The 72,089-nt window shown below is 40.7% G+C and overlaps 1 pseudogene; it reads right to left on the reverse strand.

Moving 5' to 3' along the window:
- Positions 1-6,844: 6,844 nt before the first annotated feature.
- LOC129685306 (3-hydroxyacyl-CoA dehydrogenase type-2-like) lies at positions 6,845-7,621 on the reverse strand (annotated as a pseudogene).
- Positions 7,622-72,089: the final 64,468 nt, after the last annotated feature.

Below are 72,089 nucleotides of genomic sequence, written 5' to 3' on the forward strand. Positions count from 1 at the left end.
TGTAGGTTGTCAATATCAAAGTAAATGGTTTATCTGTATTTGAATGAGGGAGCCTTACAGGATGGATGGGCCCCAGGAGGCACCTCCACCAGCAGCCACTCTGGCACAGTGTTGAGTCACAGTGAAAAGATTCAGGCAAACGGAAGGGCTGAGGCTGTAGCTCTGCAGCAGAACTCTTACACAGCATGTGCAAAGCCCGGAGTTCGTTCCGCACTCCCACGACACCACCACCAACAACAGAGAGCACGGACACTGTTCCGAAACTCCCCTTCAGCCAAATATAATTATGTGTTTCTATTTTGTCATTACATCCTTCTCTTCCTTAGAGAACTTTGGTCTTTCCCTTTCCCGATGCTTACGGTACTGTGTTGGTGGATAAAGTTCCATGGGATTGAGTCTCTAAAGGAACTTGGAAGGGAAGGAACAGTGTGTAATTTAAAATATATTATTTTTTATTATTAATTATTACCATAATTAGAATAATAAATTAGAGACTCATTAGGGAAGCTTTCACATGACTGCTTAAGTGAGATCATCTCTGCTCCCAAGACCCTAATTCTCAGTTTTCTTAAAGCTGTTCATGGTTAAAATCTCGAGCACATCAGTTTGTCTCTCCTAAAAGGTCACTGAAAATAGAGACAGAAGTTAAGGTTGTTGCTCACACCATCAGAATTCCCAGCATGCACACACAGAGGCTACATTCCACAGTAGAGGGGCAGAGTTTTAAACACTGACTTTCAGGCAGCCTTCCAAAATAGTTCGTTCATGAATCAGATTCAAGGAGCCTTGGCATAAACTTCTTCCCCCTTTTTTTATTAGCTCCAAACAACCTGCTACCTCCAGTTTCTCACTCTTCCTCTTACAGTTTTTTAAATGTAAAGAATAAAAACATATTGAATGAAGCTGTTGGAATATTGATCGAAAGCTTTAGGCGATATGTAAAGATAGAGATAAATTTTGCTGAAACACAGTGTCTTTCCTTTAGGGTTTGTTTTTCAAGAAGTGGGAGGTTTCAAATAATGCAGAGCCATATATATTAAGAAGCAAAATAATAACCCATTTAAAACATATCTCTCAGTTCAATTGTAGTAAAGACATTCCAACTTGTTTGGTCCTCTCGGTATCCAAGCAAGCTTCGGACCTGGAGTGTGCTCCAAGACAGGGAGGCATCCTCACTGCCCTGGAAGCTGAGGGCAGGACAAATGCCCCACCTTGAAGGTTATATGGTAGGAACGTGGACCAGATACTTAGGCTCAGCTGTTCTAGTTTTGTGCTGATGACTGAGAAACCAGAGAAGACACAGGGAGTCTTCCTGTGGCACTTATAGTAAATCTGGTGAGTATCTGGGAAGGGGTCTGAGTCCAGCCTTAGTGGAACTGAGTGTCCAGTGAGGGACTGGAACCAACTCTGATGGGATCTTTGCAAAACATTTTGGTTTTTAAATGCTTGCTTTATGATAAGCCTTGCTGTTATAGTTAAAAGCTACCCACCAGCCCGTTATGACTGGAGAACAGTACAATGAGAGAAAACAGTCTGCTATCTCTTTTGGAAATTTAAATGAGACCAAAGTACAGACATTATTATGCAACTAAGTCTGACCAGGTGTGGTTACAGTTCTCCATTTTCTTTTCTGTCCTAAATATTAAGATTCGTGGGTAGAGATAGAAGGCAACTGCATTTCTATTAAGGGTCTGGTCTTAATGTGAATAAGGAAATTTCAGAATGAACCCTTTTCTGTGCTTGGAGCTTGAAGAGAAATGACACACACTTAGAGGGACTAAAAATATGAGGTGATTTCCCTTGGCTTGCTTATATACAAGTCAAGGGACCGGTTTTGCATTACAATTTCCTGAATCCTAGCACAATAAACAGAATCATGCTTAAATAAACATGCTTAAATAAATATGATTCTATGTTTAATAAACAGAATCATATAGGTCGTTGGGGCTAAGGAACCTGTTATTGTTAAAATGCCACCAGGCTGTCACTTTTTGGAGCGTTCAGAGATGGCATGCGTATCCTCAAACAGATGTACTGACCTGCACCTTCTAGGACAAGTGTTTCCAAAGCCCCGAAGTCTATTTGTTGACGGAAGGACTGTGCTGAGAATCCTTACTGTGTGTTCTTTCTTTACTCTTCGTGCTTATTCGCCTCGAGCTCGCTGAGAGTTAAACTCATTGTGCCTGGCTTCAACCTGCTAGCTCCCTCCTCTCTCAGGAGCCTGTCTGTCAGGGTTAGTTTCTATCACCAACCAACACACCTGGAAAGAGCTATGTTAAGTGGCTTTCCTAGAACTGCCTTGTGGAGGGAGATTTACATTTTTATTACTATTATAGTTACTAGCACATATTAATTATAGGGAATTTCCATACTTGCATACATACACTGATAAGGCCCTCATCCTTTCAATCCCTCCCCTTTCTTCCCTCCCCTAACACAATTTTGAGTCCTCCAAAGGCTGTGATTTTATTTCCACCAATATTCTTTTTAGTAAGACAGCAACCTAAGGAATGCAGAGCAGTGCCACTCCTGTGCTGGACATGATGGATGCAGGGAAGTGCCACTGCAGTCTTGCAGACCCTGTCCATGTGGTGGCGCACAAAAGGAAAACTTCTTCATGCCCCATGGACCTATCCATCCACATACTTCTCTAGGTTCTACTTCTTATAGATTGTTTAAAGATCTTGAGTTTTTTCTAGCAGAGATCTGAGAAAATGAAATGCGATTACTTCCTGATACCTATACTAAAAAAACCAAGCTGCTCTGTACCTCAGTGTTCTTTTCTCTTTTCTTGGAAAGAAAGAACAGTGGTCCAGAGTTAACAAAATTAACCTTTGTTATTTTGAAGTAGTTTTTTTTAAAAAAAAAAAGAAAGAAAGAAAAGCAAAAGCAAAAGCAAAAGCAGAAGCATTATCACTCCAGCATTTCTGTTCCTTAGTAGCTTGTTCAAAGATCTCTTAATTTGAATGGCCAATTATTTGTGTTTTTTTACAGCCTCATGTAGCCCATACTTGCCTCAGACTTGCTACCTAGCTAAGGCCAGCCTGTCATCCTGCCGGGCTTTCATGCACTGGATTACAGATGTGTACTTGTAGACCTGGCTTTTGCAAACCTTTCCATAGACCTTTTATCCTTACCTGGCTGTCCACATGACCCTGGGTGAATACCGCTTAGAGCAGGGTCACAGCATGGAAATATCATTCTCTTGGTTTTACATCAGGGTATCTTGCTTAGCTTTCAGGTGGACCCATAATGAGTCAACAAGTATTATAGAAACTACTTGAAGAAATTACATGTTTGAGGTGAAATGTTTCTGAGATCTTTAGTATGAATGTATTGTCTTCGAATATTTGAAGACTTAGAGAGTTAAAAAAAAAAACATTAGAACTAATATAGACTTTAGGTAAGTAATTTTACACTTATAATAACTGAGGCCCCTAATGGTGAAATGATATGAGCAATGTTGAATATTATTTCCAGTTTACCTCTTGACTCATAGACCCACATCCAGCAGCTGGGTCCTGCTTGTGTGGTAACTCAAAGAGTTCCCTAGGTAGTTCTAGAAGCAGATAACTGTATATATTGGAAGGAAAGAGATAAGAAAGAGTAATTACCATTCACAATGAAACATAAGGCAGATATTTTCAGGGCCCGGATTCTCAACATTAAACCGTTTTTCTCAAATGATTATCATATGGGGGACTCCATAAATCATCCTTCAGAATCCCATTAGAAACCAGGATTGCCAGGGTTACATGAAGAGTATTAAAAGATTCGTTGCTACTGGAGAGTGCCAAAAGATTAGCAGAAATAAACTGTGACGTACATGGGAATTTCTTCCCGGGTTTTCAAGTTGCTAGATGAGACTGTCTACCTCTGCTGACACCTAGTGTTGTGTTGAGTGGTTGGTGCATGGGTGCTCTCAGAAGAACCCGAATGAGAGGGAATCCTGGTCAAGGATCTGTGGAGCGGCAGTGCATTTATTCATTAATGAGATTAAGAACCCTAAGCAAAAACATGTGAATTGAAGCTCACTTTAGTCCAAAGGTCAAGATGCATGCTGGCCTTTGAGCTAACAGTTCATATGAAGATGTGTGTGAGGTCTCATTGACAATGGTCTCTTGAGGCTGTGTGACCTGGACCAATATTACTTCATTTTGATTTTGTAATCCTTAAAGATTATCAAAAAGGGGAGTGCAGAGTGGGGTGGCCTCTCACAGAATCTTTCCATTAACTTTTATTATTTATGAGTGGTAAGGTTAAATCAATAGAAAGAGAAGTATAAAAAAATAAAAAGCAAAATGGAAAAAAAAAGAAATAGAAACAAAGAAACAAAACCCTTACACTTCATCAGTACTGTGTTTTAGTCAGCTTCCTTTTTCATCAGATCTTCAGGCTGCTTAGGAGTGGCTTGTTTGCATTAAAATGATGTTCTAAGGCAGGTGAAAAATAACCAGACAGTTTCTGGTGTGTGCATGAAGGCCTTGAGGTCTTTGGGGGCTCTGGCTTTGCTCTTTCTCTTTCCTAAGAATTCAATTACTCTACTCGCTAAGACAAAAACCTTTCTGAAAGGAAGGCTAGCAAAGTGGGTTTCCAGAAAAATGCAAATATCCCAATGCCAACAGAGACAGGTGTAGAGAAGTGTTGCTAGGCAACATCTCTCTAGATGACAGCTACTATTTAAAAGGCCAGAATGCACATCTCGTATGTATAGGCGTTTTGCTCACATGTTTGTGTGTGGATCACATGCATGCCTGCTACCTTCCTGTATTGACTTAAACTTTCTGCCAAGCTCCTCCATCAAATTAGACGAAGACAATAATTTCTTTCTTGGACTTTTGTTCTCCTTTGGGCTTGTTTTTTTGAGACAAGTTCCAACTGTACTTCAGGTTGGCCTCATAATCACTGTATTGTCCTAGTTGGCCTAAAAACCATGATGACTCTTGTGCCTTAGACTTCTGAATTCTGGGATTAGGTTGTAAGTATTATCCTTTTTTGCTTTTTCATTAATTAATTTATTTAATCAATTTACAGCCTGATCTCAGAACCCCTTTCCCCTTTCAGTCCCACGCCCACATTCCCGTCCCTCCATCCTCCTTCCCGTTCCCTATGAAAAACTTTTCAAAAGAAAAAAGTTTTCTTGGTTCACATGTGGCCTTCTATGATTAATAACTAAATGAAACGAGGTAGAATTGATAGCATGTGACTATGTCACTACATTCTACTCATGAAGCAATATTTTAATTTCCTGCAATCACCTCAAAAACTATTTCTCTCCACAAACCATGCATATTTGTATTGACTAATTATTATCCATTTTCTCAATACATACGTTATACATACCATCTCATCCTATCAACTTATCTCTGTATCTCAGACTTATTACAGTCTATTTCACCTGTGGAAGCCCACTAGGTCTGTGGCTATTTGTAGACCAGAAAGGTCAATATTTTGGCTAAAAGTTCTTGGTCCTAACTCTGGGGACAGGAAAACCTGGATTTATGGTGTACATAGAGAAGTCATTACTGTGAATTATCTGAGTGACCTTTCAAGGGCTGAAATCAAACCTCAGTTGCAAAAATTAAATGCTCCTTCTTCTGTCTAAGAAAAGCAATGCACATTCTGGAGATTCTCGTTGCCTGGCAACAGATGCATACTTCCTTCTCCTTAGACAACTTCCAAAAAATGCTAGGAAGAAAATTGGCCAATAAAATAAATCTGGTGGTTCTTCGTGTGGGAGGAAATCAAATTCACAAAATGTGCGTGTGGAATGTGTGTGTGTGTTTCTGGGTGCATATGTGCCTGTGGGGTCGGCAGAGAGGAGAACAGGGAAAAAGATGGAACAGAATACAGCAATGCAGTATTAACTAATCCATTCATTAATGCTGTGTATGCATGTGCATTGCATGAAACTAGCCAGCCATGGCTAACGTTTCCTGCTTCAGGGAACAACACCGTTCATTATCTCCTCAAATCACTGTGTGATCATTTCAGCAGTGAAGAAAGCAAAAAGATGAAGAAAAATAATGCCTTTCTGATTTTTATTATTTTTATTATTGTTGTTCAGATAACTACGGCTTGAAAAATGTCAGTGTCTTAGTCCATTATCCGTTGCTATGGTGAGGTTAAATTGGTAATGAAAAGAAGGTTTATCTTGGCTCTCAGTTACAGGTGTCAGGAAGTTGATTAAATTGAGTTCCAGCACTTTCTCATCTTCTGTTGTGAGCTTTGCACCGTGTAAGCTCATGGCAGAACATCAGAAAGCAGTCAGGGCATGTGGAAGAGCAGATATGTAAGAGAACAAGGAGGGGGCACCAGCCTCACTTTACAGTAAAACATCCTTGTGATTGCCTCACTCAGTCTTGTGCAGACTATACTGCTTTTCTTATAAGGGAGAAACCACCTTGATCTAATCACCTTCCATAGGTCCTGCCACCCGTGCTGATCCAGTATGGAATTATGAACCGACGTGACTTTCTACTGGAACAAGACACCATACATTTATAAAAGTACTAATAATACTAATAACCAAGGATTACAAAGATTTTTGTTTCTTGCTCTTATGCAAAAGGATTTCAGCTTTTTAAATACAGAGGACACCTCTCTTCATCCTTCCCACTTCTCTTTTGTCCTGGAATAAATGAGATTCCTTTAACCATGTTCCATAGCACTTCTCTTTGTTGTGATAAATGTGCATAACAAAAAGTGCTATTTTATCCTTTTTTTCTTAAGTTTGAGAGTTTTTCAGGCATAGAGTGATAGGGAGACTGGAGTAGAGTTACAAAGGGGCTGGAAGGTTTCCTTCAATCTGAAAAGTGGCTGGTGTTTTTCCTGCTTTGGCCCTTTAAGGCTGCATGCTAATGGCCCTGTCCAGCCAGATGACTTCTCCTTCAAGAATGGGCTCTTGATTATGATCTGTGTCAAGTGATTCAGCAGGGCCACCTAGTCAGCTGGGAAAGGGTGCCTGGCAAGCCAAGAAGCTGTGCGCTCTTTCTGGAAGGGTGGTAAGCAGTGGGGTGGCAAACAAATCTGGCACAATTGTCACCACACAGATGCCTATCTATGGGAGCCAGATCTGAAGCAATGGGCAGTGTCATGCCTACTATGCCCCTGCTGGATGCAATGCATGCAGCTTGTCCAACCTGGCCATCAAAGGCAACCACACTGGCACTCTTAATGGTAACTCCATGTTGGCCTCCCTTGTCTGGTTCATTTTGGCCCATCTCACCAGCAACCAGGTATATTTACAATTAAAGTGCCTATGTGAGTCAGATTGAGAACCCGCTGGAGAGTCCTCCATGGGGTGGACCTGGTCTTTCTTTTAGATGTAGGCCTTAATGACCACTGCAGAACCTGCGTAGCTGACAGCCACATCTACATAGACGACCTTCTTTGTTGCTAGAGTCCAAGCTGCTTATATATATGTCATATTGACTGGGGCAACCATGCAGCTCTCTCCTAACTTCTTGTCTGGGACCTCATCCCCTGAGTTAGGTAGATCCAGAAGCTTATCTGTGGCCCTTTGTCCCATCAGGCTTTTGGCTGCGACTGGGCAAAGACCTAAAGTTCCCTTAGTTATTATTATGACCAGGCCCTTCACATGCTGACTTGTGGCAGCCATCTTGCACCCGTTTTATCCTTTTTCTTTTTCTTTTTTGTAAAGCCCTCATTGGCACTGAATTGCATGTACACTGTTATACAGTCCATTTGCCCTGTCCATCCCTGAATAGTTTCTGTTTCCAAATATTGAAACTTTAAACTCTTCAAATAACCTTTCCCATTTTCTAATGATTTAGATTGGTCCAGGGTCAGAGAGAGATACTGTCTCAAAAAAATAAGGTGAGGAGTGATAGAGGAAGACACCATGGCCTACACACACACACACACACACACACACACACACACACACACACACACACACACAGACACACACACACACAAACACACAGTTCCAGAAGGGTAGGATTCAATATAAGTTGGATTTGATATGCATGAAAAACAGAATAAATACGTTGGACTTTGCAACAGTTCTGGCTGGTCTGGAACTCACTGTGAAGTCCAGGCTGGGTTCAAACAAGGGCCAATTCTAGTGCTACTGCCTCCTTGGTGCTGGCATTATAGGCTTGTGCCAACATGCCTGGCTACAGGAGTTATTTTTAAGACATCAGAAATAGCGATCAAGTAATACATAGAAGGTAAGGATTTGCTTTGAAGACTGAGGTGAAACAAAAGCAGTGTGGAGTGAGTCTAAGGCTAAGCATGGCAGACCCAGAAGCAACATAGAAATAGTTAACAGTATCAGATCCCCACTTACCCAGACCAGACAAATTAGTCCTGGCACAGGAAAAGAACAACTTAAAGGGGCTTTGTGTGTTTCGGTGAAGGACTTACTTTGGCGAATGATGGCTGAGAGAATTAGCATTGTCGGATGACCTCTTCTACATGGAGTGTAATTCCAACACTATGGATTAAAGTTTGAGGGTCCACAGATTTTCTCAGCTGAAGTTTGACCATTGGTATCTCTTTTGTACAGTCATAAGAGGTCCTTGGCTTGCTCACAGCTCCAAATAGTGTTGTCTTCCATCTCACCATAAAAGCTACGCCTTTTACAGAAACTAGATTTATGTATGTGTGTGTCCAGGGAACCCAGATACTATCCCTTAGAATTTGACAGCCACTGGGATGTTTAACAAAACCTAATAAGGGCACTTCCTGCCCTGCTTTTATTTCTGTTGATGTGAGAGATAACCTGACAAAAGCAACATACGGAAGGGAAGAGTTTATTTGGCTTACAGTTTCAGGGTACAGTCTATCACTTCTGGGACCTCAAGGCAGAAACTCAAGTAGCTAGTCATATCACAACCACACTCAGGAGCAAAGAGAAGGCATATACACTCGCTGGCTCTCGGGTAGCTTCCTCTCTCTTATCCTGTTCAGGACTCCCTGCCTAAGTGATTCTGACACAGTAGGCAGGATCTTCTTATATAAGTTAAAAATCAGACAGTGTGCCACAAACACCGTGTGGTGTTTGAATGTAACTAACCCCTGTAGGGCAACAGGGAGTGGCACTGTTAGAATGTGTGGCCTTGTGTGAGGAAATATTCACTGAGGAGCAGGCCTTGAGATCTCCTATGCTCGAGTCATGTCCAGTGGGACAGTCTCTCCTTGCCTTGTCCAGATCAAGATGTAGAACTCTCAGCTCCTTCTCCAACACTCTGTCTACCTGCATGCCGCCATGCTTCTCACCATGATGATAACAGACTAAACCTCTGAAACTGGAAGGCAGCCTCAGTTAATCATTTTCCTTTATAAGAGTTGCTTTGGTCATGGTGTTTCTTCACAGCAATGAAACCCTAAGACAGGGATCCACAGGTCAAAGTGATCTAGATAATTCCTAAGTAAGACTCTCTTCTGAAATGAGTTTTGTGTTGTGTTAACTTGTCAGTTAAAACTAACTAGCAGCCAGCTATGGTGACACATTCCTTTAGTCCCAGCACTTTAATCCCAGTACTTGGAAGGCAGAGGCAGGCAAACTCTGTGAGTTCAAGCCTTGCCTGGTTTACAGAGAGACTATTCCAGGACAGCCAGGGATATACACAGAGAAGCTTTGTCTCAAGAAAACCAATAAGCAAACAAACAAACAAACAAACAAACAAACAAAAAGCAAAAACAAACAAAACCCAACCAAATACTACCTAGCATGATCAAATGATGTGAAGCTGGCATTTTGGATTGTCTGTCTGTAGGTTGTCTAAATCACCAGGTCCCCCAAATGGACTGGGTCAAGATAATTTTCATTTTGAATCTTGGTAGAATTTTGTTCCAGGCTATTTGGCCTAGTCTAGCAGAGCCCCAAGTTTCTGAATCAATGACCCAATCTGAGGCTAAAAGTGGCCTTTCAGGCTGGAGAGATGACTCAGCAGTTAAGAGCATAGACAGCTCTGCCATAGGGCCTGGGTTCTATGTCCAGCACCCACATGGTGGTTCACAAACATTTGTAACTGCAGTTGCAGGATATCCCACACCCTCTACAGGCAGCAGGCACGCATGTGGTGATGTGCATATATATATATATACAGATATATACCTATATATATATCTTCAGGCAAAACAATCTTATACATAAATATTTTTTAGAAATGGTGTCCCATACATAATTTCATAGGAGTTCAGTTGTAGCTCAGATTTAGGTACTACCCGTACTCTTAATAAGGCTCGTGGTAACAATTACATGATGGTTATGTGGTATCCTGACAGAGTTTAGCTGGAGTCTTCTTAGAATTGATGCAGCCTGCCTACTTTTTCTGCGGAGATGGCTCCTCCAGGTTGAATGTGAATGGTGGTCAATTGTCAGTGCAGAGACTACAAACTGTGTTTTGTCAGACATGGAGGAGTGGGCACCCCACTCTACTCCGTAGAGTCCAGGTCAACCTTACTCTCAGAATAACTTTTTTTAGAGGAGTTTTGGCCATGCTACTGGCCTTCTCTTTCCTGATGGAGAAAGCCTGCCACCACACCTTAAGGATTCTAGCAGATGTTAGAATCCTTGTAAAGGAGGCATCTAGGTAAGGTCTGTTTATCAGTCCTCTCCTGGGTGTGCTCACCTCCTTTATGATGCTTGCAGCAGAGGGGATGCCCTGATTGGTACCCTTACTTCACTGTCATGGAGCAAGTCTGAGTGGCCCTTTAATATTACATTCCTTGTCCCGTGGATCCTCGTTATATCAACTAATAACATATCTCTCTGGGTGGCAAGACTCACTTACCCCTCTTCATGATGTTTCCATTGCAGGGACAGTGGTAGCATAAAAACTACTCCCCTGTTTGACCAGGGCAACCTGTATTTCCACCTGCCTCACCTCTGCAGGTTTTGTAGAAAACTTCTTTTCTCATTCTTATGGCAAAGTAGCTGACAAATTTGACTTAAGCAGGGAAAGGTTTGTTTTGGCTCAGTTAGAAGGAATAATCCATGATGGAAGGCATGGTGGCAAGAGTTTGAGGCATCTGGTCACATGGTGTCTACAGCCAGGATGCACAGAGAGTGCTGCTGATTAGGGCTTTTCTTCTTCCTGAAGATGAACATTGTTCCCTAGGGTGAGTATGCGCAACAGGCAGTGCATTTTTAGCTAGTAATTTAAGTCTTGTTGGATGACCTTTAATAGCCTCTATTTGCCCCAAATCAGATAACCTGCAGAGTGCCTTTTCTTGGAGACTTTCTATAATTAAGATATAATCTACATTTGATATAGGACACCACTGACTTGAAGCTCTCAGAGGTCCTTAATTATGGCATTGTCTCTCCTATAAATCCTGGTAGAAGGACTGTGTACTGCTGAGTAATAAAAGCTACTAAATCCATCCATTCAAATGCAAATAGGCAATGAGAGTGTGTACATAAGGGTACTAAGAAGAAAGCATCTTTGGGTCCAAAACAGCAAATCTCTTGCTTTCACCAAAATAGTACATACTTATTGATGAACTATCTACGTTTCTCAGCCTGACTTCTTTATAGAGGGAATAGTAATGAAACTGGAAGGAACCTGGCAAGGTTTAATTAAAGCACATCTTAAGAAATCCTGCATCTCTTAAGGGCTTTAATTCTAGTCTATATTCAGTTTTCACTGAGTGTTGGTGATGGCAGGGAGAAGATGTCCTGGATTTAGCTTTATTCAATCATCTCTGCTCCCTAGTCACTTATGTTTGAACTGTTTCAAATACTGGGCCTGGCTCTGTAGTTTTGTTCTACATATATGTTCATATTTATTACTTTATTATATTTTTGCACATTGCATAGCATTAGTTGACTTGATCAGTGTCCTCCAGATTTAATGTTTTGGGAAGTTCTGCCTCAAAAAAAGAGTTAGGAACTTCAGAATGACTGGAAATTGCCAAGTTATTAACTGATTTCCTCATGTATAAGAAAGGTATGGGATAACTCTTTCCACTTGATACCTTCCATTGGCCGATTTGGAGAAGGGACCAGAAACCATCTTCTCCTGCGTAGATGATTTTAATGAGGGAGCAGTAGAGGGCCCTCAACAGTTTCAGTCAGGCATAGCTAGCACAGTGCTTGCTTGTGACTGATCCTAGCTCCTTTTGAAACTGGTGTCAATCATGTTTCCAGCATTCCCTTTGCTTATCAATAGAACATCTCATATCAGTAGCATCTTAGGCAGTAGCTAGCTTAGGAGTGTAGGGAGAAAGTACTTCCTACTCTGGTGTCCTTCCGGTTTGCAAACGGGGTAGGCCGCCATACTAAACTTAGTTGTTTTGAGGGAAGCATGCTTGGATGTTATGAGGTGCGATGTTTTTCCAGCAACCAACAGCCTGACACTCTGCACCGTGTCTCTGTCTCTCCTCATCAGCCTGCCTATGGTATTAACAAAGAAGGGCACCTCCATGATGATTTGATGAGGAGGTACCTGTAGGCCAAGAGCTGTGTAGACTTTGGGAGCCAACTGGCAGATAAAGTGAATATTTACATGACCTTAAGGAATGCTGAGGTCTCTCTCTCTCTCTCTCTTTTGAGACAGGGTTTCTCTGCATAGCCTTGGCTGTCTGCCTTTGTCTCCCTGAGTGCTGGGACTACAGGGGTCCCACTGAGCCTGGCTCATTTGTATACATTTTAAAGGGTCTCAATCAGCCTGTTTTAAACCGGGATGGGCTTTCCTTAGGTCCTTGAGCCATTTCTTTGGCTCCTTTCAACTTCTCAATTTGTTCACACGTCTCATTCCTTCTCCAAATTATCAAAACCTTTTAACAGCCATTCTCTCGTCTTGCTTGATAATTCCCATTAGTACCTGTGGTTGGTGCTGTAAGTGCCCCCTGGCGGAAGGTTGCATTTACTGCACCCTCCTTATCAACGCTGTTGGGCTGCCTTCCTCATATGGAGCTTTTCATCTGTCATAGGACAGCGATTAAGGGTGGAAAATGCTTCCATCCATCAAATATGATCATTGGAATTTCTGTTAGACTCATCCAGAATCCTTGAAAAGAGTTCCAAATGTTTCTTACGAAGCTTTAAACCGCTCATTGAGAAGAGGACACAGTTCAGTGTCCAAGTGGATTCCATAGTGTTGGGAAGAGGGACTGCCTCTGACATAATCTGATTGGCCTGCTCTTTGATCACCTCCCCCTGAGGGGGGAGCAGCCTTACCAGGCCACGGTAGAGGACAATGCAGCCACTTTTGATGAGAACTGATAGACCAAGATCAGAAAGGAGAGGAGAACCTCCCCTATCAGTGGACTTGGGGAGGGGCATGCATGCAGAAAGGGGAGGGAAGGTGGGATCGGGAGGGGAGGAGGGAAGGGTTTATGGGGGGATACAAAATGAATAAAGTGTAATTAATAAAATAAAAAAAAAAAGAAGGGGACACAGACGCTCAGAGTCCTCTGTCTCTCTGCTGCCACCTGCTGGAAAGAACGATGAAGGAAGGAGGCTGGTGGCAGGACTGAGCTTAGCTCGTGATAAGGAGTGATTGATAATGGGGCTCGCAGGGAGGGGTTGGGGGAGGGCATGGACACCTCTGTATCCAGCGAGGAAAGCCTTTGCCCACACAGGCTGTAAAGTTAGGTATTTTCCAGCTGTAAATTCCTGATATAGTTTGGGCTTTTCTCTTAAAGCCATCAAGTCGTGGGCATAGTATATTCTGACCACTTTCTTGTTTTCTACAAAACACATGTAGTTGGAGGATGGCACCGAAATTTAAACTCTCCTGGCCAGACCTCTTCATCATCATCTAGACTGTATTGAGCGTTGCCTACAGCCAAGCGGATTGTTGATAGAGACTGAAGGAAGATGTTCTGTTTCTTGGAAAAGAAGAGACTAAGGAAATGGCTTTGTTCCTTGAGGATCCCAAGAGAATCCTGGGTCGGTGAAGAGGGTACAGCTCTTCCCAGCCTGTTCCTGTTCTGCCCAGTTCACGAACCCCAAAAGACCAGGAATAAACAGACTCTGCTGTAAATACATGAGGTTCTTTTTATTGTAAATTACAAGCTGCAGCTTGCCCCCCCCCCCCCCCCCCCCGCCGAAGCAGTGGGAGCCGAGCGCCCCGAGCCCAGGTTAGTTGGGTGATCTATAGATTCTGGTCCCACCATGCCCAAGGCAGGGGCAATTCCTGCCTGGCAAGCATCTATTGGTCAAAATGCTACATTTTTAATTAATTGGCTAGAGGAAGGTTTCCAGACCATAATGACCTGGGCGGATGGTCCAGTTTTCTAGCAACTGTATCTCTAGTGGGTGGGGAAAGAATGCAGTAAGGCGGTCCTTCCCCTCAGGGCATTACTGGACTTCTCCACCCACATAGTTCAGTCCTTAATTAATAATAGCTGCTAATTTTTAATTTTTTTTGGTCTCTCATTCCCTCTGCCCACTTTGGCAGCCTGTCAGTGCCTAAGTCATTCAGAACATTAATGGGACCTCCTTGTTTACCAAATCTCCCAGAGAGTATAGGATGAAGTTCCTGTCTTTAAACCTTGCATTCTCTGTAAAACCGGAGAGCTTGTAGCATTCCATCCCCATGTGAGACTCCCCCTTTATCTTCCTTCCTTCCTTCCTTCCTTCCTTCCTTCCTTCCTTCCTTCCTTCCTGTTGTTTTGGGGATTGTGTGGTCTTGACTTTCATAAGCCTTGACTTATCTCCATCCAGAAGGTCAGATGAACAAAAGAGATTAAAGAAAGACAACTGATACATGTTACCAGAGCACACTATGGAGTCCTCTTGCCAGCCACTGATCTTATTATACCTGGAGCTTGATGACCCTTGGGACATTGGCTTCCTTTTTGTTATGGCCAAGTACAGGGAAGGGCCTGGACCTGCAGGCCACAACCTAGGAGGAAGTGTAGTTTCAGAAAGCAGCACCACTGACATGCCTCCCACAGTCTTTTAAACCCCGCATTACTGGTTCTACCCTTGCAGCAGGCTGAGAGTGTGATTCAGGCTTGTGTTACACAGTGGGCCAAAGAGGAAAGGCAGGAAAGAGCTGCCTGTGTGCAAACCTGTGTGTGCGCTCTGGGGCTCTCTTTTTCTTTTGTCCTCACAGAAGGGAACACTGGGCCAGAGCTAGACCTGGAAGAGGAGGGACAGAGAAGTCAGGCTCTCAGTGCTGTTTTTGTTTGTTTGTTTTCCCACCATGAGGAAGCGAGAGTTTCTCCCCAAACGTCATGGCATGGAGCTATGGGAAGGAAATGGGGGACGGGTGACTCTTCTGTCATTCTGTAACCTTGCTTTGCTCCCGGCTACAGTGATGTTCTCCTCCTGCCTGGGGGCTGTGCAGCCCACAAAGTCGGGAGAGGCCTGAGATGAGAAGAGGCATGGGGATCACACACCCTGGGAACCAGCAGGAAACGTTAATTCCAGAGAACAATGGGGAGTGGGTGAGACCTCCAAGAATAGGTATACACACACAATCAGTTGGAGCTAGGCTCTTCAAGGATGCTTGGTTTGCATCACCCAGCACGCTCCTATCTTGTGACTGGAAGCACAGCACCTACTTATCATATAGGTGCAGGGAGGGGAGAGCTAGCAGGGAGCCGTGTTAAAGGCCAAACATAAATGTGGATGGGGGCATCTGTGTCTAAAGACGCTCTCCAGGTGAAGTCAGGCAGAGAGCAAGAGGCCCTGCTGGGAAGAGGGAGTCCTGCACTTCAAGGCCGAGCTCAGAATGGCTATCAGGGCAGGGAGAACCAGCAGGGCTCCTCCAACCCTACAGGGCCCCAGTGTGCGTGGGAGGTGGGTGTGAAGGCACTGGAGGATGACTGCCAATTCCCATCCTTCCCTGGTTCCATATCAGCTAGCCAGAGAGAAACGGATCAAAGATGTGGAAAGGAGAGCGTGCATGACACATCACAGGTACTGCTGTGTCTCCCAACCTGGAGGAAGCCTGGGGAAGGAATTAAAAGAAAAAATGAGAACCCCCATTTCCTCCAGGGGGGCTGAGAAAAGTGTAGAGCTAAGGCAGTACCGCAAACAAAACCACAAATAAAAACAACAAAAAAAGTATGTACAGTGTGTGTGTGCGTTATAAGTACATATTAACTCTGGAGATGGAGTTGCCAAAGGGTTGTCATGGGTATGGACCAAATACATTCACAGACTTTCTAGCTGGGGCCTGGAGTTTTGCTTACAGGGATGTGCTTGGAGGAACTAATGTTTTCTCTTCTGTTCCATGCCAATTTTCTGCCAAAAATAAAAAAAAAAAATTAAAAAGAGTCCCCAAGAGTGGTGTGTAACCTCAGGCCTTTTAAATGCTGACCGGCCCTGTGGCCATGGGGTGTGGCACGTGTGGGTTCTGTCTCTAGAGAAGAGGAGGGGGAGCAGTAGTTGACAGAAAGGCAGAGGCAGGAGAGAAGGGACTCGCTGGGTCATGGGGGGAGACCACATGTTCTAGGGAGTTAATTTAGTCATTTAGTGTCTATTCGGGTGGGATGGGACAAGATTTTCCTTTCCAGGCATAAATTTCTCTCAGAAAGAATTTTAGGCAACCTACCTAAATGTGAGAACTGAGTCCTTTAGCTGCTAAAGAGTAGCCATTTGGAGCATTTTCAATTTGTTATCTCCCAATACTGACCATTCGTTAAAAGCATTTTTAGTTTCTTAAGGTGTACAGTTTTTAGTAGGTTTATCCTATATTATATGTCTATATGAGTGAGTATATACTGTGTGTGTCTTTCTGCTTCTGGGACTCTAGCTAAAATGCTCAATCCCCATCCCGAAAGGCAAAAAGGATGGACATCAGAAGAAGAAGAAAACAGGAAACAACCTAGGAACCTGCCACAGAGGACCTCTGAAAGGCTCTGCGGTGCAGACTATCAAAGCAGATGTTGAGACTTATGGCCAACTGTTGGGCAGAGTGCATGGAATCTTATGAAAGAAGTGGGAAATAGTAAGATCTGGAGAGGACAGGAGCTCTACAAGGAGAGCAACAGAACCAAAAAAATTTGAGCACAGGGGTCTTTCCTGAGACTCATACTCCAACCAAGTACCATGCATGGAGATAACCTAGAACCCCTGCACAGATGTAGCCCATGGCAGTTCAGTGTCCAAGTGGGTTTCATAGTACTGGGAACAGGGCCTGTCTCTGACATGAACTGATTGGCCTGCTCTTTGATCACCATCCCCTGAGGGAGGAGCAGCCTTATCAGGCCACAGAAGATGACAATGCAGCCACTCCTGATGAGATCTGATAGACTAGGATCAGAAGGAAGGAGAGGGGACCTCCCCTATCATCAGACTTGGGGAGGGGCATGCGTGGAGAAAATGGAGGGAAGGTGGGATTGGGAGGGGAGGAGGGAGAGGTTTATGGAGGGATACAAAGTGAATAAAGTGTAATTAATAAACATTAAAAAAAGAAAAAATGAAGTACTCATGGATGTACAATTAAAAAGATGTTTTCTCTGAATATTAAACTTTGTCATATAAAAATTAAAAAAAAAAAGCATTTTTAGACCTTTAAAAATAACCGAAGATTGGTTCATGTAGATTTAGGGTTCTTTGCTGAATCTGACTTTATTCAAAAACTTTAGTAAAGAGCAAAGAGGTTGTTTGTGAAGGATCTGAATTAGTTCTTGTGCCCCTGGGCTGGCTAACTCCTCCAGGTATCCACAGCGCCTTTACTGAGACACTTTCTGGCTTTTCCCCTCCAGTAATCCTGCTATCACTTCTGGGATCTGACAAGAGTCTCTCCACTGTCTCAGGGTCAAGAATTTAGACACAAGCAAAACAAAACCTCACAGTGGAACTCACCCACAGAGACACAGTACCCTTTGATTTTTAAGAGACATTTCCAACAAGAACATTAATACAGAAATGGACTGCGCTTAAGGTTACAATTCACATGACATTTGAGTCTGACCTTACTCCTTTTTCATTTTCAGATCTGTGCTTTCCTGAGGAGATTCCCCACAGACTCTGGGCCATGTTAACACTCAAAGCATACTGCCTTGACTTCCTTCAGTCTTCAGGAAGTGTGAAATGAGAATTCCTTTGTCCTTCAGCACCTATAGTTCTGTCTTACTACCACTGCTTTTTTTCTGTGAGCCTGTGTGATGCACATAGACCATCTTATACTATCTCGTTGGCAGAAGAGGAGCTCTTCAAATACGAAGTATACCCAAATGTTTTAACTTGACTGAATGTAACTTCAAAAGACACAAAATCACATATATAACTGCTGTTAAGACACCAAGGGGGATACTAATTCTGTGCTTACCTCAATAAACCCCAACTTCACTCCATGCTCACAGGCCCTGCAATTCCTTTTGAGGCACAATCAAGATCCCAGCTTCACCAAGAAGAGGACTCCAAAGAGTCCTCAGACTGCTGCAGCCAGCAGTGCTAGGCTGTGCCTCTCTCTGCTCTGTAGATTCCGTGGGGTTGCTGACAATGTCACAGGGTTCTTTACTGATGGCTCTAAATCCATCATTGGTCCCAGGAGTGCATAAGATTTGGGGTTCCCCCTTCCTGGAAAGAGCACTAACAGTTAGGACTTGGCAAGCTGTTTGGAAGAAGGCTCTTGATGACAGTAACACACAGTTCCAAGGGTATGGCATGAAATACCCCGTTCTGTGGCACGAACAGAAAGTCTCTGCGCATGGCACATTATTGCTGGGAGAGAAGCCACATTTTGGATCTCCCCAGAGCCATTGAAAATGAATGAATGAATGAAAAAATGAATAAGCAAACAAACAAAAAACCAGCGTCCCCTTCTTTGGTTCTGAAATTATCCTTTTTCAGTTTTGCATGAAAGTAAGCTAAATAGGAAATTAAAAACAAAATCTGCATTTTAGCCAATGCAATTTGAAACCTTGGGTTTGGGCCAGCAGGCAGGCAAGCATGTGCGGTGGGGAGGAGGGGGTCCCTGTGCCAGTAGCCCAGTCCTGAAGATACCTGATATAACAGGGTTAGATGAAAGGGGAGGAGGTCCTCCCCTATCAGCTGACTTGGAAAGGGGCAGGGAGGAAATGAGGGAGGGAGGATGGGATTGGGAGGGAATGAGGGAGCAGGATACAGCTGGGATACACAGTAAATAAACTCTAATTAATATAAAATTTTTTAATTAAAAAGAAAGAAAGTGTCACCAGTGTAGTCAGTGGCTATTCTCTCTCTAGAGAGATGACTAGGTCGAGGGAGGGAGGGAGGCTGAGACTGCCAGTCTGTTAGGAACGTCTTACCTCCTAGCCCTCTGATTTAGAATGAAGGCTATTATAAGTTTAGTCTGGTCCACACTTCCACAAGCCTTGATGTGGCAAAAGCATCAAAAAGCAGTCACCAGAGCCTAGTTGCAAAGCTAGTTGCAAAGCTCAAAGTAGCCACAAGATGTCAGTATAAGTTCAGTTATGTTAGACTTCCGCCTTCAAAAGCGATCCGCACTTAGGTCCTGAATCTTTGCTTAATGGAAAAGACACGCCCTTAACTAGAGACTTGATTCTTTGACTTAGTGGCTGTGCTGGACAGTGTTATGTCAACTTGACACAAGTTAAAGTCATCGGAGAGGAAGGAACCTCAATCGAGAGAAAGCCTTCATAAGATCAGGCTGTAGGCAAGCCTGTAGGGCATTTTCTTAATTAGTAATTGATGGGGAGGACCCAGCTCATTGTGGGTGGTGCCATTCCTGGGTTGGTGGTCCTGGGGTCTATAACAAGGAAGACTGAGAAAGCCAAGTTGAACAAGCTAATAGGTAGCACTCCTTCATGGCCTCTGCGTCAGCTCCTGCCTCCAGGTTGCTGCACTGTGGGAGTCCTTGTCCTGACTTTTTTTTTTGGTAATGAACAGTGCTGTAGAAGTATAAGCTACATTAACCTTTTTCTCCCCAACTTGGGGGAGGACTGTAGGACTTTGGAACTTTGGTCTACAAAAGCCTTTACATGTGAGCTGTTCTATAGGAGCTTGGAAGATAAGAGTGTTGAGAGCTTGGCTTGTTGCAGAGGGAAGTTGAAGAACTCCATCAGTGCCATTTGCTATTTTGAATTAAGATTTGTCGTTCTGGTCAGCTGGTGATGGGTGAGCTGTGATTAACAGGAGACCAGCCCCATTGAAAGGTGTTCCTGGGACCTTGCTTCTGGTGAACTGGAGCTGATAGATGAGAGGTGATCAAGAAGAGACTGGCATCACTGGGGTGAGATCTTGTGGGAAGTGTTTCTTCGGGGTCAGCACACAGAAGCTGTGGTCCAGAGGTGGCCAAGGCTGTACCTTGTGGTGGCAGCTGGCAGCGTCAGAGTCACTCAGGTGGCACTGGTTTTGAAGGCATGAAGGGGTCATGGAAAGCACTGAGGCTTGGCACTGTAAGAGGCCACTGGTGAAGATGCAGCCCCAGTGACAGCTGAGGGCCCAGGATGAAGGGTCATGCAGAGAAGTTGTAAACTAAAGCTTTGACATAGGGGTGTAGTGGGTGCAGTGTCACTGCACGGGAGTGGATACTTGAGTTGGAAGCCTCAGCACCCACAAAAGCTACATGGGTAGTGCACGTCTGTGATCCCACCAGCTAGCCTGGGGTGCACAGCGTTGAACAACACAGTGAAACCCTGTCTTAATCTGCCAGGCCCCCTCCCCATTAGGAAAGTCATGTCAATGCATGCTTAGAAAAAGATGCATTTTAGTTTGTGTTTCCCAAGAGGACTGGACAAGTGCCAAACTGGGAAGTCTCTGAAGATGCCCTTTTCCCATGCTTAAAAAAAAAAAGATATTCTTATTTTCCCATGATGGCTTATGTTGATTGACAGCTTAATGGGGCCTGGAGTGTCCCTGGATACTAACCTCTGGAAATGTCTGTGAAAACATTTTCAGATTGAATTAATTGATGCAGGAAATCCCTTCCCACCCAAATAAAGAGGAGGAAGTGGGCTGTTTTCAGCATTCTTTACTTCCTTTCTGTAGACTGTCTCAAGGTCCTCCTGCCATGCCTTCCCTTATCCATAAACTGTAAGGCAATATACTCCCTTGCTCCCTTGAATTAAGTTGCTTTTCTGGGGCATTTTGTTGTAGCAAGGAGAAAAGTAGCCCCACAGGCCTTTTAGAAACCCGAGTGGAGAGCAGGTGAATAAAGTCATAGCACCTTCTCCCTACACTGTTTACTGCTCTTATTGGCAGCATTAACTGGGAGAGCAGGGTCTAAAGATGAGTCGGACTGAAGTCTCTTGCAATAGCCACGTTTATTTGGAGCTCAGACAATTTATATTCTGAGGGTTAAGAAGAGTCACCTGAGTACAATCACAAGGACAAGCTTCACGTGGCAAAACATGTCTTTCCATAGAGGTATATAGACAAATGACAATCACCAGCTGTCATGAGTAGTCTGAAGTACACTTGAATTTATCCTCTGTACCAGGGAGGGAATGAGAATAGATTTCAAGAATGACCAGTGTTATGGAGTTTTCCCCAAAGGTCTCAGAACTCTCCTCACACAGCTTCATTCACGGACCATGTCCCAACACTACATGAACTCTGCACACTGTCTTCCCAGAGAATTGAACTCTGCTGGATACTGCACTCTGCCAAGGTGTCTTTTTCACATTGCTTTACAGGGTCTTCCTAGTACATGGAGACCCTTTAGAGGCAGTATTCAGACAATTTCTAAAGACATCAACTAGAGTGTGCTTTGGGAGGATGGCATTTGCACTGCTCCCCTTGCCCCTTCTGGTAATTAATTGGGCACTTTCCCAAGCATGCTAAAACTGCCTGTGCTATTGGGATTAGTTCTGGAACTCCACATGTGGACCCTGTGGAAGCAGTATCTAGGGAATGTTCGGAACAATGGATCAAAGATGCTTCTGAAAAATAGCATTCTGAACTGTCTTCTTTGTTAATTAAATGCTTTACCAAACTGAGCCTATCCTACTAAAGTCTTCCTTGGTTGTGGTTCACAGTGGTTTTTGAGCATCAAGCTCCTCAGCGCTATCTCTTGTAATTATAAAGGATCTGTTCTGTACTTTTTTCCCCATGAACTGAAGGCTAATAGAGAACTCTTTGCAAAACATGTCTGTGGCTATGTGACCCTGAACTTGCATGATCTTGTCTCAGAAATGTGTTCTTTGGTGGCATTTAAGAACAATTTGTGAGACTGTATGTGGCTCCTTATGAAGCAGTCTACTAGATCTGATGGAGACATGAGCTTGGGCAAAATGACTCACCATCTGTGGGCCTCCATTTCCTTAGCTGTAAAATGATGTCGATTAAGTACAGAGTTAAAATGGTCTGTCATATGAATGTACCTTTCTTTTCACTAGCATGAATAAATGTAAATTTCCAGAGAAAACTGAGAAAATACAGGCACAGATCGAAAGTAACTTAATAATGAGTCAATTAAGATGTGTTTGTCTTGTCATTGGAATCGTTGTCATGTTTGCTCAGACTTTCTTCCTTGTTTCCTGAATGTTACAATAGCTTCTGCATGTTTCCTCAATATACTTCTCTCATCTGTCACTGCACTCCTGGTGACTGCTACTAAAACACTATACTTTTCTTAGCACATGGCTGCAATGAAGATAATCTTTAGGTTATGCTTGGCTTACAGAATGCCAAATCCCCTTGCTTATGCTCAAGGCTCTTTTAACCTGTTCACAGGCACCTTTCTGTCCCATTTTCAGGTACTTTCTGTCCTGTACTGGAGAGTCCCTCTCCCTTGGCTTATTCTCATTCATGTCAAGGCTTAATACACCCTTATCTTCTCTACAAGATGAAAAAATCCAGTTTTCAAGGGTTAAATACATTAGGTTTTTTTTTTTAATCCTTTAAATTAAAAGCACGTGTATACAAGTAGCAGTATATGGATTGAGTAGATTATATTTTTATATTTAGGAATATATAGTATTTAAAAAGAGGCCAGAGGCCATGAATTTGAATAAAGAGCATGTATGTGTATGTGTGGGAGGGGAGGTTGGGTTCATGGAAGGGTTTGGAGGTAGAAAAAAGAAAGGGGACCATGATGTAATTATAATTTAATTTTAAAAAAGAATTGAAAAGCAAAAAGCCTTCATATCCCTGCTCAGACATAGCCCATGGTAGCTCAGAATCCAAGTGGGTTCCCTAGTAAGGAGAAAAGGAATTGTTTCTGACATGAACTCATGAGCTTCCCCTCCCCCCTGAGGGAGGAGCAGTCTTGATAGGCCACAGATAAGGATACTGCAACCATCCTGAAGATACCTGATAAGCTAGGGCTAGACGAAAGGGGAAGAGGACACCCCCTCTCAGTGAACTCGGAAGGGGGCAGAGGGGAGATGAGGGTGAGAGGAGGATTGGGAAGGAAAGAGGGAGTGGGCTACAGCTGGGATACAAGTGAATGTATAAAATTATTTAAAAATAAAAAAAATTAATAAAAAAGTTTCAAAAAAAAAGCCTTCATATCAACATTCTGTCTCATCTCTCACACCCACAGATGTCCATTAAAACCATGTTTATATACATAAAGCCTTTGTTTAGTTTCCTACAATTGTGGAATCTAAACCTAGGGCTGATTTTTTTTTTTAATCTTTCCATTTCTTTTAATGACACAAAATGCCTTTTTTTTTGTACTTAATAGGATTTTTTTTGTATTTAATCTTTGAGTCTATTTTTATTTTTTCTTTATTATTATTATTTATTACAATTTATTCAATTTGTACCCCCTCCTTCATCACCTCTGGCTCCCACCCTCCCTCCTTCTCTCCCTCTATGCTCCTCCCTCAGTCCACTGATAGGGGATGTCCTTTTCCCCTTCCATCTGACTCTAACTTATCAGGTCTCATCAGGACTGGCTGCATCATCTTTTTCTGTGACCTGGTAAGGAGGAGGTAATCAAAGAGCCAGCCACTGAGTCCATGTCAGAAACAGCCCCTGTTCCCCTTACTAGGGAACCCACATGGAGACTGAGTTGATCAGAACCAAACTTTGGCCACAGTGCAGGGAATCTTCTGGAAGAAGGGGAAGATAGAAAGACTTGAAGGGGACAGGAGCTCCACAAGGAGAGCAACAGAACCAAAAAATCTGGGCTCAAGGGGTACTGAAGAGACTGATGAATCAACCAAGGACCATGCATAGAGAGGACCTAGACCTCCTGCTCAGGTGTAGCCCATGGCTCAGGTGTAGCTCAGGTTATTTTTATTTTTACAACTTTGTATTACTTCTTTGAGAATTTCACTTACCTGATCATATTCATTTCTCTCATCCCCCAAGTCCTCCTAGATCCATTACCTCACCCACCCAACTTTGGGTCTTCTTAAGAAACAAACCAGGTGCGGTTTGTCGTGCACGTATCCTCGATGGCGTTGCCTTCCACTGGAGTGTGGCTGCGCTGTGAGCGCTGCATCCTTAAAGACACGGACTCCCTCTCTAGCGGCTATCAGTGGCTCATAGCCCTTCACTTAGGGGTTCCTGTTCGCCTCCTCTTTCTATGCTGGGATTTGGTCTGGCTTGAATCTGCACACATGCTGTGACTGTGAGTTTTTAACACGTGGGTTAATATGTGCAGCTGCTCTGCTGTGTCGTTAAACACAGTTTCTTTGTAGTCATCTACCACTTCTGGCCTGTACATTCTTTCCACCCCCTATTCTTCGGTGATTCCTAAGCCTTAGGAGGAGAAGGCACAAATGTCCCATATAAGACTACTAATCTTCTATATTGTCAGAAATTCGGTAGGTTTAGTCATGAATAGTAAATGCTCTCCATAATCATGCTTTTTGAATACTTTGCTAAGAACACTTTTAATCTGGTGAAACATATAGGATTAGCATCTAAATAATAGTTATGTAAATTTGATTAAATATTAGGAAGCATTTCCAGAAAAATAGGATATATTAAAAATAAAACAGTTCAAGCTGAGCATGCTGGCTCGTAACAATCACCGAGGAAGTAGGATGGCTACAAGTCCGAGGCTAGCTTCCAGTTGCAAAGAGAGTTTTGGGCCAGCCTGGGCTCAGTGAGATCCTGCTTAAAAAACAAACCAGAAAAAAATACAAATGAAACTCACATAAAGCAAAACCATAAAATAACAACTCCTGAAAAACAAAAACAGCGTGCCGTATTCATGTAGGATGATTACCACATTTTGTCAGTCAAAGAAACATCAGTATTTTATTTTATTTTTGATACATAGATTCACACGTATTAATTGTACAGCGTATGCATTTTTCTTGTTGTTTCTGGACGTTTTGGGGGGAGTACTGCAGAATCATCATGCTGCCGGGGATATGGGGTTCCTCCCTGGGATTCTGAGTCTCATTAATAAGATGATTTCAGAATGGCTCAAAAGGAAGTCTGAGGACAACACTGTTAGAGTTTAACAGAAAGAACTGTTGGGAAGGCAGGGCACAAACATCAGCTGCTATCCAGAGGAGGAAGGGGGAGAGGAGAGGGAAGAAAAAGCCATGCACTTGGTTTAAGACAGCATGACACTCAGTCTCCTGGTGAACAAGCAGCCGCATGATGGGGAGGGAGCGCTTTAGCAGTAGTGTCCAAAGAGCTAGGGAAAGCATGTTCATGAAGGAGATAGAACAGCAAGAGTCATGCCTGCCTGGCTAATTCAGAAAAGCAGGCAGACTAACAGCACGTGGTAACTGCATTGGGAGTGAAATTCTGGGAAGAAAGTTTGTTTCATTACTGGCGTAATTATTCCTTTATCTCTTCAGTGTGGCTTGTAGTGAGCCCACCAGCCTAAAGAATGGTCCCAGTTGATGGACCCAACTGGATTAATTCCTTTAAATTTTGGGACGTTTGGAATGTTAGGTCTCTACTCAGGCCAGAGAAATTAGTATCCTGGAAAAGCCTCCACAGAGCCCTGACTGAGGCTATATTATGACATTTTTATACACTCATATAATATGTGTTGATAGAGTTTATTCTTTTATCTATTCTTAGGTGCCTTTTCCATTTATCATTGTTTTCCTTCTATGACTCCACTAGTCTTCTTTCCACTGTCTTCTATCTATTTAACAGAGTTTCATAGTTATTTTCTCAAAATTCAAGTTACAGTCCGATGGCCAGGAAGTCTAGAGCTCCTGGTGACTCTTTCAGTTCAAGCTTTTCTTCTACTGTAGACCGGGTAATTAGCCAGGATAATGCCCAAGACTTCAGAGAATCATGTGGTTATGCCAGAGATAATTCAGCCATTGTGTACAGCCTTTGTAAATGGCACATGCATCCTCCACCATCTACAGAACATTCTATAAGAATTCCTGGGTGGTCTGCCTATCTCAAGGTTTATTGCTGGAAAGAGATGCCATGACCATGGCAACTCTTACAAAGGAAAACATTAACTAGGGCCTGGCTTGTAGTTCTGAGGTTTAGTCCATTGTAATCATGGTGAGAAGCATGGAGGTGTCAAGGTAGGCACGGTGTTGGTGATGTAGCTAAGAGTTCAACATCTGGATCGGTAGGCAGCAGGAAGAGAGAATGACACTGGTCCTGGCTTGAGCATCTGAGACCTCAAAGTCTGCCCCAAGAGACACAGTTCCTCCAGCAAGGCCACACCATCTAATAGTGTCACTCCCTATGGGCCCACGGGGGGCATTTTCATTTAAACTACCACACTACCCATCTGGCAACTAGATGTGGCTTCTTAAATATGACCTAGAAATTTCGGTGTAGAAACGATTTATTAAATAATCTCTGTAGCATTGATAATAGAAGAAAAGACTACAAGAGTGTAAACTGTGGCAATTTGTTTATCTAATTCACTTATTTTATTTTACTTCTGTGGCTATTTGTAAATTCAGAATTCCTCTTGTCTTATCTATTAATTCAGACCCAGGATCCAAGGATGAGAGGCTTTTACAAGCTAGGGCAGCAGAACACTTGTGCCTTTGGCTTAGACAGAGTAGCATGTGGCTGCACAATCATTTCATGGAAATGAAGATAAAAGCTGGGCAAAAATGCAAATTTATTCTTTTCTTGTTTGTGGGTTTTGGTGTGTTTGTTTAAAGGGAGAACAATACTGTAGAAATAACAATAAAACAGCTATATAGGTTGAGCAGCTATTGTTAGCTACTTTTGAAATGTTTGTGCTTTGGGGTCTATGGAAAGATGAGTAGCTTTATTAAGAACAACGAAGAAAACCTTTAAGCCCTGCGTCCCCGCTTTGTGCATCCTCTGTCTATTATCCCCACAGCTCAAAATTAAGTTAGCATTATTTATTTGGTGTTTACCATCCCGTATACTGAAGAACTTCTGTCACATAATCATAATATATTCCTAATATTGTACACTATTACTACTAACCAAGACAATTGACTGAGAAATGAAGCTGCCAGAAAAATAATGCTCACCATGGGGAAAATGGCATTTTTCTGTCAAAATATTTAACAATTTTACTGTTATCATCAAAACAACCACCCCTGAGCCTCATTATCTCCTTCCTGGTGTTAAATGGGTTGAAAAAAAATATAACTTTTGCTTTTAAATGCACAATTACAAAAATGGTCACAGTAGAAGAAAGTCATCACGGACATGTCCTTGAATGACGCCGGAGCCCATCTGAGCGCGGTTGTTGCTGAAGCGAATCTGCATAACTGGCTTTGGGCTTCCTCAGTCTCCTTGGCAGAAATAGTGGCCGGGTTGTTTTTCCAGAACCAGGATGACAATGTTCTTAAATAAAATTGTCTCTAAATTTCCTTTCACATTCTGACAGCATGATTGAATAAATGTTGCCTGCTGAAACTGGCTTTGAAGATAAGTATTTCATGACAGATAATATATTTTATATGCAAATGCTTTGGCCTCTTTTTATATTGAAAACAAGGAAGAAAAATCTTGTGATCTGTTTAATTTAAAATGTACTAACAAGTTAGACGCACGAGGTCCTGAAATTAAATAGCTGTTTTATGGTATCCTACAATGAAAACGGTACATTTTGTACAGAAGATCACTGATATTACACTGATTGCAGTATGCGTGAGGTACAGCCAGAAAACATGTTTCATTAAATACAAATTATTCAAGTCAAATCTAGAGTCATAATATCCATACAGGCCTATGCACGAATCCATACATGTAACCCGGTCTGAGGCTTTTCGTTTGTCTTAGTTTCCATGGATGCTCTTGATTGTAAATTTTACTCGAGCTTCTCTATCCAATTGGAATCTTAAAGCCTCTTTTTTTTTATAATAATAATTCTTGAGTTTCTTGAAACATTATAAACCTATAAATTAGTTTTTATCTTATATGGAATATGTTGATTTTTTAAATGTTATTTTAATTATACAAATATATGAGGTGCTATGTGATAATTTTATCTATCTATCTATCTATCTATCTATCTATCTATCTATCTATCTATCTAGTGTGTAATTTTTCAATCAAGGCAGTCAACATGTTCATTTACTTAAACATTTCTAGTGTTTCAAATTAAACATAACACATATGGGATAGAATTGTGGTATTGCAATACATAGGTAATGTACTGATTAAATCAGAAAGTTATCGTTTGAGAGAAAGAGAGAGAGGGAGAGAGAAAGACGGAGAGAGCGAGAGAGAGAGAGAGGGAGAGAGAGAGAGAGAGAGAGAGAGAGAGGAGAGAGAGAGGGAGAGACAAACTGTAAGAGTTTGTGGACTAGTGTGTAGGATCCTCCAGTGACCAGCAGAGGGCGCTGGATCCTCTGACGCTGAAGTTAGAGATGGTTAGGAAGAGCAGCAAGCATTCTTTAAACTCTTAGGCAACTCTCCAGCCCATAAATACTTCGCATTTCGTTATCCTAAACAGAATTTATCTGACTTAGAAACATTAAGTCCTTGGTAGAAAAAACTGGCAGTGGGGAAGGTGAAGGGTCAAGGCTCCAAAGGGTGAGAGGGAAACACTCATTTATGTGATGGAAAGTGGATAGGGGAAGCAAAGAAAGGAGTTGTCGGATGTAAACAGATTCAACGAAAACCTTATGTCAAGTGTGACAAGCTGGAGAAATGGAAGCATAAATGATAGCAAACCAAACAGCTTCATAAGGTTTCTTCAATAGTTAAATTCTATGAAGCCCCCAAACACTGCTAACCCTTTATCTTGAAGCTGTACTCTACCCACTCTTTTCTAACTGACATGCTCTTATTCCAAAATAAGTGTGTATTTTAATACTCTTACTTTTCTGTGCAGTAAATAACTGAAAGAAAAAAGTCACATATACTATTATGCTACTCCATTCTTAGTGGTCACAGCTGGGGTTAAATAGAAAGCTGAGAAATTAAAGGAGAATTTCATGAATGTAATTTTGAGTCATCTCAGAATGTAGCCCCTTGCCATCATGGAGCACCCCGCATCAGTGAGAGCTCCCAGCGAAACAGCAACAACCGCTTATGCGTTGGCTTACCAAGAGGAGTCCTGTGTGTGCTCAATAAGAACACACATGAACACCTGCTTTCAGCTTCTCCTCAGTCTTCCTCAAACATAATCTACTGCTATGAATATATCTATAAAAGGCACAAAACTCACAGGAAAATAAAATAAATATTTGGTATGCTGCAGCTAGAAGAGAAAGAGAAACTGGGGCAGATAAGGCTGAATTAAAAAATGTAATAAACAATAATTGAAGAGGCGTATTTTCAATATCTACGAAGAGATAAGGATATTGGAGCAGGAAGAAGGCAAAGAGGTCATAAAATTTAAATGGGAAATTATTTTTGAAGAGCAGCAATTGAGACAAATAACTGAGCAGATGGGCTGAGGGTTAGAATAAAAACAAGAGAAGGGTGAGTTGCTGGTTTGCAACGTTTGGTAAGGTGGTTCTTTCAGAGGTCAAGGAGAGAATGTTAGATAGAAAATTAAATGTTTCATCAGACTGCATACTAGTTAAAGCAGCTGTAAGGAATGATATGCTAAAATTCTATCATTGTCTTTTCTGTTTGGTAGAATGAGTACACCCCCTTCATCCTCAAAGTTGTACATGAGTTAACACCTGTTTAAAAACTGTTATAAAACTTAGGTGAAAGAGAAAAATATGCTTTCAACTGAAATAAATCTTGTTATCCAAACAGAAATATGTTAAAAAAATAAAACCGAGTTGTTTTTTGGTAAAAAATATTAAATTCCTTTTAACTTCAGGATATTAATTGCAAAGTCTATTTTCATGAAGTTACAACAAAAGGGTTTTGATGAAAATACTAATGTGGAACATACAACAAACCAGTGAGACAAAATAAGATGAAAGAATAATGCCAGGTGTAAAATAACTTACTAAAGAAGAAATACACATTTCCAGCGGGTATTTGTATCTGTGTTTTGCTTCCCTAGAAATGGAAACACCGGTTAAGTTAGTTACAAAAAATATTATTTCTCCTGTCAAGAAAATAAATTTTAATTAGTTGACAAGACAGTAATATAATTACCACCAGTGCAGAGTATTAGAAGATGAAATTAGCCCTTTAAGAAACCTATTTAACACCCTATTTATCACATTTTATAGAGTAAAACATCAAAATAAAATAAAAGTCTCATAACATGTCTATGATTAGCACAAGAAATTATACAATTGAATATTATATAATAATTTTAAAAGGTGGGATGGGGCTGGGAAGATGGCTCAGCCAGGCAAATGCTTGCCACACCAGCGTCAGAAGCTGGGCTTGGCTCCTTAGCAACCACGAAGAAAACATGGCAAGACTTTATTGCCATATTCAACAGATGAAGAAAACAGAACTGTTCACTACCTACGTCTTTGTTCATTCCAGACTGAGTATTATTCATAGGCCAGGCCACTAGGAAATACTTGGCTGATAAGATGGTATCTTTTTACTGCTCATTACTTTACCCTGCTTGTTAAAGTTCATCCTACTTAGAAATTAAATTTTAGTGGTGAATCATTGCTGCCACTTGTCCCAGATAAATATCCATGAAACATAAGACGCTATAAACTGAAGTACGCAGTATGTTATTTTCTTATCCTATTCAAAAATGCAATACTTCAAGACATTATGTCTGTATAAGCTGAGACCCTGTCTTCTGTGTCTACCCAGTCTTTTTAAAAAGGAAAAAAAAAATCACAAAGAAAAATGTAATAGAACTCTTCCGTGCTAGCAGATACAAACTTGTGGTTTTGAAAACTAGCAGACAATATTAGTAAGAGTAAACATTACTCTTATTTAGAGTTATATACTCTAAATAAAAATTGAGGCAGTAGCCGTGCATTTACCAAACTCACATGATATAATCCTGTGTGTTGCCACATGTGAAAGCCAGGGCAGGATGCCATGTTTTTCCTGTATCACTTCAAGACAGAGTTGCTTTGCTAGATGATTAAGCTAGGCCAGCTAGCCAGTAAGCTTCGGAATCCATCTTCCCTGCTTACACAATGCTAGGGTTACAAGCTGAACCATCTCCCTAACAGCACCACTCCACCCTGCACAATTGCGTACTTTTTTTAAAAATTGGTTTATTCACTTTACATCCCAATTGTAGCCCCCTGCTTTGTCTCCTTCCAGTCCCACCCTCCCTCACTTTTCTTCCTAATCCCCCTCCCCTAGTCCTCAGAAAGGGGAGCCCTCTTTCCTACAAACCCCAGACTATCAAGTCTCTTCAGGACTGCCTACATCTTCTAGTGTACTTTCTTAACAAGGGTCCCTAAGAGCAAGGAAAACAAAGACTGAAGAAAGGAAGAGGGTAATATTCCATTGTGTAGATATACCACAATTTCTGTATCCATTCTTCAACTGAGGGGCATCTGGGCTGTTTCCAGCTTCTGGCTATTACAAATAAAGCTGCTACAAACACGGTTGAGCAAATGTCCTTATTGTGTACTTGAGACTCTTTTGGGTATATGCCTAGGAGTGGTATAGCTGGGTCTTGAGGAAGCGCTATTCCTAGTTGTCTGAGAAAGCACCAGACTGATTTCCAAAGTGGTTGTACAAGTTTACATTCCCACCAGCAGTGGAGGAGGATTCCCCTTTCTCCACATCCTCTCCAGCATGTGTTGTGACTTGAGTTATTCATCTTAGCCATTCTGATGGGTGTCAGGTGAAATCTCAGGGTCATTTTGAATTTCATCTCCCTGATGACTAAGGACGCTGAACATTTCTTTCTTTAAGTGTTTCTCTGCCATTCAATATTCCTCTACTGAGAATTCTCTGTTTAGCTCTGTACCCCATTTTTTAATCAACTTGAGTTGTTGCTGTTTAACTTCTTGAGTTCTTTATATATACTGGATATTGGCCCTCTGTCAGATGTAGGGTTGGTGAAGATTCTTTCCCAATCTGTAGGCAGTTGTTTTGTTCTGATGACAGTGTCCTTTGCTTTACAGAAGCTTTTCAGTTTCATGAGGTCCCATTTATTGATTGTTGCTCTTTAAAAAACAAGGAAATCATGAAATTTGCAGGTAAATGGTGGGAATTGGAAAAGATCATCCTGAGTGAGGTATCCCAGAAGGAGAAACACACACAGGGTATATACTTATTCATAAGTAGATACTAGATGTATAATATAGGATAAACATACTAAAATCTGTACACCTAAGGAAGCTAATCAGGAAGGAGGACTCTGGCTAAGATGCTCAATCCCCACTCAGAAAGGCAAAGAGGATGGAAATCAGAGGATGGAGAAAACAGGAAACAGGACAGGAGCCTACCACAGAGGGCCTCAGAAAGGCTCTACCCTGCAGGGTATCGAGGCAGATGTTGAGCCAAACTTTGGGCAGAGTGCAGGGAATCTTATGAAAGAAGTGGGAGGTAGTAAGACCTGGAGAGGACAGGAGCTCCACAAGGACAGCAACAGATCCTAAAAGTCTGGGCACAGGGGTCTTTTCTGAAACTGATACTCCAGCCAAGGACCACTCATGGAGATGGCCTAGAACCCCTGCACAGAGGTAGCCTATGACAGTTCAGTATCCAAGTGGCCTCCATAGTAATGGGGACAGGGACTGTCTCTGACATGAACTGATTGGCCTGCTCTTTGATCACCTCCCCCTGAGTGGGGAGCAGCCTTACCAGGACACAGAAGAAAACAATTCAGCCACTCTTGATGAGATCTGATAGACTAGGGTCAGAGGGAAAGGGGAGGAGGACCTCCCTTTTCAGTGGACTGGGAGAGGGACACGGGTGGGGAAGGGGGAAGGTGGGATTGGGAGGGGAGGAGGGAGGGAGGTACAGGGGGGATACAAAGTGAATAAACTGTAATTAATAAAAATAAAAATAATAAAAAAATTTAAAAAAAGAAAGGAAGAGGGTGTCAGAAAGAAAGGCAAAGAAAGCAAGTAGAATCACAATCAGCCTAGTGTATCACAGAAATCCCAAACAGCTAGAAAAGATGCTCAGTCATCTTCATCATCAGATATTTGAAAGTTAAAGCTCAAAACAGATCAGCTCATTGGAGAGAATTGACAAAGCAGCCACCCTGTGCTGCAAGGGCGGAGATAAACTAAGTGTTTACGGATTGCGGGTGGAAGAGAACGTTGTAACCCTGCCTGATAATTGTTGAGTGTCTCTCAGAATTAAGTAACACATCCACAGGGCAGAGCAGTATGGTTACAAGAGCATTTGTTGACTATTCAGTGTGACAGAAAAGTGATGGAAGCGACATGGACCTTTATCAGTAAGTCCAACAGAAACCCTGGGGTTCTGAGCACGTGGTGTGACATGCAGCCACACATCTAGCCATAGGTTAATTATGGCACATTAAATGAACCACAGAGATTCCAAGGAGCTGTATAGTAAAACAAGACAGCTGAATGTGGTGACTGGAAGGCACACCGTCATTAGAAACAGAAACCTCCCTTCCAGTCTCGAACTAATGCTTACTTGTCTGATCCTGGCCATCTCTCTTGCTCAGAAAACTCTCAAGTTAGTTCTTTCAAGCAAAGCTCCCCAACAGCAGTGGAAGGAAGAGTAAGATAAGCAGTGAGGGTTTGCTAACCGGAGCCACAGAGCCTTCTGATCCGACAGCTGTTGCAAGCTATGCTTCAGCCCAGGCAACAATGGAAGACAGGCGTGTAACACACGGCGTCACTTACTGTTGGCTGTTGAAGGAACAGATGTGAAAGAGCTGATGCTGAGACACCAGACTGCACACTGAGGCCCTAAAGGAACCAATGAAGAACGGTGACTAACAGGAGAGACCATATTGAAGAGGGGCTTCGAGTCTTTGGAAGGAAGCATTTTGAAGCTGTATTGGCTTGCCCTAAAATTCTTCCTCAAAAGAGTTTTAGAAGTAAAACTAGTGATCATAATGAATTCTGATGCTCTTTGTTGCTGACCTATGCAGTTTGTCATTGTTTTTGATGACATACTTAGCCCAAACCATCTAGTCATAAGCATAGTGTGTGGTTGCTCTACACTTCGACACTCCACTGAAGAAAATGGATTTTATCTTTCCCAGCTGTATCAGTTAAAATAGCTTATTGGTTAGAGGTGGGGTTTTGTGTCTGCTTTCCCTTCTCAGGGTGTTTTTTTCTTTAAAATTTTATTTGTTTTAATTTCATGTGCATTTCATGTTTTGTCTGCATGTATATCTGTGTGAGGGTGTCAAATTCTCTGGAATAGGAGTTACAGACAGGTGTGGGCTGCCATATGGATACTGGAAACTGAACCTAGGTCCTCTGGACAAGCAGCCAGTACTCTTAATAGCCACATATAAACAAATACAATGTGATATTTCTCTTTCTGGGTATGAGTTACCTCACTCAATATAATTTTTTTCTCGTTCCATTGATGTACTTGAGAATTTCATGATTTCATGTTTTTTTTTTTCTTTAGAGGTTGAGTAATACTTTGTTGTGTAAATGTACAACATTTCCCCCATTCTTTTGCTGAGGGGCATCATTTCCACTTTCTGGCTATTATGAATAGAACAGCAATGAACATGGGTGAACAAGTATCTTCAGTAATATGAAGTGTCCGTTGGCATATGCCCGAGAATACTAGAGCTGGATCTTGAGATAGATTGATTCCCATCTTTCTGAGGAACAACCACACTGATTTCCATAATGGCAGTTTGCACTTCCACCAGCAGTGGGTGAGAATTCCTTTAACTCTGCATCTTTACCAGTAGGAGCTGTCACTTTATTATTGAACTTAGCCATTCTGACAGGTATAACATGGAATTTAAAAGCAGTTTTGATTTGTACTTCACTGATGACTAAAGACTTTGAACATTTAAGTGTTTCTAGCCATGTGAGTTTCCTCTTTTCAGAATTCTCAATTTAGATATGTACTCCATTTTTAACTGGGTTATTTTTTTTGATATCTAGTTTTTTTTGGTTCTTTATATATTTGGATATTATCCCTCTATTGGATGTTTAGTTGGTAAAAAAAAAAATCTTTTTACATTCTGTAGAGTACTTTGTTTGAATGACTTTTGTACTGCTCTTCGCTGTACAAAAGCTTTTCAGTTTCATGAGGTCCTGGTTATAAATTTTTGATTTAGTTCCTGTACTACTGATGTTCTATTCAGAAAGTTGTTTCATGTGCCAGTGAATTCAAGACTATGCCCTACTTTCTCTCCTACCAGGTGCAGTGTATCTGGTTTTATGTTCAGGTCTTTGATCCATCTGCATTTGAGTTTTATTCAGGGTGATAAGTATGGATATATTTGCATTCTTCTACATGCAGCTACCCCATTTGATGAGCACCAGTTGATGAAGATGCTGTCTCTTTTTCTAGTGTGTACTTCTGGCTTTCTTTTAAATAAAAAAGCAGGTGTCCATAGGTGTGTGGGTTTATGTCTGATTATTCAATTTGACTCCATGGATCAGTGTTTCTGTTTTTGTTCCAGTACCATGTTGCTGTTATTACTATGGCTCAGTAGTACAACTTGAAATCTGGGATAATATACCTTGGAAAGTTCTTTTATTATTCATGATTGTTTTATCTATCGTGTGTGTGTGTGTGTGTGTGTGTGTGTGTGTGTGTGTTTCTGTATGAAGCTGAGAATTCTTCTTTCAAGATCTGTGAAAAATTTTGTTGAAATTTTGGTAGGGGTTGCATTGAATCTGTAGATTGCTACTAATAGGATGGACAGTTTTCCTATATAACCCCACCAACCCTTTAACATAAGAAGACCATTCTGTCTTCTGAAATCTTCTTCAATGTCTTAAAGATTTTATCATAAAAGTCTTACACTTGCTTGCTTAGAGTTGAGACATTTTATATTATTTGAGGCTAATGTTAAAGGTGTTGTTTCCCTGATTTCTTTCTGAACTCATTTCTCATTTGTGTATAGAAAGGTTACTATTTTTGTTGGTTAATTTTGTATCTAGCTTGGTTGCTGAAATTCTCTTTCAGTTGTAGGAGGTTCCTGGTGGAATTTTTAGGAACACTTATATATACAATCATATCATCTACAAATAAAAATACTTTGACTTCTTTCTAATTTGTTTCTCTTTGTTCTCCTTCAGTTGTCCTATTGCTCTAGTTAGGACTTTAGCACCATATTGAATGGGTATGGAGAAAGTGGACAACCTTGTCTTGTTCCTGATTTTGGTAGAATCACTTACTACTTTGAATTTCTCTCCATTTAACTTGATATTGGCTATAGGCTTACTGTAAACTGCCTTTATTATGTTGAGGTATGTTCCTTGTATCCTGGATCTCCCCAGGACTTGTCTTAAAGGGGTGCTGGATTTTTATCAAAGGCCTTTTCTGCATCTAATGGGATGATCATGTGGACTCTCAGTTTGTTTATATGGTGGATTACATTTATCCATTTATGTATACTGAAATAGCCCTACATCTCTGAGATGCCTTCTTGATCATGGTAGATAGTATTTTTGATGTGTTCTTGCATTCAGTTTACAAGTATGTTATTAATACTTGTTGTTTTATTTTTAACATTTTATTATTATCATTTATTACAGTTTATCCAATTTGTATCTCGGCTGTGTCCCCCTCCCTCCTCTCCTCCCAATCCCCTCTCCTGCCCTCTTCTCCCCCTATGCCCCTCTCTTAGTACTTGTTTTAAATAAAAAAAGTTCTAGTTATTCTATTTTACCAATGAAGACTCAGGAGCCAGATATTGGGGTGAAAACCTACTAGTTCAGAGAGTCAGACAAAGCACCCATCTGATCTTCCTACTCAGCAGATGTCCCAGAAGATATACCTGATGAAACAGGGTCAAATGAAAGGGGAGGAGGTCCTTCCCTATCAGTGGACTTAGAAAGGGGCAGGGAGGAGACCAGGGAGGGAGTGTGGGGTTGGGGAGGGAATGAGAGAGCAGAATACAGCTGGGACACAGAGTTAACAAAATGTAACTAATAAGAAAAATAAAATTAAAAAAAAGCTTTTCTACTTAGCTCACATCGCCCCCAAAAAGTGAAAAGCCAAAGACTAAAAAGTCCCTTCTCTTCCTCCACAAGGTTAAATGCCCTTCTCTCAGTGTCCCTCCTTTCTGTTTAATCCCTGTCAGCTGGTTTCTTGCTCCTCCTCTTGATCTAGGGTTTGGCTTTATTTAGCTCTTAGATTAAAGGTGTGTGCTACGACTGAGCCAAAACCACAAGTACTTGTTTACAGTAAACAAGTAAACTGAAAGCTCTTCTGTTAAAGGTATGTGTTAGTCCTGAGCCACACCAAACAAGAAACAGGTGGTTTCTTGATCATAGGCCCCTTCCTCCTTTCCTCTTTTTCATCCTCTGTCCTGCATCCCCTCTCCCATATTCCAGAGAATAGGAAAGTCCTGCCACTCAGACACCCTAGCTCCTGTGACCTTAATAAAATGAGGACTGAGTTCCTCTTCCTCCTCTGTGGCCTTGTAGGGAAGTCCCATCAGGGAGAAGTGATCAGAAAGCAGGCAATATAGTCCACATCAGAGATTTCCTCCACTCCCCTAACTAGTGGGCCCACATGAGGTCTAAGCCTTGAACTCATTGGCAGAGGAGATAACTTCGTGAACAAAACACCAACAGCTCAGGCTCCAAAGAACTACAATTAATAAAAGGGACCTTTTAAAACTGAAAAGCTTCTGTATATCAAAGGACATTATCAATAGAAAAAAAAATAAAAAGAGCAGTTAACAGCTGGAAAAAGATCTTCACCAATCCTACATCCAACAAAGGGCTAATGTCCAGAATATATAAAGAACTCAAGAAATTAAACACCAACAAACCATATAATACAATTTAAAAATGGGATACAGAGCTAAACAGAGAATTCTCAATAGAAGAATCTCAAATGATTCAAATCTTAAAGAAATGTTCAATGTCCTTTGTTATAGGAAAAACAAATCAAAATGACCCTGAAATTCCATCTTAACACCCATTAGAATGGCCAAGATCAAAAACTCAAGTGACAACACATGCTGGAGAGGCTGTGGAGAAAGGGGACCCTACTCCATTGCCAGTGCAAACTTGTACAACCACTTTGGAAATCAGTCTGGAGCTTTCTAAGAAAATTGGGAATAGTCATACCTCAAGATCTAGCCATACCACTCCAGCTACACCATACAACAAGGACATTTGCTTAACCATGTTCATAGCAGCTTTATTCTTAACAGTCAGAAACTGGAAACAATCTGGATGTCCCTCAACTGAGGAATGGATAAAGAAACTGTAGTACATTTACACAGAGGAATACAACTCAGCAATTAAAAACAAGGAAATCATGAAATTTGCAGCCAAATGGATGGAACTAGAAGAGATCATCCCGACTGAGGTAACAGAGATCCAGAAGACACACATGGTATGTACTGATTTGTAAGTGGATTTTAGTCATAAAATACAGGGTAGACTACTACAATGCACAGGCCCCAAGAGACAGGTTTTTACAGTTTATTATCTTAGGGTGCACAATGGAATCAAATATCCTGCAGCAGTATTTTTGTATTTATGTTCATAGGGGAAATTGGTCTGTAGTTTTGGTGGTCTTTATGTGGTTTAGGTATCAGGATAGCTGCAGGCTCATAAAATGAATTGGGCAATGTTCCTTCTGTTTATATTTTGTGAAATAATTTGAGAAACATTAGCAATAAGTGCTCTTTGAAAATCTGGCGAATTGTGTACAAAAATCACTGGTCCTGGGCTTATTTTTATTAGCAGAGTTTTAATGACTGCATCTATTTCACTAAGAGGTTATTGGTTTGGTCTGTTTAAATTGCTTATTTAATCCTGTTTTAACTTTAGAAAATAGTACCTATCAAGAAAATTATCTTTTTTTTTTTTTTTTTTTTTTTTTTAGATTTTTCAATTTTGTGGAGTACAGCTTTTTCAAGTATGTCCTTATGATTCTCTGGATTTCTTCTGTGTCTTTTGTTATGTCCCTCTTTACATTTCTGGTTTTATTAATTTGGATATTCTCTCAGTCTTTTAGTTAATTTGGGTAAGGGTTTGCCTATCATGTTGATTTTCTCCAAGAATAAAACCTTTTGTTTAAGAAAATTCTTTGTTTCTTTGATTCTTTGCATTGTTCTCTTTGTTTATATTTTGATTTAAGCTCTGAGTTTAATTATTTCTTGCCATCTGCTCCCTTTGGGTGCGATTTCTTCTTTTCATTCTAGGGTTTTCAGGTGTGTGGTTAAGTTGGTAGCATGAAATCTTTCCAATTTTATATGTAGGAACTTAGAGCTATGAACTTCCCTGTTAGCCCTGTTTTCATTGTGCTCCATAACTTTGGGTATGCTGTGTACTCATTTTGATTTGATTCACTTTGCTTCAATTCTAGAAAGTCTTTAATTTCTTAATTTCTATCTTGGCTCGTTTTTCTTTCTGTAATGGGTTGTTTAGTTTCCACAAGTTTGTAAGCTTTCTGTTGTTTTGCTATTGTTATTCAGCTTTATCCTCAGAAGTCTGATAGGATGATAGTCAATTTCACTGTATCTGTTGAGACTTGCTTTGCGTTACAGTATGTGGTCAGTTTTGAATAGTGTTTCATGTGGTGCTGAGAAGAAGGCATGTTCTTTTGTATTTTCCTGAAATGTTTGTCAGTATCTGTAAATATTTTCAAAGAGATCCATTTGGTTTATAATGTCAGTTAGTTCCAGAATATCTCTCTCTTTCTCTCTTTCTCTTTTTTTTCTCTGTCCGTCTGGATGACTTTTTTTTTTTTTTTTTTTAAGGAAGAGTGTTATTTTGAAGTCTTTCACTATCAGGGTGTAAGGATTAAGATGTGGAAAGGATAGGAGCTCCACAAGGACCAAACATATCTGGGCACAGGGTCTTTTCTGAGATGGACACTCAACCAAAGACAATGAGTGGATAAAACCTAGAACCTCTGCTCGGATGTGACCCGTGATAGCTCAGTAACCAATTGGTTTCCCATAGTAAGGGGAACAAGAACTATTTCTAACAGGAACTCAATGACTGGCTCTTTGACCTCCCCACCCCACAAGGGAGGAGCAGTACTGTTAGGCCACAGAGGAGGACTTTGCAGCCAGTCCTGAAAATAACTGACAAAAGGGAGTCATATGAAAGGGGAGGAGGTCCACCCCTATCAGTGGACTTGGAAAGGGGCAGGGAGGAGATGAGGGAGGGAGGGTGGGATTGGGGAAGGAATGAGGGAGCAGGATATAGCTGGGATACAGAATTAACAAAATGTAACTAATAAGAAAAATAAAATTAAAAAAATATATGTTTAAGCTGTAGTTTTGTTTCTTTCTTTCTTAAACTTGAGTGCCTTGTGCTTGGTGCATAGATGTTATGAAGTGCAATGTCCTTTTGGTAGATGTTTCCTTTGATGAGTGCATTGTGTCTTTCCCCATCTCTTTTGACTAGTTTTTGTTTGAAGTCTGTTTTAGCAGATACTGAAATGTCCATGACAGCTTGCTTCTTAGGTCCTGTTGCTTGGAATTTCGTTGTCCATCCTTTTATCTTGAGATGATGTCTATCTTTGATGTCAAGACTTTTTTCTTGAATGCAACAGAAGAATGAGTCCTGTCTTCACATCCACACTCTCAGTCTGTGCCTTTTTTATTGGGGGAATTGAGACTGTTGATGTTAAGAATGATAAACATCAGTGTTTGTGTTTCCTGTTATTTTGTTGTTTTGTGGTGTATGTGTTTCCCCTCTTTTGGTTTTCTGTTCTAGCTTTGTTTATTTCATGTGTTCTTTGGGTGTAGTTAACATTTTGGTTGAGTTTTTGTACTAGCACCTTCTTCAGGACTCAATTTGTAAATAGATATTGCTTAAATTTAGCTTTATCATGGGATTTATTTACTCCATATTATGATTGAAACATTTGCTGTATAGAGTAGTCTGGGCTGGATTTGTGGTCTCAGCATCTGTAGAACATCTGTCCAGGCCCTTCTGCCATTTAGTATCCTGACGAGAAATCAGGTGTTATTTTAATAGGTTTTATAAGTTACTTGTTTTTATAAGTTTTATAAGCTTTTATAAGTTACTTGTTCTTTTTCTGTTTCTGCTTTAATATTCTGTTGTTGTTATTCTGTATATTTACTGTTTTGAATATTATATGCCAAGGGTACTTTCTTTTCTGTTCTTGTTTATGTGGTGTTCTCTATGCCTCTTCTACAATGATAGACATCTTTTTCTTTAATTAGGAAAATTTTCTTCTATGATTTTATCGAAAATATTTTTTATGCCTTTGACCTGGTTTCTTCTTCTATCCTAATATTCTTAGATTTTGTCTTTTTATAGTGTCCCAGATATCCTGAATGTTTCTATCAGGAATTCTTCAGATTTAACTTTTTTTTTTTTAATTAGGTATCAGTTTCTTCTATTTTGTATTCAGTGCCTGAGATTTTCCCTTCCATCTCTTGTATCCTGTTGGTAAAACTTGCCTCTGAGTTTCCTATTTGAGTTCCTAAATTTTTCATTTCACAATTCCCTAAGTTTGGTAATTCTTTATTGATCCTCTTTCCACTTTCAGGTGTTGAATTGTTTTATTTATTTTCTTTGTTCGTTTGTTGTGCTTTCATAAAGTTCTTTAAGGGAGTCATTCACTTCCTCTTTAGGTATGTCTATCATATCCCTAAAAGCTATTTTAAGATTATTTTCCTGTTTTTTAGCTATATTTCCCTGCTCAAGACCTGCTGTGGTAGGGGTGCTACACTCTAGTGGAAAGATATTATCTTGGATTTTATTTATTGTGTTTTCACACTGGCATCTACATATCTGGGTTTTAGAGGATTGTAATTTGGGAAGATTGTTGTTCTCTGGTCTTGTCTTTGTTGAATGCATGCTTTGTTCCCCAATTTCTGTTGCCCTCTCTGGTTCTTAGGAGAGTGTTGGTTGTATGCTGCCTGATTAGACATTTTTTCCTGGGTCTGATAGTGGTGACCACTGGGGGTTCCAGATAAAATGTGCTTATAGGTTTTGGTAGCTGATGGATAGGCTGATGGAGATGGGCTAGGAAGCATAGGAACCAGGGTCTGCTTAGTTCCCTGGGAATAGGGGCAGAAAAGGAGAAGGAGCTGAAGCATTAGTTCTAATATAGAACTACGGACTACAGACGGGACAGGGGATTGTACGTGGAGGAGTGGAGGAAGAGGTGAAAGATCTTCAATTATCCTATGTATTTAGCTGGCTGCAGTGTCCTGGAGTTTACAGGAAGTCCTAGCCAGGCTTGGGGGCTCGGATAAAGCAGTGAGTGTGCGAAGGGAATTTGGAGAGGAAGATCTATGTGATCACTGGAGATGGGGGCATAGAGGAAGGGGAAGCTTCAGCAGGTGGTCTCCTACGAACTGGGAACAATAGGGTATTGACTTTGGAGGAACTGAGAGAGAGATGATAATCTGCAATTTTCCTTTTTGCTTCACTGGCTGGAGTCAATATAAATTCAATTTTTTTTGGTGTTTTTCTTTCTTTTTTTCTTGTCATTTATTATTTATTTTTTCCTTTTTTATTATTATCATTTATTAAAATTTATTCAATTTGTATCCTGGCTGTGCTCCCCTCTGTCATTTCCTCCCAATCCCATCCTCCCTCCCTCTTTTCCCTCTATCCCTCTTCCCTAATCCACTGAAAGGGGAGGCCCTCCTCCCCTTCTATTTGACCTTAGCTTATCAGGTCTCAACAGGACTGGTTGCATTTTCTTCCTCTGTGGACTGGCAAGGCTAACCCAGGGGGTGGTGATTAGAGAGCCTGACACTGAGTTCATACCAGAGAAAGTCCCTGCTCCCGTTACTAGGGAACCCACTTGGAGACTGAGTATATGGGCTACATCTGAGCAGGGATTTTAGGTCCTCTCCATGCATTATTCTTGGTTGGGGTATCATTCTCTTCAGGGCCCCCCAAGATTCAGTTTTTATGGCTCTGGTGGTCTCCTTTTGCAGCTCCTGTTCCTTCTGGGATATTTGTCTTCCCTTTCTTTCATAAGAGTCCCTGCACCCTGCCCAAAGTTTGGTTATGAGTCTCAGCCTCTGCTTTGATACCTCAATCAGTAGAGTCTTTCAGAGATGACTTGTGGTAGGCTTCTGTCCTGTTCCCTGTCTTCTTCTGCTTCTGATGTCTATCACATTTGTCCTTCCAAATAAGGATGGAACATCTTCCCTAGGGTCTTCCTTGTTGTTTAGCTTCTTTAGGAGTGTAGATTTTAGTATCTTTATCCTATATTATATGACTAATATACACTTATGCGTGAGTATATACCATGTGCGTCTTCTGCTTTTGGGTTACCTCATTCAAGATGTTCCCACCATTTTCTTGAGATTGGGAAAGAATCTTCACCAACCCTATAAATGACAGAGGGCTAATATCCAGAATATATAAAGAACTGATGAAGTTGGGGGACGGGGCAATATGGCGGCGTCAGGAGGACTCTCATTCTGAGCAGCAGCAGCAGGATCAGCACAGTGACCAGCAATCAAAACTCGCAGCCATAAAACACAGTCATTGTGTTTCCCAGGTGAGAGGATACCCCACGGTGGGGGATTCAATCAGCTTTTAATTCACCCGGCTAAACCTCAGAAGAGATCCCGGTTCCGCCAGGCACTTGGTCGCCAGCCCAGAGCCACACTCCAGGATGATCTGGTCACTGTCCCAGACTGAACTGTGGGCCCACAACATCACAGACTGGATTTTTCAGTCGAGAGATAACCCCATGGAGCAGGAAACGATTGGGACCGACCTTAGGTCACCCAGACGTCCCCTGGAAAAGACTCAGGTTCCACGGGTGCCCCAGGAGCCAGCCCAGAGCCAGAGCCAGGGAACTCAGGCTCTGGCACAGAGCCCTGCCTGCGTGCCTGATTCGCTGCCTCAGATAGAACTGTGGGCCCCAGGGCACCAGAGACTGAGTTTCATTATCGGGTGCAAACATACAGGGAGGGAAACGGCTGGTTTGATCTCAGAGCACTCAGCTGATAACACCACCTCGAAAAGGTCTAGGGAAAATTACCCAGTTTAGGCAGATGCCCAGGCTCCCAACAGCCAGAGGCGGAGCCACGGTGGGCGTCTGTGCCTGTGGGTTCTACTCGCCACCCCAGACAGAACAGTGGTCCCCAAAGCAAAGACTGGGTGTTCCTGGCAGGAGAAAACCCCACAGCGGGGGGGGGGGTTCATCAGGTCTAACACTCAGGACACCCAGCACCAAAAGACTTTCTGGATTCACGTAGATTCTAGGCTCTAGCTTTCTACTGCAGGCAGGAGTGCTGTGCTCAGCCGCCATTATTGAGTACACCTAGGGCACTGGGGCACACAGCTGCATCCTCAGACCTACAAAAGCCAGAGAGCCATAACAGCAGCCCTCAGATACTGTGCCAAGGATCAACCAGTTATCCCTAGCTAGACTGAAAAAACTATGGGAATCCCTGGTCCTTCAAGAGGGCTGCACCCACAGCATCCAGACCAGAGCAGTGCCTTCAGCCGCCATCCCAGACACACAGCTTCCGGTCCAGAGTGAAGCACCCAGCCTTCAGACCAGAGGGGAGCACTCACTTACCAGCCTCCAGACCAGAGCAGTGCCCCTAGGCGCCAACTCAACCTAGGTTCAAATTCTCCAGGCCCAGAGCTGAGCACTCAGCCTCTGGCCCAGAGACTTGCTGGGCGTTCCTCTCACTTTCCGGACAGAACTGTGTGCCCCAGGATAACAGACTGAGTTTTCCTGTTGGGAGAAAACCCCAGAGCTAGGGAATCAGCAGGTTCTTCAAGAGGACTGTACCTGGAAAACTGTAACAACAGCAGCAGCTCACTAAAATTATAATGAGAAACCCAGCAGTGGGGCAGCTGTCTTGAGAACTTCTATGGGTAAGAGGAGAGCCCTTGCTGCCTAACAAAGACAACAGCTACTACTCAGGTCTATACACCTGAGGTGAGCAGTGGCAATTCCTGAGAAACACTGGCCATACAGTGACCATACGCAAAAAGCAGAGGAGGACTTCTTCAGGAAAAATCATCTTCCGGCCAAGGGGATTCTCCCTACCTAGGACTCCAGGAAGCACAGAAACTAACAGCCAACACCTAAAACAGCCCAGTGGGTAGAGGTCAGCTTAAAAGCTCAACCAACAAAAGACAGAGCAATATGGAATCTCCAGAACCCAGCCATCCAGGGGAGAACAGCCCTGGACAACGAAGCATAATAGAAAATCAAGAAGATGACCTTACATCTATGCCGATGAAGAGGATAATAGAGGAAACAAATAAAATACATAAAGAATTAGAGGAAGATGAAACCAAAAAGATTGTGGCTATCCATAAAGAAATGGAGGAAGTTAAAGACAAGGAGATTATGGCCATCCGTGAAAAAATACCAGAAGATGTAGCCAAACAGTTTGTGGCCTTCAGAGAAGAAATAATTAAATCACTGAAAGAAGTAAAAGAAACAGAGCTGAAGGAACTAAAAGAAAAACAGGAAAATACAATCAGACAGGTGAAGGAAGTAAACAAAACAACTCAAGACCTGAAGATAGAACTGGAAAAATTGAAGAAAACACAAATGGAGGAAATAATGGAGAAGAAGAATTTAGGGAAGAAAACAGGAACTACAGAGGTGAGCATAACCAACAGACTACAAGAGATGGAAGAAAGAATCTCAGGTGTGGAAGATACAATGGAAGAAATAGATGTATCTGTCAAAGAAAATGTTAAATCCAAAAAATTCCTGACACAGATCATCCAAGAAATTCAAGACAACATAAACGGACAAAACCTAAGAATAATAGGAATAGAGGAAAAAGAAGATTCCCTGCACCAAGGCCCAGAAAATATTTTCAACAAAATCATTGAAGAAAATTTCCCCAACTTAAAGGAGAGGCCAATAAGAATACAAGAGGCCTACAGAACACCCAATAAATTAGACCAGAAAAGAAAATCCTCTCGCCACATAATAATCAAAACCGTAAGTGTACAGAACAAAGAAAAATATTAAAAGCTACAAGAGAAAAAGGCCAAGTAACATATAATGGCAAGCCCATTAGAATCACACCTGACTTCTCAACAGAGACTATGAAAGCCAGAAGGGCCTGGATGGATATCATGCAGACCCTAAGAGAACACAGATGTCAGCCCAGGCTACTATATCCAGCAAAACTCTCAGTCCTCATAGACGGAGAAAACAAGATATTCAATGACAAAACCAAATTTCAATAATACCTACAAACAAATCCAGCATTACAGAAGACACTAGAAGGGAAAATACAACCCAAGAAAATTAGCTTCTGTCAAGAAAACAGGAAATAAATAACCTCACTACAGTAAAACAAAAAGCAACCAAGCACACAACCGTATGACCACAGCCAACATCAAATTCAAAGGATCTAAGAGCCACTGGTCATTAATCTCTCTCAACATCAATGGACTTAATTCTCCAATAAAAAGACACAGACTAACAGAATGGATGCGTAAACAAAACCCAGCAATCTGTTGTATACAAGAAACACACTAAGTCACAAAGATAGACATTGCTTGAGGGTAAAAGTATGGAAGACGGCTTTCCAAGCAAATGGATGCAAGAAACAAGCAGGAGTAGCCATTCTAATAGCTGATAAAATAGACTTTCAATGAAAATTAATCAAAAGAGATGGGGAAGGACACTTCATACTCATCAAGGGAAAATTCCACCAAGAAGACATCACAATCCTGAACATCTATGCCCCAAATACAAGAGCACCCACATTTGTAAAAGAAACATTGATAAAATTTAAACCACATATAGATCCCCACACATTAATAGTGAAAGACTTCCACACCCCACTCTCAACAAAGGACAGGTCAACAAAACAGAAATTAAACAAAGAAACAATAACTCTGACAGAGGTCATGAATTAAATGGACCTCACAGACATTTACAGAACTTTACACCCAAACACAAAAGAATTTACCTTCTTCTCAGCACCTCATGGAACCTTCTCCAAAATAGACCATATAGTTGGTCACAAAGCAAGCCTCAAAAGATACAAGAAGACTGAAATAATCCCTTGTATCTTGTCTGATAACCATGGAATAAAGCTAGACCTCAACAACAACAGAAAAAGCAAAAAGCCTACACACACATGGATACTGAGCAATTTGTTACTAAATGACAGCTGGGTCAGGGAAGAAATAAAGAAAGAAATTAGAGTCTTCCTAGAACTCAATGAAAATGAAGACACAACATACCCAAACTTGTGGGACACAATGAAGGCAGTGCTAAGAGGAAAGTTCATAGCACTAAGTGCCTTCAAGAAGAAATTCAAGACACCGCATTCAAGCAACTTAATGGCTCACTTAAAAACCCTAGAAAAAGAAGAAGCAGACACACCAAAAAGGAGCAGACTGCTGGAAATAATCAAACTCAGGGCAGAAATCAATCAATTAGAAACAAATAAAACAATTCAAAGAATCAATGAAACCAAGAGCTGGTTCTTTGAGAAAATCAACAAGAGCGACAAACCTTTAGCCAAGCTAACTAAAAGGCAGAGAGACACCACCCAAATCAACAAAATCAGAAATGAAAAGGGGGACATAACTACAGACACTGAGGAAATCCAATCATTAGGACTTACTTCAAAAGTCTATACTCAACAAAATTTGAAAATCTAAATGAAATGGACACTTTTCTTGATTGATTTGACTTACCAAAGCTGAATCAGGACCAGGTAAATCAATTAAATAGTCCTATATCCCCCAAAGAAATAGAAGCCGTCATCAAAAGTCTCCCATCCAAAAAAAGCCCAGGACCAGATGGCTTCAGCTCAGAATTCTACCAGACCTTCAAACAAGAGCTAACTCCAATTCTCTTCAAACTATTTCACAAAACAGAAACGGAAGGAACATTACCAGACTCATTCTATGAAGCCATAGTCACCTTGGTACCTAAACCTCACAAAGACTCAACAAAGAAAGAGAATTTCAGGCCAATCTTCCTTATGAACATTGATGCAACAATACTTAACAAAATACTTGCAAACAGAATCCAAGAACACATCAAAGATATTATCCACTATGACCAAGTAGTCTTCATCCCAGGTATGCAGGGGTGGTTCAATATACAGAAATCCATAAATGTGACAAAATCCAACATCCATTCATGTTTAAAGTATTGGAGAGATCAGAGATACAAGGCACATATCTAAATATAGTAAAGGCAATATACAGCAACATCATGTATAGTCATGTATAGTCAACATCAAACTGAATGGAGAGAAACTTAAAGCAATCCCACTAAAATCAGGGACAAGACAAGGCTGCCCACTCTCTCCATATTTCTTCAACATAGTGTTGGCATTCCTTGTTAGAGCAATAAGACAGTTGAAGGAGATCAAGGGGATACAAGTTGGAAAGGAAGAAGTCAAATTATTACTATTTGTAGATGATATGATGGTATTCATGAGTGACCCCAAAAACTCTACCAGGGAATTCCTACAGCTGATAAACACCTTCAGCAAAGTGGCTGGATACAAAATTAACCCAAAAAAATCAGTAGCACTCTTGTATACAAAGGACAAAAGGGCTGAGAAAGAAATTAGAGAAACAATACCCTTCACAATAGCCACAAATGACATAAAGTACCTTGGTGTAACCCTAACCAAGCAAGTCAAAGACTTGTATGAAAAAAATTTCAAGTCTCTGAAGAAAGAATTAGAAGAAAATATCAGAAGATGGAAAGATCCCCCATGCTCATGGCTTGGCAGGATTAGCATAGTAAAAATGGCCATCTTACCAAAAGCAATCTACAGATTTAATGTAATTCCCATCAAATTGCCAACACAATTCTTTACAGACCTGGAAAGAAAAATTCTCAACTTCGTATGGAATAACAAGAAACCGAGAATTGCTAAAACAATCCTCTACAATAAAAGATCTTCTGGAGGTATCTCCATCCCTGATCTCAAGCTGTACTATAGAGCAACAGTTATAAAAACTGCATGGCACTGGCATAGAAACAGAATGGTGGATCAATGGAATCGAATAGAAGACCCAGAAATAAACCCACACACTTATGGACACCTGATTTTTGACAAAGATGCCAAAACCATACAATGGAAAAAAGATAGCATCTTCAACAAATGGTGCTGGTCCAACTGGATGTGTACATGTAGAAAAAAGCAAATAGATGCATACTTATCACCCTGCATAAAACTGAAGTCCAAGTGGATCAAAGACCTCAACATTAAACCAGACACATTAAATCGGCTAGAAAAAAAAGTGGAGAATACCCTAGAACTCATTGGTACAGGAGAAAACTTCCTGAATAGAACACCAACAGCACAGGCTCTAAGAGCAACAATCAATAAATGGGACCTCATGAAACTGAAAAGCTTCTGTAAAGCAAAACACACCGTCATCAAAACAAAGCGACTGCCTACAGATTGGGAAAGAATCATCATCAATCCTTTATCTGACAGAGGACTCATATCCAGTATATATAAATAACTAAAGGAGCTGAAAAGCAGCACACCAAGTAATCCACTTAAAAAATGGGGAACAGAGCTAAACAGAGAATTCTCTGTAGAGGAATATCGAATGGCAGAGAAGCCCTTAAAGTAATGCTCAACCTCATTAGCCATTAGGGAATGCAAATCAAAACAACCCTGAGATTTCACCTTACACCCATCAGAATGGCCAAGATCAAAAATTCAAGTGACAACGCATGCTGTAGAGATTGTGGAGAAAGGGGAATCCTTCTCCACTGCTGGTGGGAATGTAAACTTGTACAACCACTCTGGAAATCAATCTGGCACTTTCTCAGACAACTAGGAATAGCGTTTCCTCAAGATCCAGACATACCACTCCTAAGTATATATCCAAAAGAGGCTCAAGTACACAAAAAGGACATTTGTTCAACCATGTTTGTAGCAGCTTTATTTGTAATAGCCAGAAGCTGGAAACAGCCCAGATGCCCCTCAACTGAAGAATCGATGCAGAAACTGTGGTACATCTATACAATGGAGTATTACTGAGCAATGTAAAATAAGGAAATCATGAAATTTGCAGGTAAATGGTGGGACCTGGAAAGGATCATCCTGAGTGAGTTGTCCCAGAAGCAAAAAGACACACACGGTATGTACTCACTCATATAAACATACAACATAGAGTAAACCCACTAAAATCTGTACATCTAAACAAACTAAGCAAAAGAGAGGACCCTAACTAAAATGTTCAATCCCCACCCTGAAAGACAAAGAGGATGGACATAAGAAGAAAAAGAAAACAGGAAACAACCTCGGAACCTGCTACAGAGGATCCTCTGAAAGCCAGAAGAAGAAAACAGGAAACAACCTCAGAACCTGCCACAGAGGGCCTCTGAATACCTCGCAGTGCAGACTATCAAAGCAGATGCTGAGCCTGATGGCCAACTGTCAGGCAGAGTGAATGGAATTTCATGTAAGAAGTGGGAAATAGTAAGAGCTGGAGAGGATAGGAACTCCACAAGGAGAGCAACAGAACAAGAAAATTTGAACACAGGGAACTTCCCAGATACTCATACTCCAACCAAGGACTATTCATGGAGATAACCTAGAACCCTGACAAGGCAGCCACTTCTGATGAGAACTGATAGACTAAGATCAGAAAGAAGGAGAGGAGGACCTTCCTTATCAGTGGACTTGGGGAGGGTATGCATGCAGAAAGGGGGTGAGGGTGGGACCGGGAGGGGAGGAGGGAGGGGCTTATGGGGGGATACAAGATGAATAAAGTGTAATTAATAAAAGTTAAATAAAAAATTTAAAACAAAGAACTGATGAAGTTAACACCAACAGACCAAGCAATCTAATTAAAAATGATGTACAAGGCTAAACAGAGAATTCTCAATAGAGGAATATTGAATGGTAGAGAAATATTCAATGTCCTTAGTCATCAGGGAGATGTAAATCAAAACAACCCTGAGATTTCACCTTATACCCATCAGAATGTCTAAGATCTAAAGCTCAAGTGACAATATATGTTGGAGAGGATAGGGAGAAAGTGGAGCCCTCCTCCATTCCTGTTGGGAAGGTAAACTTGTACAACCACTTTGGAAATCAATCTGGCTCTTTCTCAGTTAGGAATAATGGTACCTCAAGATCCAGCTATACCACTCATAGGCATATATCCAAAAGATGCTCAAGTACACAACAAGGACATTTGCTCAACCTTGTTTGTAGCAGTTTTATTTGTAATAGCCAGAACCTGGAAACAACCTACATGTCCCTCAACAGAGGAATGGATGCAGAAATTGTGGTTCATTTACACAATGGAATACTACTCAGTTATTAAAAACAAGAAAATCATGAAATAAATTCAATTTTAGTATGTTTAGAAGATAAACACGAAGAACAGATAAACTGAGAAATTTATTTATAAATTATTATAAATAATTTATAATGATAATCTCCCTAGATGCTAAAAAAGCATTTGAAAAATCCAACATCCATTCATGTTTAAAGTATTGGAGAGATCAGGGATACAAGGCACATATCTAAACATAGTAAAGGCAATATACAGCAACCCTATAGTCAACATCAAAGTGAATGGAGAGAAACTTAAAGCAATCCCACTGAATTCAGGGACAAGACAAGGCTGCCCACTCTCTCCATATTTCTTCCTGTGTACACAAGTGCCTTTGAAGGCCACAGAATGGTTTCAGATCCTGGAGATCTGAGTTAAAAGCATTTGTACGCCATCTGAAGTAGGTGCTTGAAACTGAACTTGGGTCCTCCGGAAAAGCAGTAAGTAATGAGCTTTCTCTTTAACCAATGAGCTCTCGAAAATAGATTTATTTTAAAAACGGTTTTAACAACCTACTAATTTTCTTGAGTTTCAAATAATATCTAAATAAATGAATACTGTTGATCAAAGACTTTGATGATTAGATCTGAATTCTATTCCAGGAAAGAAAATTATATTACAGAAAGTATAAAGGCTTTATAATAATATTCTTAGATTAGTTATAATTGGAGAAGAAGGCACAGACTATGCCCAGAAAATGGAGAAATTTGCATGAATCACTGTCCAGCTCTTTAGCCTGGAAGCTGGATCCACTGACAATGGAATCATGAGTGTGCATGCCCAGAGTGGTGAAGGATACCACAGGTCACCCGGGAGAAGGGAGTATTTCAGGGCATTTCTAAGGCATTTCCTCGTCTGCGCTGAGGTCAATCTCTCTTTGCTGGGGTTTAAGATGTAAGTGTCTGGCACTTTGTTAACTGTACTCTGTAAAGACTGATGACAAAGATATTCAGAAATATAATTATATAATTTCCTCCTTTCCCTTTTTTTCCCCCAACATTTTTTTATATATCCCTCCTTTATTTCTCTCAGATTCATGAGTTCTGGCTTCTTCTTAGTTGTTCGTACATATGTATACATATTTCTTTTTTTAAATTTTTTAAAGTTTTTATTTTTATTAATTACAGTTTATTCACTTTGTATCCCAGCTGTAGTCCCCTCTCTCGTCCTCTCCCAATCCCACCTTCCCTCCTTCTTCTTCTCCTATGCCCCTGCCCCAGTGCAATGAAAGGGGAGGTCCTCCTCCCCTTCCATCTGACCCTAGCCTATCAAGTCTCATCAAGACTGGCTTCTTTGTCTTCCTCTGTGGACTGGTAAGGCTGCTCTTCCCCTCAGGGGGAGATGATCAAAGAGCCAGCCACTGAGTTCATGTCAGAGACGGTCCCTGTTCCTATTATTGGGGAGCCTTCTTGGACACTGAGCTGCCATGGGATAGTTCTGTGCAGGGGTTCTAAGTTCTTTCCATGCATGGTCCTTGTTTGGAGTATCACTGTCAGAAAAGACCCCTGTGCCCAGATTTTTTTGGTTCTGTTGCTTTCTTTGTGGAGCTCCTGTTCCCTCCGGGACTGTCTCCCCCTTCTTTCATAAGATTGTCTGCACTCTGCAAAAAGTTTAGCTATGAATCTCAGCATATGTTCTGATACCCTGCTGGGTAGAGTCTTTCAGAGTCCCTCTGTGATAGGCTCCTGTCCTGTTCCCTGTTTTCTCCCTCTTCCAATGTCCATCTCATTTGTCTTTCTGAATGAAGATTGAGCATCTTACCCAGCCTCTTCCTTCTTGATTAACTTCTTTAGGTGTACAGATTTTAGTACACCACTATATACCACTCACTTATAAGTGGATATTAGACATATAATATAGGATAATCATACATATTCTAAGTATATAAATACAACCCACTCAGTCCTTACAATGCTATTTCTATGTACATGATTTCAGGGATGACTACTTAGTGCTAAATAATTGACATGTTTTTTAAACTTTTTATAAATGGAGCCAACTGTAAACTTACGTTTTTTTCTGCATCATGCTGTAGAAACAGGTGAGTGTCTTCATTGTGTGTGTGTATGTGTGTTTTAGACATAAGGTTGCATAACTACTCTATCCTTCTATTAGACTAATTTCCAGGTTTGTATTAATCCAACAGTGCTGCCTATGATATTTTAGTTCACTTTTCTGGTGCATAAATGTGGGAATTTTATAAAGCAAGAATGGCGAATTTCATATAAAGAGCAAACAGAAAATGTCTCAGGATTTGTGATCTGTATGGTGTCTGGCACAGCTACTCAACTTTAATACTGTGGGGCAAAAGTAGCCTTGAACAAGATGAAATAAGTGCATGGAGGTACTGATAAAAGTTAAATTAAGGCAATATGGATTTGGTGTGAGATATGTGAGCTCTGATTTGCATTATGTCAGAAACAGAAGATCACATCAGTTCAAAATATGTAATTTATTGATAGCTGTAAATTTATAGACCAGGTCAGTATCATAGGCAGCAATGTGCCACATGGTTCTAATTATCACTTAGCTGAGGAAGCCAGAGGTTCCTTTATTCTGAAATCTTAACTACTAACACCAATTCTTAGATCATATATTATATGTAACAGAGGAAATATTCTACATGTGCATATATATATATGTCATAAAACATATGTGTTACAAAATGGCAATAAAGAGACAAAGAGGCTGCAGCTCAGTTGAAGGCATTCTGAGAGACAGGGAATGACATAAATACTGAGGAGGTATCCACATGGACGTTTGCTGAGGGCAACTCTACAGTCAAGTTCCAGGGCCAGAGCTGAGCTGAAGACTCAGTGAAGGGTCAGGCATGGGGGCTGTGAAGGCGAAGTGAAGGACCAAGACTAGACAGGCAGCAGGAGAGGTGGCTGATAATTCAAATAGGCCCAGTCAACCCTGCCAGGCTTCTCTGAAGCCCCTGGGATAGTTGGAAGTACTCTGCATATTGGTCCTTCATGCATATATCCGGTGGTCAGATAATAGGCCAGTGAGGTCATTGTCATTGCAGAGTTCAGCTCTTCATGGTGTCTAGATGCCAGTGTTCATTCTTTCCCTGGTTTGGTATGTTTAAAATGAGCCTGGTTTGGATGATATAATTTTAATAGATTCATGTTCTTAGATGCTCTCAATTCACTTTGATAAATTTACAAAGTGGAGCCCTTTTATGGGTCAATTCTAACTGTCAAAAAGACAACCTAGAATCACCTCAGAAAAGAATCTTAATTAAGAGTTATGTAGAGAGCCAAGATGGCAGCACTGGGAGAGCACTGTGTCTGAGAAGCGGGACAGCACTCTCTGTGCAGCGACCAGGAGACTGAACTCTGGGCCCTAAAACTACAGCGATAGTGTTTCCCAGGTGAGGGGAGGCTCCCACAGTGTGGGAATCGGTCGGGTCCACTCTTGGGCTGCCCAGCCAGAACCCGGAAGAGATCCTGGGTAACGTGGGCTTTGGGTCTCGGGCCACAGCTGCACACCTTCGTGTCTCGATCACTTTCCCAGGCTGATCGGTGGGCACAAGGGTACCAGAGACTGAGAGTCCCAGTAGTAAGAAAACCCCATGGGGAAGGAAAGTTGTGAATCTGATCACGGGTCACCCAGTCTTTCCCTGGAAGGTCTCACAGACCGCAGGTACCCACTGCCATCACAACTGAGCTCCCCCACGCAGAGAGCTGCGCGCCCAGCTCACCTGTACAGAGGAGCTGCGAGCCCCAGTGCAACAAGGACTGAGAATCCCTGTCCGGAGAGGGCCCCACAGGGAAGGAAGAAACCGGGCTGCTTGGGTCACCTAGGCTTTGCCTGGGGAAAATCTCCCAGACCGCAGATCGCAAACAGGTGAGTACACCCAGCCATCACGGATCCAGGCCCAAGCAGGGAGCACAGAGGTATTGGGAACCCAGCTCCCACAGACTAGCAGGCGGGCGCATGCTCTGCCAGCCCAGAGACCTGCTGTGTACCAACTACTCCTTACAGACAGAACTGTGTGCCCCAAGACACCAGAGTCTTGGAGTCACTGTCTGGAGAAACCCTCACAAGGAACAAGGAACGAAGCAAAGGGGACGGACTTAAGCAACACAGTATATCTCCGGAAACGGTCCCACAGACTGGCCCAAACCAGGGAACTGCTGTGCCCCAGATAGCCTGCTGCTACCAGGAGAGCAATACTCACCTGCCACAGATTACCTCTTGGGTTCTGGGGCACAGAGCCCCAACCTCAGACCTACAAGAGACCGGGAACCCTGAGATCAACCCCCAGATATGGCTCCAAGGGGCAACCAGTTATCCCTAACAAAACCGACCAAACCACGGGACACACAGGTTACAGCAGCTGATCACTAAATTTACAGCAAGAAACCCAGAAGGAGGGCAGCTGTCTCCAGGACTTCTCCAGGTGAGAGGAGAGCCCACTTGACTAATCAGGACCACAGTTACCACCCAGGTCTCTATGCCTGAGGTGAGCTGTAGCAACTCCTGAAAAACACCGGCCATCCAGTGACTATACCCAAAAAGCTGAGAAGGCTTCCTTCAGGAAAAAAACATCTTCCTGCCAAAGGGATTCTCTCCACCAAATTCCAGGAACAACCAGAAACTAATTTCAAACACCTAAGATAGCCCAATGGGTAGAGGACAGCGTAAAAGTTCAACCAACAAAAGCCAGAGCAATATGGCATCTCCAGAACCCAGTTATCCAGGGGCAAATAGCCCTAGAAACCCCAGCATAACTGAAATTCAAGAAGATGACCTAACATCTATGCTCATGAAGAAGATAACAGAGGAAACAAATAAAATACAAAAAGAAATAGAGGAAGCTGCAGCCAAACAGTTTGTGGCCTTTAGAGAGGAAATGCTTTAATCATTGAATGAAATAAAAGAAACAGAGGATTGTTCAAACAAACAGCTGAAGGAAGGAAATCAACAAAATGGCTCAAGACCTGAAGATAGAATTGGAGAAGTTAAAAAAAAAACACAAATGGAAGAAATTGTGGAGAGAAAGAACTTAGGGAAGAAAGCAGGAACTACAGAAGTTAGCATAACCAATAGGCTACAAGAAATGGAAGAAAGAATCTCAGGTGTGGAAGATACAATGGAAGAAATAGATTTATCTGTCAGAGAAAATGTTAAATCTAAAAAATTCCTGACACAGACTATCCAAGAAATTCAAGACAACATAAAAGGACAAAACCTAAGAATAATAGGAATAGAGGAAAAAGAAGATTCCCTGCACCAAGGCCCAGAAAATATTTTCAACAAAATCATTGAAGAAAATTTCCCCAACTTAAAGGAGAGGCCTATAAGAATAAAAGAGGCCTACAGAACACCCAATAAATTAGACCAGAAAAGAAAATCCTCCCGTCACATAATAATCAAAACCGTAAGTGTACAGAACAAAGAAAAATATTAAAAGCTACAAGAGAAAAAGGCCAAGTAACATATAATGGCAAGCCCATTAGAATCACACCTGACTTTTCAACAGAGACTATGAAAGCCAGAAGGGCCTGGATGGATATCATGCAGACCCTAAGAGAACACAGATGTCAGCCCAGGCTACTATATCCAGCAAAACTCTCAGTCCTCATAGACGGAGAAAACAAGATATTCAATGACAAAACCAAATTTCAATAATACCTACAAACAAATCCAGCATTACAGAAGACACTAGAAGGGAAAATACAACCCAAGAAAATTAGCTTCTGTCAAGAAAACAGAGGAAATAAATAACCTCACTACAGTAAAACAAAAAGCAACTAAGCACACAACCGTATGACCACAGCCAACATCAAATTCAAAGGATCTAAGAGCCACTGGTCATTAATCTCTCTCAACATCAATGGACTTAATTCTCCAATAAAAAGACACAGACTAACAGAATGGATGCGTAAACAAAACCCAGCAATCTGTTGTATACAACAAACACACCTAAGTCACAAAGATAGACATTACCTGAGGGTAAAGGTATGGAAGACAGCTTTCCAAGCAAATGGACCCAAGAAACAAGCAGGAGTAGCCATTCTAATATCTGATAAAATAGACTTTCAACCAAAATTAATCAAAAGAGATGGGGAAGGACACTTCATACTCATCAAGGGAAAATTCCACCAAGAAGACATCACAATCCTGAACATCTATGCCCCAAATACAAGGGCACCCACATTTGTGAAAGAAACATTGACAAAACTTAAACCACACATAGATCCCCACACACTAATAGTGGGAGACTTCAACACCCCACTCTCAACAAAGGACAGGTCAACAAAACAGAAATTAAACAAAGAAACAATATCTCTAACAGAGGTCATGAATCAAATGGACCTCACAGACATTTACAGAACTTTACACCCAAACACAAAAGAATTTACCTTCTTCTCAGCACCTCATGAAACCTTCTCCAAAATAGACCACATAGTTGGTATGCCTGAGCCAGCCAGCAGATTCGAATGGTTCTTGAGTCGGGAGTGAGAATTAATATTAATAAAATAAACACACAGCACACAGGAAACCTTTTTGAAAGGTCCAGACTCGACAGCCACAGCAAAAAGCAGGCTGCTGCAGCAAGCAGTGCAAGCAGCAAGTCTCAAGTCTCTGCCTCCTCCTCTGCCTCCAGCCCTCTGACTTCTTTTATTGTCAGGAGTTACTTTTAGGCAGTAAAACATCTCAGAACAATAGGTTAATTTGCACAAGGAGCTTGAGGAAGAGGTGTGACCCTCACAAGCTATCCCACCTGCTGTCACAAACAAAAAGAAATGGACTTGCAAGTTCTTCTCTGCCTTTAGTAAAGGCCTGCTAAAAGCCATCTCTCCACCGAGATTTAAATATCAAAGCTGGCTGCTGGAGTCACGGCTCCCGACATTTTTCACAAAGCAAGCCTTAACAGATACAAGAAGATTGAAATAATTCCTTGTATCCTGTCTGATCACCATGGAATAAAGCTGGACCTCAATAACAACAGAAATAGCAAAAAGCCTACGCATACATGGAAACTGAACAACTTGCTACTAAATGACAGCTGGGTCAGGGAAGAAATAAAGAAAGAAATTAAAGTCTTCCTAGAACTCAATGAAAATGAAGACACAACATACCCAAACTTGTGGGACACAATGAAGGCAGTGCTAAGAGGAAAGTTCATAGCACTAAGTGCCTTCAAGAAGAAATTCGAGACAGCGCATTCAAGCAACTTAATGGCTCACTTAAAAACCCTAGAAAAAGAAGAAGCAGATACACCAAAAAGGAGTAGACGGCTGGAAATAATCAAACTCAGGGCTGAAATCAATCAATTAGAAACAAATAAAATAATTCAAAGAATCAATGAAACCAAGAACTGATTCTTTGAGAAGATCAACAAGATAGACAAACCTTTAGTCAAGCTAACTAAAAGGCAGAAAGACACCATCCAAATAAACAAAATCAGAAATGAAAAGGGAGACATAACTACAGACACTGAGGAAATCCAAACAATCATTAGGACTTACTTCAAAAGTCTATATGCCACAAAACTTAAAAATCTAAATAAAATGGACAATTTTCTTGATCGATTCCACTTACCAAAGCTAAATCAGGACCAAGTAAATCAATTAAATAGCCCTATATCCCCCAAGGAAATAGAAACAGTCATCAAAAGTCTCCCATCCAAAAAAAGCCCAAGACCTGATGGTTTCAGTGCAAAATTCTACCAGACATTCAAAAAAGAGCTAACTCCAGTTCTCTTCAAACTATTCCACAAAATAGCAACAGAAGGAACATTACCAAACTCATTCATTCAACGAAGCCACAGTCACCTTGGTACCTAAACCTCACAAAAAAAGAGAACTTCAGGCCAATCTTCCTTATGAACATTACTGCAAAAATACTCAATAAAATACTTGCAAACAGAATACAAGAACACATCAAAGATATCATCCACCATGACCAAGGGGGCTTCATCCCAGGTATGCAGGGGTGGTTCAATATACGGAAATCCATGAATGTGATCCACCATATTAGCAAACTGAAAGAAAAAAACCACATGATAATCTCCCTAGATGCTGAAAAGCATTTGACAAAATCCAACATCCATTCATGTTTAATGTATTGTAGAGATCATGGATACAAGGCACATATCTAAACATAGTAAAGGCGATATACAGGAAGCCTATAGCCAACATCAAACTGAACGGAGAGAAACTTAAAGTAATCCCACTGAAATCAGGGACAAGACAAGGCTGTTCACTCTCTCCATATCTCTTCAATATAGTGCTGGAAGTCCTTCCTAGAGCAATAAGGCAGTTGAAGGATATCAAAAGGACACAAATTGTAAAGGAAGAAGTCAAATTATCATTATTTGCAGATGACATGATAGTATACGTGAGTGACCCCAAAAACTCTACCAGGGAACTCCTAAAGCTGATAAACGCCTTCAGCAAAGTGGCCGGATACAAAATTAACTCAAAAAAAAAAAATCAGTAGCAATCCTGTATACAAAAGACAAAAGGGCTGAGAAAGAAATTAGAGAAACAACACCCTTCACAATAGCCACAAATGACATAAGGTACCTCGGAGTAACCCTGACCAAGGAAGTCAAAGACCTGTATGAAAAAAATTTCAAGTCTCTGAAGAAAGAATTAGAAGAAGATATCAGAAGATGGAAAGATCTCCCATGCTGATGGCTTGGCAAGGTTAACATCATAAAAATGGCCATCTTACCAAAAGCAATCTACAGATTCAATGCAATTCCCATCAAATTACCAACACAATTCTTTACAGACCTGGAAAGAAAAATTCTCAACTTCATATGGAATAACAAGAAACCGAGAATTGCTAAAACAATCCTCTACAATAAAAGATCTTCTGGAGGTATCTACATCCCTGATCTTAAGTTGTATTATAGAGCAACAGTTTTAAAAACTGCATGGTACTGGCATAGAAACAGAATGGTGGATCAATGGAACTGAACAGAAGACCCAGAAATAAACCCACACACTTATGGTCATCTGATCTTTGACAAAGTCGACAAAACCATACTATGGAAAAAAGATAGCATCTTCAACAAATGGTGCTGGTCCAACTGGATGTGTACATGTTGAAAAATGAAAATAGATCCGTACTTATCACCCTGCACAAAAGTGAAGTCCAAGTGGATCAAAGACCTCAACATAAAACCAGACACATTAAATCGGCTAGAAAAAAAAGTGGGGAATACCCTAGAACTCATTGGTACAGGAGAAAACTTCCTGAACAGAACACCAACAGCACAGACTCTAAGAGCAACAATCAATAAATGGGACCTCATGAAATTGAAAAGCTTCTGTAAAGCAAAGGACACCATCATCAAAACAAAACGACTACCTACAGATTGGGAAAGAATCATCACCACCCCTTTATCTGACAGAGGACTCACATCCAGTATATAAATAACTAAAGAAGCTGAAATGCAGCAAACCAAGTAATCCACTTAAAAAATGGGGAACAGAGCTAAACAGAGAACTCTCTGTAGAGGAATATCGAATGTCAGAGAAGCACTTAAAGAAATGTTCAGCCTCATTAGCCATTAGGAAAATGCAAATCAAAAGAACCCTGAGATTTCACCTTACACCCATCAGAATGGCCAAGATCAAAAACTCAAGTGACAACACATGCTGGAGAGGTTGTGGAGAAAGGGGAATCCTTCTCCACTGCTGGTGGGAATGTAAATTTATACAACCACTCTGGAAATCAATCTGGCGTTTTCTCAGACAACTAGGAATAGTGCTTCCCCAAGATCCAGCCATACCACTCCTAGGCATATATCCAAAAGAGGCTCAAGTACACAAAAAGGACATTTGTTCAACCATGTTTGTAGCAGCTTTATTTGTAATAGCCAGAAGCTGGAAACAACCCAGATGCCCCTCAACTGAAGAATGGATGCAGATGCAAAAATTGTGGTACATCTATACAATGGAATATTACTCAGCAATGAAAAAATAAGGATATCATGAAATTTGCACATAAATGGTGGGACCTAGAAAGGATCATCCTGAGTGAGTTGTCCCAGAAGCAAAAAGACACATGGTGTATACTCACTCATATATACATAGAACATAGGACAAATCCACTAAAATCTGTGCATCTAAAGAAACTAAGCAAGAGAGAGGACCCTAACTAAAATGTTCAATCCCCATCCTGAAAGGCAAAGAGGATGGACATCAGAAGCAGAAGAAAACAGGTTCCATTGATCCACCATTCTGTTTCTATGCCAGTACCATGCAGTTTTTATAACCGTTGCTCTATAGTACAGCTTGAGATCAGGGATGGAGATACCTCCAGAAGATCTTTTATTGTAGAGGATTGTTTTAGCAATTCTCGGTTTCTTGTTATTCCATACGAAGTTGAGAATTTTTCTTTCCAGGTCTGTAAAGAATTGTGTTGGTAATTTGATGGGAATTACATTAAATCTGTAGATTGCTTTTGGTAAGATGGCTATTTTTACTATGTTAATCCTGCCAAGCCATGAGCATGGGAGATCTTTCTATCTTCTGATATCTTCTTCTAATTCTTTCTTCAGAGACTTGAAATTTTTTTCATACAAGTCTTTGACTTCCTTGGTTAGGGTTACACCAAGGTACTTTATGTCATTTGTGGCTATTGTGAAGGGTGTTGTTTCCCTAATTTCTTTCTCAGCCCCTTTGTCTTTTGTATACAGGAGTGCTACTGATTTTTTGAGTTAATTTTGTATCAGGCCACTTTGCTGAAGGTGTTTATCAGCTGTAGGAATTCCCTGGTAGAGTTTTTAGGGTACTATCATATCATCTGCAAATAGTGATAATTTGACTTCTTCCTTTCCAACTTGTATCCCCTTGATCTCCTTCAACTGTCTTACTGCTCTAGCAAGGACTTCCAGAACTATGTTGAAGAGAGTGTGCAGCCTTGCCTTGTCCTTGATTTCAGTGGGATTTCTTTAAGTTTCTCTCCCTTTAGTTTGATGTTGGCTATAGGCTTGCTGTATATTGCTTTTACTATGTTTAAGTATGTGCCTTGTATTCCTGATCTCTCCAAGACTTTAAACATGAATGGATGTTGGAATTTTTGAAATGCTTTTTCAGCATCTAAGGAGATTATTATATGGTTTCTTTCTGTCAGTTTATTAATATGGTGGATCACATTGATGGATTTCCGTATATTAAATCACCCCTGCATACCTGGGATGAAACCTACTTTGTCATAGTGGATGCTATCTTTGATGTGATCTTCTATTCGGTTTGCAAGTATTTTGTTGAGTAGTTTTGCGTCAATGTTCATAAGGGAAATTTGACCCTGGTGTAATTCTTGCCCAGGAACACAAGTACCTGGAAACTTCATTGGGTGTTCACCCTCCAGCTGAGAGCCATGTTTCCAACAGTATTAAAAAAGTATTGTTTCACAAGCCGCTGATCTTTTTTTTTTAGATATTTCAATTTATTTCACTTATTTACGTTAACTTGATTTTAATAGTTACATTGATTGGATTCAAAATTTTTTCCATTAAGTATGTTAGACATTGTATTGATTATTTGTAATTAGAACCCTGGATGTGCGGCATTTCAGTTCCTCCATAGTCAGGGGAGTTGTAATCAGCCTGTGTAGAACATTCCTGGATTTCTGTTTGCCCTCACTTTCAGTGACAGTGTCTTTCTTGTGTTATTAGACTGTTTTTCTGTAGGAATATTTGCTTTTTTTTAACTGTTAATAGGATTACATATTCTAAGTACTACTTTTCTTCCTTCACTCAGACTGCTATAACAGGATATTTTAAATCAAGTATAAACAGCAGACATTAGTTACTATTCTAAAAGCCAAGACTGAGACAGATTCAATATCCCATCAGGAGTCTTAGTCTAATTTGATGCCACCAGTCCTGTGCTGAAGTCCTTGTCTAAAGGAGAAATGCTAAAGAGAGATGCTGGAATCCCTTCCTACAATTGTAACAGTCTTCTTTTCATTTGTAAAATTAGTCTGTTTATCAAGGATATAGGAGACTGAAAGCAGCAGTATGCCAAAGGAGGGAGACAAAAGTACTTATCATTTCCAGCAATAGGGAAATGCAAATCACATCTATATTGAGATTCCATTTTACCTCAGAATGGCAGTCATTAAGAAAATAAGAGCAAAGGCTCACAAGGATGTCGACTCTTGGTGGGAATGCAAACTACTTTTTTTTATTGGGGAAGTTGGATGGGAGTTTCTTAGAAAATTAAAATCAGTTCTACCTATGACCAATGTCTATTATCCCTGGGTAACTAAACGAAAAACCCAAGTCAGAACATCACAGAGACATCGGTGTTTGTTGCAGCTCTATTCATGGCAAGCTGTGGAGCAAATCTAGGTGTCCAGCAGATGAGTCAATAGAGAAAATATCCTTATTTTTCTACATGTATTATTAATATATATAGAGTATATGTGAATTATTTTCACTGCAAAAAAGAACGGTTATATCATTTGAAGGAAAATGGATGGATGTCATTGATATAATCATGTTAAGCAACTTAAACTAGTCTCAGAAAGACAAATACGAATTTCTCACATTTCTGGACTTTATATAGATCTATTCATATATATGATGTTTGAGTAGTATTCCTAAGGGGAAGAGGAAGGAGGAAGAAAAGGAAGAGTAGAGACTTGTGGGAGAGAATATGGCCACCATGTAGCATGCTTTTGTGAAAAGAGCCCACATAAGTATTGCACTGTGAAGAATGACTATACACAGTGAAAATTGAAAATAAGGGCAGAGAAGATGGCTCTAAGTGTGAAAGCCCAAGACTGATGACCTGTTAGATCCTTGGAGCCTACAAAAGAAGCCAGATGCTATGATGGCATCTCTAATTTCAGCACTCCTGTGGTGAGATGAGAGATGGAAACAGTTTTCTTTTGTTCTCTACATGCATATTATGGCATGCATGAACCCCCATACCTCACAGGTACACAGTGAGTAAGAGTTCTTGGAAAGAATTTTACCTTATACTAATGTAAGGTTGATGAGCTTACTAGAACTTCAACAGTGTGGAGAAGTTGGAAGGCAGCAAGTCTGTCATGGCCATCTTTGGGCCCTCTTAATAGCCTTTTCTTACTCACCTCTGTACAGGGTTTTCACAAACAGACCACAACATTCCACCAACCAAAAGGCTAAGGAGGAGATCTTCCTGCCGTTCAGCAACCTGACTACCTGATGATTCCACCAAAGTATTTTCAAAGTGTCCAGTTTATCATTTTTATTTTCGTTATTCAGTGAACTTCATGAAACTGTTACCACATTGGGACAGGAAAGTTCCACTGAAACCTGTGCCCGTTGGGCCATGGCCATTCATATTGCACTCCAGAATAAGCTAATGAAACTGCTTTTGTATTAACAACACAGACTGTCACACACACACACACACACACACACACACACACACACACACACACACACACACACAGTAAATAAACTGACCTAGTTAATTAGGTAATCAAGCCTTTTCTGTACTAAACATGGAGGGCAAAACCATATGAAGTTTCCCTGCCTCTCCAATCAGTAGTGGATGTTCAGAAAAATGCTCTGCCAGACTCAGAATGTGTGGGGAGCTTGTTTCCCACAATAATCCAAGATTCTTCTTCCGTTCAGAAAGTGAGCAATCATTAAGAACTCATTTTCTTTAGCTTACAGTTAAGTAAAACTGTCTATATAGCAGAGAAAAGTGATAGCATAGGACCCAAACCCCTTTTCCCCAGGAAAGAAGAGCTCTGATATCTCACAACTAAATTGGAATTATATCCTTCAGCTCATGACTTTTTAAAATAGCATTTTTTCTCTGAAAGTCCCATACATTTATACAATCTGTTTTGATCATACCCACCAACTACTACCTCCTTCCAGCTCCCCCTACTTCCTGTCCTTTCTCTTAGTGATCTAATCTATTACAGATTTCTTCTCAGTATTATTGTCTTATGTTTTCATTCTGTATCATTTTTCTAGTGAATATACTCATTTTCACATTGACACATTTATGGACCTTCTTCTTGTGAGCTGAAATTACCATTAAAAAGATTCACTTGTGTTAAATATCCTACAAGGCTGATTGACTTGTGAGAACTTTATGATTATGGAGAACTGAAATGTGCATGCAGAGCCAATTTTATCTTGGATGCCCTCAACACTTAGCTATCACCAGCTTTCTGTCCCCAAGCCAGCATGCCCTGACTATCAGGTAAAAGTTTCAGAGTGTATTATCTGCTGGCTTCCACCAAACCCAAAGCTAAAAATGCCATTGTGTAACATATAGAACCTAAGCAAAATTTCTCTCACTTTGCTGCAACCCCACCTACCTGTGGTTCCTACCAGCATGTTTGGTAGATCCCTTGATATGTGATTTTCTTCTGTAACTATAAAATTGTTTCCATATGATTTCTCAGCATATAGCAACCCAAATGCATCTTCATGGGTTATGGTCTCTCTTATTCTATTTGAGTTGAGAGCTATGGTTTAGGACAGCACCCTTATGGCCTGTGGGTTTTATGTGTATGTGTCCTCTTTAAGAGCTGTTCTTTACTGAAGCTCATTTGATATGCTTTTGTGCCAGGTTAGAAGGATGTTATTATTTTTATTCACCCAATATTTAAGAAATACACAATACTCTAATCAGATGCCTAGGTTCTTGAAGCTCTCCAAAGCTAGTCTTAGCCATATATTTCTCAATAATCAATAAAAGAAAAATAATGATAAAAGTAGAGAAAGAACTTTTATTCAATATGGCAACATTGGGAAGAGGTACAGATAAAGAGGTCCAGTGACTCCCAGTTAATCTTTTGGGTACTGACATGATATAAATATAGGATGAAATGGAACAGAGCATCAGGAGGTAGACATAATTAAACAATCCTGATAAAGATGTGATCTGGTTGTTCACGGTCAAAATTCTGATTCTGTGATAATGGTCCCAAGGGGCCCTTATATTTGTCATCTTAACCCAGGGGTCAGAAGATGGTCATTTCTGCTGCAGCCTCACTGTCACATGTGATTGTCCTTATGTATCTCTACGTATGTTGCAGGTTGAGTTCTGTTCTGTCAGGGTCTGTTTATGAAACCCAAGGTGACTCAAGAGGAAAGGTTGATGACAGTGAATTACCTCTGTTCCTTCAGCCAAAATTAGGGAGAGAGACAGGCACAAAATGAATGCAGAGATGTTGAGATTCCATCCTGCTTCTAGTTAGCTTGTGGGCTCAAGCGAAGCATCAATGCTTTTTAGCCAAATAAGCATCTCATTGACTGTTTTGGTAAGATGTTCACTATGCTGATATATAATATCATATCAGATTGCCATAAGAGGAGAGTTTTCATTGTGACACTTGTGTCTGTCTAACTAGTCTATGCATCTACTCTACAGGCTCTACTCTACAGGCTGTACTCTGATATTTTGCTTACTACTCATTTATTTATTTATTTATTTATTTATTTATTTCTTTATTTATTTATTTATTTACTAGTAATTTATAATACACTATAACATTATTCAATTAGGTTATTCATTTTTATACTTTTTCCTCATAATTCTATTGTTTTATAATTATTCTTATCTATCTATATTAGTTGTAGCAATTGAATCAAGTTAAGAAAGGGAGTTATAATTCTATGCTGTGGACTAGTATATCAAGAGTAATGAAAAGTCAACTGACTTCATGTCAAAGGCAGTCCCTGCTCCCCTTACTAGGAAACCCACAGAGACTGAGCTGCCTATGGACTACATCTGAGCTGGGAGTCTAGGCCCTCTCTATTCATGGTCCTTGGTTGATGCATCAGTCTCTGCAGGCCTCCCTGGGCCCAGATATTTTGGCTTTGTTGGTCTCCTTGTGGAGCGCCTGTCCCCTCAGGGTCTTTCTCTCTCCCCCTTCTTCCACAAGGCTCCTGTGGCCTACTAAGGCCACAAGGGAAGAAGATCCAGGCAGTTCTGATGAGCTCTGATAAGCTAGGATCAGATAGTAGGGAGTAGAACTTCCCTATCAGTGGACCAGGGGAGGCAGTGGGGGAAAAGGGAGGCAGGGTGGGACTGGAAGTAGATGAGAGGGGGGCTACAACCGATACACAATGTGAATATATTGTAAAATAATAATAATAGTAATAATAATAATAATAAATAATAATAAAAGAGTGATGAAAAATCAAAGGCAACTTAGAAGACGCTTCGGTAGAGTGTAAGGGTGTAAGCCATGATAGCTTTGAATAATAACAAATGTTTTACATTATATTTCACTCACTGAAGAGTGAGTCTAGACAATCTCATAGTGAAGTTTTTTTGAGAGGGAAAACAGGGACATTGCACAGTTGACAGAAAAGTCGTTTTCTTTTTGATTTTAGTTGATATATTACATAATAATTTCATGCTTAACAGAATGATTTAGCAGAAAATTATTAGATTGCTGATCTTGAATAAAAATAGAGCATTGAATTTTATTAGATGCTGAGCAGAGGTGGAAGCAGTCTGTGCTTAGATCTGGGGCTCAGAGCTTTCAGATGTCCTCTAGTGATTTCATCAATTTTATGAAGGAGACGGGCAAGATAAACAGCTGAATCAAGGCCTAATACTCCACTCGTAAGAGAAAGAAAGTTAATAAAATTCTCATCTAGGTAATAAAATATGGTAACAATGTTTGGAAGGCTTAACCTTGGAAGAAGTTTAAATTCAAAGAAAAACCTGAAATCTAAGTTAATGTTACAAATATCCTGAGTACTCTGCTTTGAGGAAAACACGTGAAAAAACACTGTGAGGAAAACATCCAGTATCAATGTTATTCCCACCAAATGAGAGTAAAGACCATGATCCAGATTGTTTTAGTTTAATTAAGCAACCCTTATTTTCTGACAGACAGGGCTAGCTAGCTCCCTGAAGTGGGGTTTGAGAAAATAGTAGTGAACACAGGAGATAGTGGAGTTTATATAGCTTAAAAAACTGTAAGACTAGAGAATTTCCAAGGGTTGGAGAGTCTTTTGGTTTTGTGGGAATTTGGCTGAACATTAAAAAAAATTGGCAAAATATATTATCAGGTTATAGAGTGTGAAACATGTCAAATCCAGGAAATGGGTCAAGACATGATCAAACCCCAGTTTTATAAAAAATAGGAATGAACTTGTTTTGAACTTATATGAAGATGGCTTCTAATCTTAAAATGGAGGCTGGTCCATCAGCATCTATCTCAGTTACAAGGGAAGATGATGGATGTGAGGATATAGAGATACACCAACTAGTAGTAGAATCAAAGACTTGGACACCAGAGTTTGATTAAAATAATCAGAGTTTGGGTAAAAAGGAGTTTTTAACTTAGAGAAATAAGGATAGACTGGTGGATAGAGAGTAGGTGCCTCTAAGACTGCACTATTAGTAATTATTTATCCATGAACACAGGTGCAAGTGCCTGAGCTAGTGGGAAGGTAATAAACACTGAAAGTAGGAGAATTTAAAAACAAATGTATAAAATCATTTTGTGAAGATAGAAAAAAAATAAAAAAAAACCTCAAGAAATATGGCAGCAAAGACTTGAGAATCAGAGTCTAGGGTATTTATAGGAGAAAGTGGAAAAACAGGCGAAAGTATAAAAGTGAATCTAGAGACCTATCATACCTCCAGGTTAATGGTGTGTTGGGTTCTAGTAGGGCAGCCCTTGTAAAAACACCAGAACTTTACAGCAAATATAAATATGATATGGGGTTGTTGATATAGAACCTAAGTTCTAATGTGCACAGTGAAAAAGACCAGAGCTGTGAAGCGGGGTTGAAGTGAATGATGAGCAATGCACAGAACTTCAAAGGGAGTTGAGCTCTTACAAAAAGGGGATTCAGGGTTCGGGCCTTGCCATTCGCCGAGGAAACACAAATGGCATAGTGCTCATCTCTTCAGATAACTGTAGTGATAATACTGGTTGTGTGGAGGTTATTTTTAAGATAAACAGGAGTTGGGGAGTCGGCACAGAAGAGAAAGCATTTGCTGTGAGAGCACTAGGATCTGAGTTTGGAGGCCCAGCATCCACGTTAAAAGTTGAACACGATAATGTGTGGCTGAAATCCAAGTGCTGGAGCAATAAAGGAAAATCCCTGTGAAGCCTGACCAGTCAGTTGAACTAAAGCCGTGAGCTCTAGGTTTAGTGAGAGAGTTGGTCTCAAACACTAAGGAGGAAAGCAACTGAGGACAATGTCAGGTATCAACTTCTGGGCTCCATATGTGCCCCCACACACTAGTACATGCCAAACAACACATACACACATAACTAACTTGGTATGCAAGTGAAAAAAAAATGCCAGTGCTAGGAAAGACTTTGACGGCATTGAAATGATAAGTTATATATAGAAATACTCAGGAACAACCAATGCTGTTAATTAATTCTAAACTGGAAAATGAAGTATTCAAGTTTTAGTAAATATTGTAACTACCTTAAGTCTTCTAAGAGCTAAAAATTACTTCTTCAGTTTTAGCTAAATCAGAATGCCAATAAATATAAATGCATCTTTAAGCTTTTAAACCCACGTTAAACCAGCAAGCATTAAGTCTAAGCAGCAGGCTATTTAGTGACTTCACTAATACGCGCAACTGAATTATTCAGTGATTGAGTATTGTGAGCTTCGGTGCCAATTTTTAGGATAAAAGATTATTCAATGCTTTGCTTTATTTATTTAGTTACAACCTGCCTTATTTCACGAGTGTTTGGGATTCCAGCGCATGCTATGAAGATTTTTAATTTTGTGAACCGAATCTCTAAATCCCAATGGAAAATGCTAATTAACTCAGAGGAGTCTGTGCTCATGGTATTTTTTTTTTTCTTCAAAGTGGACACAAAACAGAGGTCATGTGGTGATTAGCACATGGAAGAAAAATGATTTCACAGAAAGAGAAGGCTGCCTGTTTCTCTTTCTGTGCTGACTGCCAGTGAACTGTTTGCTTGCTCAGCCATTATTAGCACATCTCAGATACTGTGTGGAATTTATCCTAAACAGTTCAAAAAATTATGAGAAGTTCTTTAAGTCATTATTTTTAATTTAAGGTATTTTTGGAAAAATACGCTAACATTCTTGAGGCAGAGAACAGGAATCTCAGAGAATGCTATATGTTCTCACAATGTTCTCACCTGAGGGTACAGGTGACTCCGATGTCAAGGACACACCTAGAGAGGAAAATAGAAGTTGTGATCGCTCTTTGAGAATCCACCTGTGGATTCACTGCACCTTCCAAAACAGATACCACATCTGCCCACGGTTAGATCAACCTTGTCCATCCCAATAGTGTCAATGAAGGGACCAAGTGAAGGAACACCGAAAGCAGATCTGTCCTTTAACTTCCACAAGAGTTAACATTTGCATCTTCAAGAGGAAATTAGCAGCAGAGCAGTAACAACAAAAAACTTACTCTGTAACCCTCACATATAAACCAATCCTCCGCTATGCAATTGTAAGATGTGTCTGAACCCCTCAGAATCACTACGTCCTATTACGTTGAAGTCGCCCTAAACATCTGCTCTCAGGCCATTGTTGATCGAGCGCTAGCAGTGATGGATTTTGTTTCAAAAATCTTAGAAATCTGAATTCTGATGTTGAAACCCTCGAGGCATTTTAGTTTGTCTCAGGGAATTTTTTTTATCTAAAGTTCTCACTAGATGACACTGTTTTACCATTAAAACTGCTTCGGGCTGCACAGAAATACTATCTAGTGCTTTCCTTCTCTCTAATGAAAAGAGCTAGTTGCGTTTTGGGGGAAATTCTCGGGAAATTTCAAATTATACCAAATTTGAAATGAAAAATGTTAGTCTTTCAGACCCTGAGAAAGCAACTGTAGTGTATTTAGTTGTTTGGAGTGTGTGAAATGCTGTGGGCCTTTTCTTGCGTTCATCGAGGTAATATTCACAGTATTAAGTCCTTAGTCAGGCAACCGTTACTATGTTTCAGAGCTTCTCTTGTAATTCTCACGGTAACTTTAAAACTCATTAACTATTTTGACGGAACTAGTGCACAAATAGTTTTTGAAAAGTAGCATAACAACTATTGTATAAATGAAACACAAAGCAGTTAATAATTGTACATATTTTTTGGTTGATACCATCAGCTCTCTCTGTCAGGTCCAAAGGGTACCCAATTTCTCCTAAAAGAGCAGGCCCACTGACCTGCTCCAAAATTGAGTATAGGTCCAGATCAAACTGTACTATCAAAGTATTTCTGGTAATTAGATAAAAGCTAGCCTTCCACAGGAATTTGTGAAATAGATTTCTGTCAAAAAACAAAACAAAACAAAGGAAACCAGTCATTTCCTTTGCCTCTGGGAGAAGGGAAATATGGCTCTCCATTGATAAATATCTGTGGTTTCATATCAAAGGCCATGCTGGCCTCCAGTCCCCCTCAGTCCCTATTCATAAATTCCCATGAGATTCTGCCCTTCCCACCTCCTCCCCTACCCTAAACTCCCAGGCCTGCTCCCTCTCCTCAGCTATTTGTTCTCCTTAAAACACACATGATTTTTCCACACCCTCTTTCTCCAGCCCTGACCATGTTCAGTCTCCCTCTTCTTCTGTCTGCTCTGGACTCTTCCAGATGCTTCTGAACATTTTCTCTTTTTTATTCACAACAAAACCTTCCCTTTAATCATGGAGCAAACATTCCAATGGGTTATTGAGTCCACATACAGTCTATACTCAATAACTTG

This window comes from Psammomys obesus, unplaced genomic scaffold (assembly GCF_907164565.1).
Source record: "Psammomys obesus unplaced genomic scaffold, mPsaObe1.curated_primary_1811, whole genome shotgun sequence".
Taxonomy (NCBI): Eukaryota; Metazoa; Chordata; class Mammalia; order Rodentia; family Muridae; genus Psammomys; species Psammomys obesus.